Source organism: Mustela nigripes, chromosome 12, assembly GCF_022355385.1.
Source record: "Mustela nigripes isolate SB6536 chromosome 12, MUSNIG.SB6536, whole genome shotgun sequence".
NCBI lineage: Eukaryota > Metazoa > Chordata > Mammalia > Carnivora > Mustelidae > Mustela > Mustela nigripes.
The window spans coordinates 78486482-78556188 of NC_081568.1; the positions used below are offsets into that span (position 1 = coordinate 78486482).

The following is a 69707-nucleotide window of genomic DNA, read 5'->3' on the forward strand; positions in this document are numbered from 1 at the left end:
CATTGGAGTCTAGATTCATAGAACTCCCTGATGCCAAAAGCTATGCACTTACCCCCCAAGATCTGCACGACCCCCCTGGAGGGACAGGACCTCTCCTGACACTCAGAACGAGGTGCACTGACGACAGTATAAAGAGCCAAGGGGTCACCTCAGATCTACCTGTCCACCCATGAGCATGTCCGGGGAGCCTCCCAGGAAAGCTGGCGCAGAGCCCAGGGCTGCCTAGACAGCTCAAGGAAGCTGCCAAGTCTCTGCTGAGTCAGCAGGCACCCATCCACAGGCCCCCACCACGAGCTCACCATGAGAATTCCCCCAGTCCCTCTCCCCAGCTTCTGCCCCCTCCAATCAAAATGACCCCCTAACACCTCTCTTCCCTGTACCCTCTCCTACCTCTAGAATGTTCCCTATGGTACCCGCCTCCTGGTCTCCCTTCCTCCTGAAGCTCCAGACCTGTAGGGTTTGACTGGTCCGGGCTGCAGATCTCCCAGTTGGGCTTTTCGTTCTGGTCACAGCTTCAGGTGCCTGTCTGCATCTTGCCTGTACCTCTCTAAATCAGAGGAAGACATGAGTCTCCTCGCTGCTCCTTGGGACCCCCCCCCTCCCTGCTCACCAGCTGTACAATGCAGTCAGGGGGAGGGTGGACTGGCAGAAACCAGCTTCTTCCTGAGGATGGAAAACAGAACTGTAGGAAATTAACAGGCTGAGAAATGTCTGTTTGGCTCCGTGTTTGTTTAGCGCCCTGTCTTTCTCTGTGCAGCTCCCTCCTCCTGCCCCTACCACCTTCATCCTGCTCCCCCCACCCCGCCCCCACCACTTCATGTGGGCGACTGGGGCTGAAGGTTGTGCAGCTGGGGCTTTACAGGAAGGTGCATTTTGGGGTGGGTGTGTGTGTGTGTGTGTGTCCATGTGTGTGTTTAGGGATGGCAGACCTGCCCCTCCTTTCGAGGCAGCTTAGCCAGAAACGCCAGCGGCAGAGACAATTGTGCGGGTGGGGATGCTGAGCCCAGAGCCTGCGGAGCCCGTGGGCAGGCAGAGAAGCACCACACAAGAAATTGATTCCATTAAAAAGTAATCTTAAATTTAATAAAAGTTATGATTTGATTATAGCCACAGAACCTACAGGCAAGAGGGAAGGGGGGGGGTGGATTCTAGTGATGGATAAACAGAAAGGAAAAAAAAAACAACAAGGGAGGGGGAAGGGAGGAGAGAGAGATGCTTAGGTTTGGATGGATGAGAGGATGGAAAGACCTGGGGGTGGGGAATGAGACCATTTTCTATCCCTCAGATGGAAGAAAAAAGCCTGTGGCTGGTTTCCAAAGAGGAAGCAGAGTGAGGAGTGAGTGAAGAGATTCAGGGAGCTCTGGGGAATAGAGCGGTTGGTTGGAGGCGGCTGGGGCATGGAGACAAGGCTGGGAGAGGGGGATATGCAGGAGGCATGGCCCTGAGACCTGGAAATGTAGGTGACAGCAGGCAGACAGGCAGTCCTGGGGTTAGATTCCAAGCCAGCCTCTTCCCAGCAGCACAACTTAACATGTCAGACCCTCAGTTTCTTCACCTGCTAAATGGACCTGTGGAGATAGCATCCACCTCACAAAGCAGTCGTGAGGATGACTGAAACCACACAGGCGCAGTATCTGGCATCTCCTCAGAGCCCAATAAGGGTCAGTCTGCTTGCTTTCCCTCCCCTGCCAGGACCATCACCTCCACACTGCCCCCACCCATTTATCTGCAAGCACTGGTCAATCCTACTCCCTTTTTTTTTAGTTTTTTTTTTTAGTCATCTCCACACCCACCATGGGGCTCAAACTCATGACCCGGAAATTGAGCATCACATCCTCCAACTGAGTGAGCCAGCCTCTCCCCCGCCAAGCTATTCTTTTTTTAAAATTCTTTTTGCAGTGGTGGGGACTGAGTGGGCTTCATCTCCTATGTCAGTGTGGGGAGATTGTCCTCCTGGACAGAATCTCATGCTTTGTCCTTTGCCCATCTCTCTAGAACATGCACAGTACATGGACAAAGCAGGGAAGCCACATGCTCTACAACCTATTTCCATTATGGACTAAGGGACCGCCTGAAGGACACATCCCCCTGACTAATCCCTGATCCCTCACCCACTCAGCCAGGATCATGCTTAGGCAGAGAGCTGCAACTCTCTGGCCCCCTTGGGTGAGTCTGCTCCGGCCCGGCCCTCAGCCACTATAATCAGCTCCTATAATGCACAACATTTAGCTTTTCATGCAAGCCTCCCATTAGTTCCTTCCAAAGAGCCCGGGCCCTGTCTCCCAGCCTGACAGAGAGAGCAGGGGGCCTGCAGGGTCGGCACCAGCATCTGTGAGTGGGGCCCGGGCTGGAAGCCAGGACATCACTGCGAAATGCTAAGTGAGGAGAGAGCCAGAGATCCCAGCTCCCCCGGAGTCCAGGAACTGGGAACCAGGAAATAGTCAGGGTAACAGGAGCCTCCAGGGGACACAAGAAATCATTCTGGGAATAATGGGACAAGTTCTGCTCAGTCATCTTCTCCCCTCCCAAGCTGTTTTTCACAAAGTAGCTCCATCTGAATTCTCTCTCACCCTTTGGCATGTTAAAGACACCTGCTGGTTGGAGAGATTGAGGAAGGTAGGACTGGTAATATCAGCATCTCCATTTTACTGATGAAGACATTTCAGAAAGGGTAAGCCATTTCCCCTAGACCACACAGCTTGTGATAGATGGATCTGGAACTGAAAGCCATGTGTTCAGACTCCAGTTACAGAGCTCATTCTTTTTTTTTTTTTTTTAAAGATTTTATTTATTTATTTGACAGAGAGAGAGATCACAAGTAGGCAGAGAGGCAGACAGAGAAGGGGAGGAAGCAGGCTCCCCGCTGAGCAGAGAGCCCTATGCGGGACTCGATCCCAGGACCCTGGGATCATGACCTGAGCCGAAGGCAGAGGCCCAACCCACTGAGCCACCCAGGCACCCCTACAGAGCTTGTTCTTACCAGGCCCCCAGAGCCAAAACCAAGACACATCACTCTTCGTGACTACATCCCCCGGAGCCCTCTTCATGGTTGCTGTCACCAGGCTGCTCACCTCCACTGCTTTTGCCAAAGTCACTACTACAGTCCCTGTGGCAGTGGTCTCTGGGCTCACACACTCATCCTCTTCCAGGAAGGGTGGCCCAGTCCTGGATTCTACAGCCCATGTAGTCTCCTGAAAACTCATGGCCCTGAAAACTCAGGGGAGGGTGCCTCGAGAGAGCAGAGCACAATGACCTGTAGCCGGGGCGCTGAGATTGCTGGCATCTGACTGGGACTCTGGACACAATCTGGCCATGACCTCCAAAGGATGGCTACCCCTGCCAGCTTTGCAGACCCCTTCATGGAACCACCTTTTTCCTGAACCAAGACAGAAGGATCACCTTCTGGGCCAGGGTCTCCAGCAGGACAGCACTGCAGCTTCCCACAAGCATGCACAGGGACTCTCAGAGACAGAGATCATGCACTCTAGGCATCCTTGTTCTGTTCTCTGTGCACATGGCAAGCCAGCCACTCCCTACAATAAAATCCAGCCAGCTCACTCTTGTTTTTGAGGAGGATTTTCTTCCTGTTCCTTGGCAGAGACAGAACCTGGAAGGCAGTGGTTGGGGTGAAGGGATCATTTAGTGAAAGATCCTCCAGCAGATGGCCCCCAGGCTGTGTGCTCAAAAGCCAATCTTTATGCTCTACTTGAACCGGTTCCTAGCGCCAAGTGTTGCCTGGGTGACCTTTAGGAGAAACCACCATGGAGTCTTGACTTCTGTGTGACATTCACTAATAAATCACCTTCTTAGCCTCTGCCCAGAGCCGGTCACCCATGATGAATGATGTAGGGGGGTCTGTGCAGGGAAAGGGCACTAATGTTGCCCAAGATCTTACTGTACACCCCACCCATGCTAGAGGCTTGACCTAGAGGAAGCCATTTGATCCTTGCAACAGGCTCGAGACGCAGCTCTTATAGTACCCCACTTTGCAGTTAAGGAAACAGCAGCTCGGATAGGTTAAGTGACTTATCCAAGGTCACACAGGAAGATGGCAGAGCCAAGGTTTGAACCTGAATATGTCTGATTTGAAAGCCCATGCTCTTTCCACCCCAGTCACCTCCGATCTCTGCTTCAGCCCCAGGGAGGGCTCCTTCACAGGAAAAAGTTCTCCACTCCAGCTTGGCAGTATCTTTCAGAGTGAAAAACTCATATATACACTTTGAGCTAATAATTTCTCTCCTAGGATGAATCCTCAAGAAACACTCATATAGGGGTGCCTGGGTGGCTCAGTCATTAAGCGTCTGCCTTTGGATCATGTCATGGTCCCAGGATCCTGGGATGGAGCCCGCATCAGGCTCCCTGCTCAGCGGGGAGCCTGCTTCTTCCTCTCCCAGTCCCCCTGCTTATGTTCCCTCTAACTCTCCTCTCTGTCAAATAAATAAATAAAATCTTAAAAGAAAGAAAGAAAGAAAGAAACATTCATATATGTGCACAAGGTATATTAGGGGTTCACTGCAAAAAATTCATTGGATATTTAGATTAGATATGCAAAAATGCAAAACAGGGGCACCTGGCTGGCTCTGTTGGAGGAGGAGACAGTTCTTGATCTTGGGGTTTTGAATTTGAGCCCCACATTGGGTGTAGAGATTACTTAAATAAACTTAAAAAATAATTTTAAAAATAAACTATATTTTTTAAGATTGTATTTTATTTATTTGCGAGAGAGAGAGAGAGAGCGTGCGTGCACACACAAGAAGGGGGAGCAGCAGGCAGAGGGAGAATCAGGCTCCGCAGGGAGCCTAATGTGAGACTTGTCCCAGGACCCTGAGATCATGGCCTGAGCCAAAGGCAGATGCTTAACAGACTGAGCCACCCAAGTGTCCCTAAGAAATTAAATCTTAAAAAGATCCAAAACAACCTAAATGTCCATCAGTAAGGGAGTAAATAAATAAACAGAATGACCATGAAGCTGTAAGAAAGGACAAGGCTGTCCTTAACTGAACAGATGGGGAAATCTCTCTTAAAAAAAAAAAAACAGAGGTAAGAGAGGGGAAACACAGTATTTGAATTCTGTATGTAGTTATGCACATTGTATTGTATATACACACATATATTACATATATGTACCTTGTTTGTGTAGTTTTTTCTTCTTAAGGCATTGACTGCTTCCCAGCAAGGGGATGTGGGAAAAGGTGAGGAAATGTGAAGAGCTAAGTAACTCCCAAGCACCAGGAATCAGACCCTCTACCCTCTCCATCTTTTTTTAAACCCCTGTCCCCTCTCTCACCCCAGAGAGTTCCCAGCCCAGGCATCAGTGTGCCTTTGACAAGAGAAGAGAGTTTCGGATCTGTGCAGGGCATGGCTTCCTCCTCCTCCCATCGCCTCCCCACCTGGCACTGTCTGCAAGCAGGTGCAGACTAGGCCCGAGATCATTCCTTAGGTTGCAACCAGTAGGGTTTCCACACATCTTGCCACTCAAGGGTGAGGAGGAAGGCCGGAGTCATCTGGGGTTGTGCTGGGCTTGTGCACCCTGGACCATGTACGGGTCAAGCTTGTGCCTTTGTTCCTCTTTTCTCTCTTGTTTATCACAAAGTTTAGTCTTCTGTAAATTAGATGAAATCTGGGGACATCTGATAAGGAAGACTGTATGTTCTTGAGAAGATGCTGAGCGCATGTGATAAGCAGGGATTGGTTGAATGTTTTCATTTGTCTTTAAATATCTCTCTTGGAATGAGGTTTACATCATAAGAGCGTAAGGGACATCCGTGGCAACTGGGCACTGACTGTCAAGATAAACTCCACCTGACCATGCCTTCCTCCCCACACCATGTGAACCCACACCCCATGTAGGCTGGGGGTAGATGGACTTCTGTCATGACACAGCTAATGTATATAATGGGACAAAAGTTTTCACCCCACCTCAGATTGGCCCACATGGAGAATCCATTTCGGCTGTGTTTTCCCTGCAGCAAATTTTGGTATCTTGCTTCACCATTGCACATAGGTTCCATGACCCTGATGCACCAGCCCCCACCCCCCACACATATAACCTTGCTCTCCCATCATACTTGGTCCTCATTCCTGCAGTTGTCTTTCCAACTCTCTTTGTTTCTCTAAGCTGACTTAGAGTCTCTTGGATAAAAATCCAACTCAAACTGGCTTGAACTTTTTTTTTTTAAAGGATTTTATTTATTATTTATTTGACAGACAGAGACCACACGTAGGCAGAGAAGCAGGCAGAGAGAGAGGAAGGGAAGCAGGCTCACTGTCGAGAAGAGAGCCCGATGTGGGGCTCAATCCCAGGACCCTGGGATCATGACCTGAGCCAAAGGCAGAGGCTTTAACCTACTGGGCCACCCAGGCTCCCCAGGCTTGAGCTTTTTCACACACATAACTGAAAAGCCCAGAGGTAGATTTCAGACATAGTTGGATCCAAGAACTTGGTCATTGTCTCTCTCAAACTCTCTCCAACTACCAGATCTATTCTCCTTTGTGTTAGATTTACACTCTGGTAGCTTTTCTTCAAGTATTTTTGTTTTGTTTTGAGATTTATTTATTTATTTTGAGAGAGAGAGAGAGAAAGAGAGCACATGCATGAGCAAGGAGAGGGGCAGAGGGAGAGGGAGAGAATCTCAAGCAGACTTCCCACTGAGCAAGGAGCCCAAGGTGGGGCTTGATCTCACCACCCTGAGGTCATGAGCTGGGCCAAAACTAAGAGTCAGATGCTGAACTGACTGAGCCACCCAGGTGCCCCATTTATTCCCCAAGTGTTTTAAGCAGCTCCAAGCTTAAACCTACCAATATGGCAAGCCCCACAGAAAGTACACCTTTTCCAGTAGATCAGTGTCGATCATCCTGGATCAATTTTACTGATTCATGTGGCCCAAAGATTAAAGGCACAGATGGGCCAGCTCCCATCCTGCAGCCCACCCTGAGATCTTGGCTGGTCAGGTAAAGTCAGCCCTTCCTAAACCACATGGACAGGGATAGGAAAGGGGTGGTTCTCGAGGGAAAATATGGGCAACTTTAGCAGCAGAAGGAAGATGGCAGAGCGGGATGGCATATCAACATGACACTGACTTAGAGGAAGGCTTCACTTCTCTCATTCTTAGTTGTCTCTCTGGAAAAACTGGGTATGGTGTCCAGATCGATTCTTTGCTCTTGGACATCTCACAGACTGGTTTCTTCTCATGGCCTTGGACAAGTGATCTGGGTTAAAGAAGCCCCTAGATCTTTTATGTCATCACCATTCTCACCCCTCCCTTCCCCATTTCTGCTCCCAGTAGAGATTCTGTGCACAGACAAGGCAGGGACAGAGGGAAGAGAAAGGAAGAGAAGGGAAGAGCAATAGGGAGAGAGGCAAGAGCTCGAGAGCTAACTTCCAAGGCTTTGCTGGTGCTGGGCACCTCAGCACCCCTCCTCCTCTCTGCCCACATCCCCCAGCCTGTGAGTGGTGTGTCATGGCTAGCTGGGCCAGCACCCTGGCCAGGCTGGGCTCCAAGCCCCCACTGCTTTGTCAGGGTATCATTATCCCCATTCTGCAGCCCTCGTCACCTGGAGGTTCTTTCTTCTCCTTTGGCCCACACACCAAACCCGCACACAGGTGCCTCTGTGTTTGTCTCCTGCCTGGCTCCTCTGAATTGCCACTTCACAGCCCTCTCCACTGCTGCATGGTTGGTGCCTTTGTCCCAATGGGTGCCATCCCTGTTCCAAGCCCATTTTCCCTCCTCTTGTCTCTTTCTGCTTCGATACTCTTTGACTAGAGAGAGAGACAGACTTAAGACCTCCACTCCAGGGAGCCTCCTTGTCCTCCCTGGGAGAGCAATGGTGGAGAGACCAGAGGCCAGAGGAGGCACAACGTGGCTTCTGGGCACATCCAGTCAACTGGTCACCCAGTGAGAAGTGAGCCTTCACCAGCATCAAGACCATGATATCCACTGCCTTCATAGCTTCAGATAGCTGCTCTCTTACTGGTTATCCTCTACAGAGGACCCACTTTCCCTGGGTCCCTCATACTCATCTAACTGTATGACTTTTACCTGGGGTTTAAGAGACAGTGAGGGCCCTGAGTAAGCTTTGCCTCCAGTTCACTGTGGAAACCTTGGACAATTCTCTTGTCCTCAGGCCTCCTTAGCTGCTCCACAGTGAAGAGGTTGAAACTCGATCAGGGAAGTAAATTCTGGCACACTTGCAACCATTTCTAATGCAGTGCCTATGGCAGACATTGCTAATCAATAGTAGCACTCTCTTCTCAGGACACACTGTAGGCAGCTGCTGCTCATCATTCAGCATTAACTCGTGACTTGAAACTCCATTGCCATTCTGGACTGGTTGATCTCTAAGGGCCCGTCCAACACTGACAGTCAAGGATGCTTTTGGCCTGGTTAAATCGATATCACTCCTCATTTCCCATTTCTGCCTCCAGCTCATTCTTTTGATCATCCCCATTCCTCTCTCTCCCTTCTTGCCTCATTTCTAAGTTCCTGCTGCTGAGTCCATGTAAACCCTAGATGATGTCCGGGTCTCCAAGGTTCTGTTTACTGTCACTCAATTTCAGGCTCCTTGAAAGTTACATTTTCCAAGCAGTCACACTTACACATGTTGGGCGGCTCCGTGGCCTTGGCTCCAGGGAGGGAGGCAGTGATAGAGACACCGAGACAGTCAAAGGAGGAGCGGGAGTGACGTGACTAGAGAAATATTAAGAAAGAGATTAAGGGTGGGCAGACAGAGGCGCTAGAGTTAAAGTTTTGTATCAAGACCATACTGGTAGGAATGGGGAGGAGCAGTTTGAATGGAATTAATCCCGGACCCCTAGGGTCACAGTGGGAGGGAGGATCAGGTAGCCTCTAAAGGAAAAGGTCAAATGAGGCATATAAATTAGTAGCTCAGCTGACAAACATTAAGTTGGGCCCAGGGATTCTCTGCGGGGGAGGAGCTTTCAAGAATTGTGATAGTGACATGGACTTTTGGTGGGTGCTTCCTGCACATAAAAGTATCCACTAGTTATTGATCAAAAGAGTTTGGTATGAGACTGAGTGCTGGCCAGCAGCCAATTAGTGGCTTAAAGCAAAGCCTCACCTAAGTGACAGGACATGTCTAGTCCATCAGAACTGCTTGGAGCAGTTTTAGAATTTCAGGAAGTGCTGCCAATGTAATCTGAAGAGCATATGAACACACACAAGGCCATTCACCCAGGAGCAGAGTGACCACAAGAAAACCACGTATCTGCAGACCTGGGTTCAACTCGTTTGGCCAGTAATCATGAGGCTTTGGCCTCAGTCTTCTCATCCATAAAATGAGGATGAGCAGCATCTAAGCCAAATGTTAGATACGAATATGTGTTAGGATGCCTGTCTGGGCTCAGTTAGAGGCACATGCAGCTTTTGATCTCAGGGTTGTGAGTTCAAGCCCCATGTTGGTTGTATATATTACATAAATAAGTAAACTTAAAAAAAAATGAATGTGTGTGAAGTGCTTAGCACAGTGTCAGGCCTGTGACTGATCATGAACGGTAGCTGGTAAGTCGGTAATGCTATAGTGTCATTATTATCATGGTTAATGACACATCTAAGGGGTCCCATGAGTGACCCCCTAGTTCACTCACTCTATATATGCCGGGTTTTGGCCTGTTGACCTGTGTTACCCACTTTACTGGTGTGATTCTCCCAGGAACGCCATCTAATTCACCTGTGACAGTTAAATCTTGTCTGAACCAAAAAGGCTGCAATTCAAAATGCCTGCTCTTGGGTGGGGATTACAAATGGTGTTCAGAGAGCTGGACAGCTCCCCTCTGCCTGAGAGGAAGGGCCGACTGTTCCCAACATGTAAAAGCCAGGTGTGGGGAATCACACTGGGGCTGGGTAGCAGGCCGCCAGGAAGGGCCCCAAGATGCTGACAAGGGGGACAGCTTTTCATGTCACTCTTTGTCTCCTTCACAGTTGTACTGTGGGCGTCCCAGTCCAGGCTGCCAACCTGCTCAGCACCCAGTCCTTCACAAAAGGAAATGGAGGCAGACAATTTCTGCTGTTGCCCAAGCGGCTGCCCCAGGAGCCAACCTGGCTGGGGTGAGTAAGGGCCCGCCAGCGGCCAGCCTGCAGTGGGAATGCTGGGCACCGAGACCCCAGGATGAAGCTGATGGGGCCACAAAGCTCCAGATCCCCGAAGCGGGCCTCTGCCGCTTTGCTGAGGCTTGAACTGAAGGTGGCAGGAATGGAATGAGCCAGGGATCATCTAACCCTCTGTGTCTGGCTCTGTCTCTGACCCATGCAGAAAGGATGTCCAGACTAGATGGGAAGAAAGCCTGGCCTCCCAACAGGCCTCTATCTGCAGGATGAGAGTGGTGCCCACTGTGCCTTGAGACCACAGTCACCTTGAAAATGCCCCTTTAGCAGGCACCATACCCACAGGCAAAAAGGAAAAGCTAGGGAGTCACCCATTCATGAGTTCACGTCTCAGCTTTGCCAAGAACTAGTGTGACCTAAGGCTAGGGCCAGCTTTGTAAGCAACCTGTGCCTCAGTTTCCTCACCTACAAGTTAAGGATGATAAAAATGGGCTCCTGACAGGATTAAGTGAGAATGATGTATGTGTACTATTTGGCCCATGTCTGGCACATAGCAAGGGCTTGAAAAATGTTAGCTATTATTCTTCTAATTATTACCATTGTTCATGAGGTCCCAAGATGTACTGTTGTCAAGCAGTTACACAAATTCCTGCTGGGAAGTTCAGGGTGGAAGTGGATCTTAGCCAATCTGGCATGATTTGGTTCTGGTCCTTCTGCCACCCTGAGGAAGTGGCTGGGGCCAGCCACAGAGGGGCTGGAATATCCCTGTAGGACCCTGGCCTATGACCCAGGGATATCTTCGGGCCACCTGATCATCCAGCTGGAAAGGAGAAAAGGATCTCTCTCGCATGATGCTGCTCCTGACCCCCTTGGCTTCTGTCCTGGCCAGGAAGCAGAGGGATGAAGAATAGATGTCTCTGAATGGTGTTGCCCAGAGTGGCTGTCTGCCTACTCCTGGGAAGCAGAGCAGGGAAGAGGGCCCAAACCTGCTGGGATTTCCCTGGACTTCAGTCCTGACAGGACATCAGGGCTGGCCTTGATGGGAGACCGCCCACCGCTTCTCCAAGCAATGGCTGAGAAAGGAGGAGGGGTGCACTCGCTTACAATTTCAGACAGGGGAGGTCAAGAGGAGCCTCCTCCGCTTTCTTTCTCTTCAGGAACAGACTGGGTTCCTGTGTTTACCTGAGGGGGTAGGGGGTGGCTGTGTCTGGGTATTTCTCTGTACACAGGTCCTTCCTTCTCCCACAGGGGCGGAGGCCAAGGCTGGACTATATATTTCCGGAGTTGCCTACTTGAATCCCAAGCTTTTATTTTTAGAATCTTCTGACACACATTCGGGGGGGTGCTGGGGGCCCAGAGCCAGGATGGGGGAAGAAGTTCAGGGGTCTGAATATAGTGACTGTGGGAGCAAAGCCAAGTTAGGCACTGAGGGGAATATGTGAGATGGTGGGGGAAATGAGGTGAGTCAGTAGGGGGATCCCATTCTCCCAATGCCCCTGAGCAAGGAGCAGAGTCTTTACTGGCTGGGCAAGGGAGGGCCTGCTTGTGGAGGGGATGGGTCAAGGGTCACCTCAACGGCATGTAGCTGGATCCCCAGGGAGGCTGAGGAGCCTGGGAAAGAGCTGAGAAAGTGGCTCCCCTCCCCCTCCTCAGACCATTGGGACTGGGAGAGCAGCTTCCTGCTCCGACTACTCCTCAGGCCCCCAGGCTAGGGCTAGGGCTGAGGAAGGGCTGGGGACAGCTTAACCCTTCTGGTGCTGGTATTCTGGAAGGCCGAGAGCAACAGATGTGCATACATCTTCTTACACACAAGGCCCAAACGCTGTGTCCCTGCTGTCCTGCTCAGTACGGCTCATCCCAGAGTCCTGACCCCAAAGCTCCAGATTGCCTGATGCGGCCAGAATCCAGCAGATTCTCTTCTCCCTGAGCACAGACAGAGAGAAATGGGGGCGCCTCCCCTACCCAGGGATGGTTGGCAAAGCATCTGCTCCCTCACTAGTGGGTGGTGGGTGGATGCCAGACAACTCAGAGCGTATAGGGTTAGTAAGTCCCCATCCTGCAATGAATGGGAGGCCCCGGGACCGGGACCGGAGAGGAAGCTTCAAGTCAGGAGATCTGCTGTGTCCGCCTGTTTCTGTGTGACCTTGGATAGTCACTTAACCCTCTTGGGCTTCAGAAGCAAACTCTAAAAACCATGAGGAAATCAGACCAGATTGGTCTTTCATTCATGGAGTCCCCTGACCCAGGCAGTCCCCAGAGTCCCCAGACACCCGGAACTTTAGGGCCTTCCTCTCCACCTGCTCCTTGAAGGCAGGAAGCCTTTTGCTTTCTCAAGCCCTGAATAGGCCTGCCCAGCATGGTGCCCTGCACAGACTCTTACAACTGGCTGTGACAAACAAGTAAATAGAAGAGGGACCCACCCTTGACTTAGGGATTTTCTTCCATTGTCTCCTCAAGAACATTAGACTAGGAGTCAGGGTTCAAATGACCTGGGTTCAAATTCTAACTTAACTCACCAGCTGTGGGGGCAGGAGCCCCTCCAAGCCTCAAGCTCATTTATTTGTAAAATAGGGGCCGGAAGTAAAACATTGACCTTGTGGACTTGTCAGGGTAAACCCAAAGAGCCTTTGTAAATTTCTTTTTTTTTTTTTTTTTAAGATTTTATTTATTTTTTTGACAGAGAGAGAGAGAGAGAGGGAGAGAGAGTACAAGCAGAGGGAGGGGCAGAGGGAGAGGGAGAAGCAGGCTCCTCGCTGAGCAGGGAGCCCAATGTGGGACTCACTCCCAGGACTCTGGGACCATGACTGAGCCAAAAGCAGTCACCCAACCAACTGAGCCATCCAGGCATCCTGTAAATTCTAAAGTGATACACAAAAGCAAGAAGTATTGTTATCAGTCATACTGTTGTTAACCCTAGACCTGCTTCCAAGGTACTATAAGGGATGGTGGTTTTAAGCCTGAAAGATTCTGATAGGTAGGTTTCTTAACCTCTCTAAGCCTCAGTTTTCCCATCTGCAAAATGGGGATTAGAATAGCACTTAGAGCAATGGGTTGTGTTGTGATTTGAGAGAGTACATGTAAATGGTTTGCAGAGTCTCTGGCACATGGCAAACTCCATAAACAGTGGCTACTTTTGGGGCACCTGGCTGGCTCAGTGGAGTGTGTGACTCTTGATCTCGGGGCCATGAGTTTAAGCCCCACACCGGGTTTAGAGATTACTTAAACATAAAATCTTTAAAATAAAACTGGTGGCTACTATTATTTTCACCTGCCCTCCTCATTAATTCTCCCAGCTGCCTCACCCCTGGCCTCCCATCTGGAGGAAGTGGTTGTTTCACCCTTACCTTCAGTGCATGACTACGGATAGTGGATGAGCTGCCTTCCTCGTGTGCTTCTTAGAGGAGGCTGAGCAGGGGTGAGCGTTGGTGAGGAGAGGCCAGAGGATGAGGGTGGTGTGTGAGAGGAGGGGAGGAATGGGGGTTAGAGACTGTCCCACCACCCCACCAGCAACCCAGGATTGAGGCCACTCTGCCTGCCAGGCTGGGTGGCAGCGACGCTGGGAGCTGCTTATCAGGTTAGAGCGGAGCCGCTGTCTCTGGCTGTCTCTGCACATTACACAACCCATCCGTCCCGCTCTCCTGCACGCCCTGCCTGCCCCCAGCTCTGCCTTCGCTAACTAGTTAATTGGATCTTGGCTAACCTGGTTATGGGCCAAGTCAGCCCAGCTCCTCTGCCTCCAGAAGCACCGGTGGGGGCAGGGCAGAGCGGCTGTGCCTGTGTCTGTGTAAGCCTGGGGGCCTGTGGGTAGGAGCCTGTCCTGGAGCCCTTGTGCGAAGCCTGCCAGGATCCCCTGGGTCCCCAGAGACTGATCTGGGTGCCTGAGGGGAGCCCAGAGTGCCCCCACCTCCTGCGAGTGGCGGAGCGGTGGAGGGCGATAGCAACTGAGTCACACCACCCTGTTCCAGAGCTCAGCTCTGCCACTCACAGAATCTGTATGACTTTCAGGTGGCTGAGCCTCAGCATCCTCCTCCCTAAATTATATTATAAAATAATTAAATGTACCACCAAGGGGGCTTATGAAGATGAAGAGAAACAGAACATCCACTTCGGTGCCTGGCACCAAGTAGGCCTTGCGTGAGTGATCGCTGGGATCACTATTGTCCTCAGTGAGAGGCACAGTGGGCTCCAGCCACTTCCCCCATCCTGGCGGGAGGTGGTGGGGTGGGAGGGATCTCAGACTGGGGGCGGGAGAAGCCTTCATTCACAGTTGCTTGCAGGTGTTTCCTCTGAGGCGAGACTCCAATCTCCTCAATTGTTCCTTATGCAAATGTTATGCTAATGAAACGTCAGCGCACCCCTGGGCCCAGCTCGGGGAAGGTGAAGGGTGGGTGTGATTCTCCAGGTTTCACTTTCGCCCATTCTGTCCTCTTCCTCCCCCAAAGAGGATCAAATGCTGGTCCTCTGACAACACTAGTCCTCAGGGCAGAGAAAGAGAGGGAGAGAGGGAGACAGAAAGACCCTGATGGTAAGAGAAACAAAGAAAGGCCCCAGTCCTGGTTGGAGACGGACAGCCTCATCATCACCATAATCATCAACATCAAAAAGGCCTTTGGAAACGTCAGATTCTTCCCCGCCCTGTGCGGACTACTCTACAATTACTGAGGCCCAGCTTCAGGCCCTGGGGAGCTGGGGGTGGGTGTGAGGGGGAGCTAGAGGAGGACGGGGAGAGCTAGGGTCTGCTAAGAGACAAGTGGCCATTCTCTTACTGTCCTTGAGGGCAGGGGCCTCCCTAGAGCCTCCCACAGCGCCCCAGCTTCTGACAGAGGGAAACCATAAATAAGAAAGTGATCCCTCCAAGGGATTCTGGTCCTGCTCCCCTTTCACTTTCTTATCAGCTGTGTGGCTTCACCTTTTTGTCTGATTTCCCCTGCTCTAAAACAGCCATCCTAATTCCTGCATCTCCAGGTTCTTGAAAGAACTCAAATGAGATCCCGAGATCCCATAGGCCTCAGTGAAAGAGGACCCTCACTGAGGACCCTCAACCAGAGTCTTGGCCAAGGACAAGCCAGTACCTGTCCCTGCTCCATGGGCCACATTTGGGCCGTCAAACAAAATGGGTCCCACTTTCCACCTGGTAACAGCATGTGTGGTCAGTTTTCTGAACCAAGGTAAGGAATAACATCAAATGATGTGTGCCCTCCGCACCTGGGTGGGTTTCAGATCGGAGTTGCCCCTGAACATTTAACCTGCCCTTGGAGTTAATGTTGGACAACTATTACAGTTGAACTTTTGTCTTCTGATGCTGTCCCCTGGATGATATAAAAATAGAGACGGAAGGCCATGTGCAAAGATGACCCTGTACACACAGCTACGGCAGCAGGCAAGGGGTGCTAACGAAGCCAATGTGGAACCAGTATCTTCCTGATGGGGAAACCCCTGTAACTACTGCCCTTGTTTTGCTGACACATCTAGACCTGTAGGCAGCTCTACCATGACCCTCCAGTTCCTGTAGAGAGAGGAACTCCTCCGGCACTTGGAGTCCACTCAAGGGCAGACCCTGCCCTCAAGACATAATAGGTGCTCAATAAATACAAATTAGATGGATGGGGCGACAGCCACTAGGATGCTGCAGAAGAAATACCAAATTGTGCAAGCAGCAGGCCACTGTAATTAGACCAAAGAGGATAGTCAGTTATTAATATGAGACACGTGGCAGGGCTAACAGCCACCGAGGGTGGCTGTAATGAAGAGAGAATCACCTCTGCGCCCTCAGGGCCCTCCCTCCAAGACAGTCTCCCGAAGAGAGCTGAGAAGGGCTGATCAGCACCAAGTGCCCTCAGGGCCCCAGAATCTCCACCTGCTTTCCTGGTGGTGCGGGAAGTGTTCTCTGGCTTGGTGTCCCCCTTGCTGAGGGCCCCTGCCACTCCCATTCCTGCCTCCTTCCTGGGAACACCTCCCCCCCAGCCCTTTATCTCCAGCTCCATTAAGATGCCTATCTGTATGGAGCCCAATTAGAGCTTTTTATACCCAAGCCTTATCTCCTCCACAGGGTTCTAAACTCCCCGGGGACAGGAGTTATCCTGTCCCCATTGCTGTGTCCCCAGTGGTGGAAGCCAGCACCCTCCCACCCCTTCTGCAACAAGGAGAAGAAGAAGGAGTTAGAGAAAAGGGAGAGAAAGACATTGAGGGAGGTGGAGGGCAGGCTAGCTCAAAGAGGGAGGGAAAGGGGAGAAGCATGGAGAAGCCAGCCATGTCTGTTCTCTGGATTGAGGTACATGAGCCTAGCCCTGCTTTTGGTGTGGATGGTCTTCTTGGAAAGATAAGGAGGCCACACAAAGAGCCCTGCCCCTTGTCCTCTGGCCCTGTTGCTGCTGGCACCACTGGCTCCCATGTACCTGGCCTGGACCTGCCCTCTCTGTCCTCTCAGTCCAGGTCCCCTTGCTCCCCAGCTCCCCCGGCAACCTGCCTCTGAGGAGGTGCTCCTGGGTGCCATCCAGCGGGAGGGGACCTGGCAGGAACACTGCCAAGCCAGGGAGCATGGCCAGGAAGGAGTCCACGAGGCAGATGCTGCCCCTCTCCTGCTGCCTTGATTAGAGAAATTGAGATGTTAATAATATTCTGAGATGCAAGGTGCTAATTAAAGTTAATTACTGTTTCCTTGTGAAGTAACCTCTCCTCCTGTTTACCAGGAACAAGGCTGCCAGCCGCTCCCCTGGCTTGTGCCAATCACTATGCCCGCTGCTCGGTGTCCCCACACCCTCCCAGGTGCCCTCAGCTGCCCCAGCTCAGGCCAGGCAGGAACCATATCTGAGGTCCCCAGGTCCTGCCTCTTGGCACCGTACCAGAGCTACCCTGCTGTGGAGCATGGGATCATGTGACAGGAATGTCCCGTGGAGCCTGGGGACAGGACCAGTGGCCTCAGTCACTGGCACCCCTGTCCCCAACTCTTCCCTTCCTGCAGAATCTTGCCCTGTCCCTTTCCAGCTCCTGGACCTGGAGCAGTTTACTTCATCTCTTAGAATCTCAGTTTTCTTATCCATAAATGGGGCTGGCAATCCCTCATAGAGTTGCTGTGAGGATCACATAAGACTCCATCTATAGGGGCGCCTGGGTGGCTCAGTGGGTTAAGCCGCTGCCTTCGGCTCAGGTCATGATCTCAGGGTCCTGGGATTGAGTCCCGCATCGGGCTCTCTGCTCAGCAGGGAGCCTGCTTCCCTCTCTCTCTCTCTCTCTGCCTGCCTCTCCATCTACTTGTGATTTCTCTCTGTCAAATAAATAAATAAAGTTTTAAAAAAAAAAAAAAAAGACTCCATCTATAAAAATGCTCGCCATAGCCACAGAGCTAGAATTTAATAAGCTCTCAATTAAGGTTAACTGTGATTATTGTTGTCTTTGCTAATAATCATCTCCCTCCCAAATCCCTCTTCTGTGCCGTCTGGCTTCCGGACTGGGATGGGTCAGTTGAGTGTACACATGTCCTCTGCTGTCCCTCTGCACTGGGACTGCGCCCCAGGCACACCACAGAGAGCCCTCCAGGCACACACTTGGGAGCACACCCACTCCCACTGTGAAGGGTCTCCCTCTCTCCAGCCCTAGCACATCCTTTTCTCTTGGCTCCATCCCTGGTCTCACTCAGCCTCACCCAGGTAAGTAGAGAAGAGAGGAAGCTGAGAGGCCTCTCTCAGAAATAGAGTTCTGCAAAGCCCAGAAGTGTGTGTGTGTGTCTCCACTCTTGAGTTCCAGGCTGCACAGGGCTTTGGGAGAGAGGCCACCCTCTTGGGATCCAAGTCAGGTTGCCATGACAACCACTGCAGGTGTGCACCTCCAATCTCCCTCCACTCGCCCTGGAACACACAGCCACTCTGGCCAGTTCTGGGAGAGACACTATCATTCTGATGGAAGTTTCCTGCTACCACCACTATCCCTTGCTTGCCTTCTCACAAAGCCCCTGGGCTGGGGAGAGGGCCACGGAACCAGGCAGAGCCCTGGGAAAGAATTCCTCCTTCATTGCCAGTTTCTTGTGGGGTCTTAAAGCTCATGAATGAATTTTGCTGCCACCTTTGGTTTGGGAAGACAGAGGATTCTGAAGGGGGCTCCCTGGGTATAACACGGTTATCAAAGGGTTAAGGCCTCTCTGCTGGCCCTATGTACCCTGCCCCCACTCAGGAGTATCCCAGGCTCAGGTCTCTGAGGGAAGCACAGGCCAGCCCACCCTGGGGCATTTCCTGTTTATGGTCCTAGAAGGGTATGGCAGGGGGAACTGAGGCTAGGCTTCCAGGCCAGAGTTGGGGGTGGGGTGGGTCAGAAGGATAGTGGTGGCACCAGCAGGCCCTGGGAAACTGCCAGGCTCAGCTGTTCTAGTTTTTCTACACTCCACCCATTCTAGCCCCAGACCCAAATTCTAAGCATCACCTTGCTGAGAGCACACCCTGTCATTGGCTCCCTAATCCAAGCCTTATCTCCTCCTGCCCCACAGTCCCTGCCTCTAGCCCCTCTGGGAGCCTGGATGCCTTCCCCCAAATCCCAAGTTAGAGCCTTGGCTCTAACTCATCTACCTCCATCCCAAGCTTCCCTCCTCACACCCACCTCTTCTCCCTCCACCCCACCCCATCGCCCCATCTCTCTCTCATCCCCCTTCCCACCTACTCCCCACACCTCCTCCCCCCTCCCTGCTACTCAGTGCTTGCAGTCTCTATCCCTACTCACCTGTGGCTTACCCGCCCACCCTCTGGGCCCCTTTTCTTGCTGTTGCTACAGAATCCCCAAGTAGATTTCCTCTCATTCATTCATTCATTCACTCAGCAAACATTTTGAGCCGTGATAACTAAGTTAAACAAGATTCTTGCCCCTGCAAGCTTTTATTCTAATGGAAGAGACAGAAATTGAACACATAAACAAATAAATGATGATAGACTGGGATAAGGTCAAGGAAAGGAACGAAGGGGGAGCTGGGGAGCCATGACAGAGACTCCAAGGGCACCTTCTAATCTCCTACTTAGATATGGAGTCAGGAGAAGTGTCAGAGAGAGTGGGGAACAGGGGCCACCTGGAGGCAGGGATTTGGCAGAGGCAGTCTCCCAGCCCATCTGTAAGCAGTGGACACAGAAGCCAGGAGACCCTGCTGCTATCTGCCCATTCCCACTGGCTCTCATAGATATCTCCTTCCTCTGCCAACCTCCTCAGACCTCCTCCCAGCCACCACCGCCACCCCCCTCTGCCCCTGCTGGCATGCCACGAGCTCTTTCCAACTCCTGGGTCTTCCTGATCACACTGAGGAGGTGAGGGGCAAGGACTCCCATCCCTGGGGGATATAAAGGGGAAACTGCATGGACAAGAAAAGCATGACCATGTCACAATACAGCCTAACTTGCAAAAACTGCTACAGCTGTAAGAAGTGAAATTTGCACGTGCTGAGGGGGTTTGGTGAGGTTACAGCCAGGAAAGGGTTCATCGGGGGCGATTTTCTGTGGGTGCAGCACTTTGAGGGTTGGAGCATGTGCAGAGGGCGCTGGGCATGTGGAAGAGCTCCAAGCCACGTGGAGGGGCAAGCACATTCACAAACACAGCTCAGGGACTTTGCCCTTCCCAGTGCAGCAGCCCCATGAAATATTTAGGTTTCTGGACATGGCTCATCCCTTATTGTCCCCCTCAGCAAGTACACTTCCCCTACATCATTTATGGCTGTCCGCTTTCCACCTCCTGGAGTACTGAGAGGAAGGGAGGCCAGACTCCAGACTGGAGGAGGGTCTGTCCTAACCCTGTGGCCAGGTGGCAGGATCTAAGCCTGCCTTCTCACCCCCCATCCCCCACCCTGTGTAGCCTTGGGAGCAGGGCAGGAGGGTGAGTCTAGGAACTGAGAGGTCATTTTGAGCCTGAAAGCCTGGGGAAGCAGAATAAGGAGGGAGTGAGGAAGATGCAGATGTCCTGGCTCCAGAAGGGAGAGGAAAGGAGTCTGGGAGTGATGAGAAAAGCAGCGCTTGGTATTTATTGTGCTAAGCCGGTTACATGCCCCATCGCCTTAAATCCACACTACAAATTTAGGATTTATTATCCCCATTTCATAGGTGGAGAAACTGATGCTCAGGTTAAGTAACTTGTCTAAGGCAGCCCAAACAGTCCAGCTCCAGAAGCCAAGTTCCACATACTTCAAGAAGGTCTCACCTTAGCTAGGGGTGGGAAGAGAGGGTATGTGGGGTGTGTGTGTGTGTGTGTGTGTGAGAGAGAGAGAGAGAGAGAGAGAGAATGAGGAGAGGCATGTCAGGCAGTGTCTGTTCCATTCCCTCTTACTCCCAGAAGATGAGGCTGCTCTCAGTATAATCCCCTCTCCCTGCTCCCCTCCCCCTGATTCAGCCCCAGCCAGAATTCCTAAATACTTTACCTGTTTATTAGACAAATATTGTTGGCCAGAGATTGGGACACCTTGATGAAAGGGGAGAAGGAAGGTGAGGAAATAAAGACGGGGAGCCAGAGAGAGAAAAGAGGTAGAGCAAGAGACAGGGCTGAGCAGAAAGCAGGGGCATTTGAGAGAGGACTGGGGACAGAGGGCCAGGATGGACACTGACCCACAGCCTGGATAGTTAGACCACAGCCCATTCACTGGATGGTGAGGGTATGGGTGGAAGGTCACAGAAAGAACTCCTACTTCCCACCCCTCACTCCCAGCTCCCACCCTTCTCCACCTACCCTTCCCCCTTCACACCCCAGCTTCTCCTTCCCCTCCCCCACTGTCTTCTCCGGAACAATTCTAATTAGACTAAGTGACTAAGAGGCGGTTTCAGCCTGAACAGCCAATTAGGCCGGGAAGAAGGGAAAGGAGCTCCCCCAAGTCTCCCACCTCCATCCACCCCCCCATCTGTCTTTTACCCAGACCAAATACTCTTAGCCCAAGACTCCAGACTGTCACTCAAATTTCCCTGATTCTGCTCCTCCCTCATTGCCCACTGTGTCCACATTACCTGTGTCCAGATAGCCCCTGGCCCATTCTCTAGTCCCCACCTTGAGCCCCTCCATCCTCAGGCTTGAGTCTGTTCAAGTCTCTCTCGCAGGGTTTGCAAGGAAAGAGTGGGGTCCTCCTTGGGAGGCTGTCTTTCTGAGTCTCTTTATTTCTGATGTTTCTCCTCTGTCTCTCCCTCTCTCTTCTCTTCCTCTGGCACTTATTTCTAACATCCATGGACCAGGCCTACTGGTTGCCATGGAGATGCAGTATGCAGCTGGATGGTGAGTGTGTGAGGAGCTGTGTACGCTCTGCAGCACTGGGAGGGGAGGTGGCGGGGGGTGCTGTGTGTGAAACGCATCCATGTGCAAGAAATCTTTCTTCCAGTTCTTCCTAAAGGGAAACCCAGGCCAAAGGGGAAACTCCAAAAGTCCCCAAGCATCCTGAAACACTGGGCCATATTCATCAGGGACACATCTTTTCCCTCAGCCCCTGCAGGGTCAGATACTAAACTCTGTTCAGTCCAGGCTCTGGACTGGCAGATTCTGGAGGGACCCCAACCTGCCCCTCCCATCCAAGGAAAGGATTGGGAACCCTGGGAAAGGAGCAGGGGTGGGCAGACAGGCCTTTCATATACAGAACAGCTGGAGTGCAGATTAAGCTGTGCAGATGGACATTCTTTTTTTTTTTTTAAGATTTTATTTATGTATTTGACAGAGAGAGATCACAAGTAGGCAGAGAGGCAGGCAGAGAGAGAGAGGAGGAAGCAGGCTCCCTGCTGAGCAGAGAGCCCGATGCGGGACTCGATCCCAGGACCCTGAGATCATGACCTGAGCCGAAGGCAGTGGCCTAACCCACTGAGCCACCCAGGCACCCAGATGGACATTCTGATGAGGCCAACAACCCCCCAACACCACAGCAGGCCCTGGGTTGATGGGGAAGGTTGGCCCAACAAACTGGATAATCCCCTCCTTTTCTATTTACCTTACCCTATATTTGTCCAGAAGGGTGGGAGAGGTAAGTTCCTGCCCTCAGTAAGTTTACCATCTCGGAGGAATGAAGCTAACTCCTTTCTTGTCTTCCATCCCGGGGCCTCAGCAGCCCCACTTTCCCGAACCTGGAATGCTCTGTTCTGAGCTCTACATCTTCACATGTTGTCAGAGAAGCTGCCCAGGCCGCAGTGAGTAAGGCAGCCCCTTCCTTTCTCCCACCTCCAGTCATCCTCCTTCATGTCCCACTGTTTGTTTCCTTCACGGCACTTTAACACAATCTGTAATTATCTCATTTGTTTGTTTGTTTATTGTCTGTCTTCTCTACTGGAATGGAAGTTCCAAGAGACAGTAGGGATCATGCCTGTCTAATTCGGGGCTGCAAGGCCAGCACCTGGCATAGGGCCTACTACATCGTAGGTGTGAAACGTGGGTTCAGTCAAAGAAAGGACACGTTGTTTCACTGAGGCCCCACAAGAACCTTCTGTGATGGCGAGCATTATTATCCCCATTTTACAGATGATGAAACAAAGATGCAGTCACCTGCCCAAGGTACTGCCACTATGAAGCAGTTCAGCCAGATTTCTAATGTAGGTCTCAGATGCCAGGCATGAGGGAATGAGGTGGGGACCATCTTTCCTAACCTACAGTGCACCTGGCTCGCCTTCCTCTTTGTGGGTGTGTCTCCACTCCCAACCTAGGCATCCCCAGAGAAACCTGTGCAGAGAAGCAGGGAGGACAGTTAAAACCTGTGATTGAAGAACGTGATTGTGACCTTTTCTTTCAGAGGCTTATATCTCTTCAGTGGCTCAGCTTTCCCTCCTTAGGTTGCCTAGCAAGCCCTTCTAGTTCTGCTTCTGCCCCCCTGCCTTCAAGCTCTACAATTTTACCTGACCCCCTGAGGAACAGCATTTTCTCCTCCTACCTTAGTCCCGTGCACATAGAACTGCCTCAGGCCAGATTCGTCCTTGGCAAGTCAGCTCTGGTACCACCCCTTCCAGGAAGGCTTCCGGACTCTACTGGAGGAGGCACCTCCTTTAGCTCTCCAGCCCAAATTTACAGCGCAGGGCAGGGCTGAACACCTGATACAGTTATTATTTACCTGTCTGACTTTCCCAGAGAGACTGTGTGTCATTCTTGGGGTGTCCCAGTACACTCTGCTGGGTAGGCACAAGGGAGAGGCTCAGGAAATGTTTAAAGAACAAATGAACCAACCAGGCGCAGGATAACCTACGTCTCTTGACCCCTGACATCTTTTTCAGGGCTAGGCCTTAACAGGAGCCCCTTATCCCCAGCTATCCGGCCCAGTCTGGAGTGGGATTGATGTGAGGTCCTCTTGATTGCCTGCCTCCTCTGATCAAAGGAGGCCTCAAGGTTAGGGACTGATCACCTCGGTCAGGTAGGAGGGTTTGTGATTCTGTAACTGGAGGACTGGTGGGGGGCCCTTGGGTTGCTCACTGAACTGGAGGGCTGACCTGATTCAGAGGCTGCCAAAGAGTCCTCAGCCCTTCCTTGGCCTCCCAGAGCCCCCAGGCTCTGGAGCATCATATTTGAGACTGGTTTTGGTGGCTTCTTCCTTCTTACAACAGCAACGCCCCCCCGCCCCGCCGCCGCCCCCGCTCTCCCACCAGCATATCCCTCAGGGCCGACCCAACCACTAGTCTCTGAATGTAGTAAGGGGATCTGGGGTCGGGGTGGGAGATGCTTCAGGCCCTGCGAAGCCGCGCGTATAGGAATGGATGAAGGGGCGCCTGCGACCTCCCCTATACCCACGGTCGATCCGGGTTTACACGGAGGCTCATCCAGGATTAGTCCCTGCGCTCGACTAATCCCAGCCGCAGAACCGACCCCAGGGTCGAGGAGCCAGGCTGGTGGGGGAGGGGGAACGCTGGCTGAGCGGAAGCACGCGAAGGGGGGAGGGGCACCCCGGGAGGTGGGGCCGGGAAACCGGCTGATCCGGTCTCTGTTCTTCGACCTCTCCGGAGCCGATGTTTACCCGGGAGCCGGACGGAGGAGACCCAGGCCGCTCGGGCCCGGAAGCAGGGGGAGGGGAGAGCACTCGGAGACGAGATGAGACCTTTCCAGGTCCCCTGAATCGACCTCCAACCCTGGTTCCTGACCGTGGGAGATAGCCACCAACAGCTGTCTCCCGCCGTTCTCTTTTGAGTTCCGCAGTCCATACTTGTTGCCAAATGAAGGGGGAATAGGAAAGGATACCAGCCCCTTGGAAAAAGAAAGCAGCACAGCGTACCCTTCCCCAGCGCTCCTCATCGCGCCCCTACCCCACCCCCTCCCTAGCCCGCATCTCCGCTCAGGGTGGGGCCCTGCCGGTCCCGCACAGCGCATAGGTTGGGGGAGGGAGGCACTTTGACAGGCATGGAGTAGATATCTGTCCTCGGTCAGCTTCCTTTTGCTTCCCATTCCAGAGTGGCACCGATTAATCCCAATGGGTCTCCGTCCCTCTTCTTCGGCTGCGTCCCCTGGCTCCCTCCAAGGCCTCTATCCCAGAATGAGTCCCCAGCTCCCCGGGACGCAGGCCTGAGGGCCCGGAAGAAGTGAGGTGGGGTCCGGTTTTCACACTTTTATTGTAAAGCTCGGGAATAATTACACGGGTCTTCCATTGACAGCTCAGCAAACAAACCGGAAACGAACCGAACCGGAGGGGGTAGGGGCGGTGCCTGCGCATGCTCGCGGCGGGGGAGGGGGGAGGTCAGAGAAAGAGAAAGACAGAAAGAGACAGAAATCATTACAAATCAACGGGATTGTGCTCGCAGCGCCAGGGATGGGGCGGGGTGGGGGGAGTGGGGGGCGGGGCGGGGGCCCTTCCCGGGAGGAGCGAGGCGGTGGGAAGTGGCACGAACCAAGAGAAACACGACCCCAGTGTGGGCACCCGACAGCCCAAAACCCCCCCCCCCGAACCCCCCCCCCCAATACACGAGAGAGACACGGCCCCCCTCCCCACTCAGATAACCCGAGGAGACACAGTCTCCCTCTCCCCAAGGGCAGACACCCCCGCCCGGGAACCCCATGGGCGAGACACAGTCCCCCCCTCCCAGAGAAGTCCCGCATGGAGACGCCCCCTAAGAGACTTTCTCTTGGCCAACATAAGCCTTCCCAACACCAGGAGATAGCCCACATCCAGGGAGGAAATGGCTCCAGCGGCCGGATCCTCGGGAGAGAGGTATCCCAGAGCCTCCAGGAGAAAAGACAACTCAGAGCTGTCCCGTCTCATCCCAAAAGTGCTGCAGGTCAGAGACGTCCCTAGAGGAGAGATGCAGGGAGGGCCAGAAACATCCCTTCCCAGACATGCTTCAGAGATAGCCCCCTTCCCTGGGAAGAGAGATGGCCCAAGACTGACATGCCTTAAGTACTCCCAGGAACCCTGGGAGGAAAACAGGCTCCCCAGAGAGCCTGGGTAGGGGGAGACATGCTCCCATGGTCCCCAGAGGGAATACAAGTCCCTCCAGAGACTCCCAAAGGGAGAGATAGGGCCGAGGGAGCCCCCGGAGGTGAGAGATGCCCCAGAGACCCTCCCCCAGGGATGTGAGACAGGCTTCAGGGACCCCAGGAGAGAAATATGTCCCCATATACCCTCTCCCTACCAAGAGACATGCTCTGAAGTAGGGGGTTGGGGACCAATTAGGTCCCCTCTAGGAAGACACTGACTGGGTCAGGCTGGGTTTGAGGGGGGTCTCCTCTGGCCAAATGTCGCCTGTTTGTACATAAAACTGTACGCGACACAAGGCATTGGGGAAGGGCTTCACAGACCTAGGACCAATAGGGGTGGTCCCTGGTGCTTTCACCCATCCCCTGCCCACCTTTGGTTTCACCTCTCGAGTAGCCAGGGGGTGACAGACTCAGCGCCCTGACCCCAACCAGGGGGCTGGAACTCTGCCTTTGCCTGTAGGAAGGGCTCCTCCTCTGTGCTTCTCAGCCCTCCCAGCCACCTGGGCTACCCCCTTCCTTCTGGCTTCTCCATTGTGCAAAATGCTCCTCCACCCTTCCACTCGGTGCTCAGGGGTCCCCAAGACCAGGGCAGGGTGCCCAGGCCACCAGGGGCTTCCAGGGGAGTCCACTGACTCCAGGAATGCTTCCTGTCTGAACTGCCCACTCCACCAAGCAAATGGGTCTCATACAATCTTCTTGCCAGAACCCTGACCTCCAGGACACAGGACAGCCCTTGAGGCCACTGCCCCACCAGCTGGGCACACCATGTTACCAACTCTACCGCTATTGCACCTGCCCTGTTTGTGCAGAGGGAAGGAGGCTCTTTATCAAGCCCGCAGCCCACTTCTGGGCTTCCCCCAGGGAAAGGAGCCTTTGGCCATCCCCCAGACCTGGTTGCTGCCACCCCAGCCCACTCTACCCTCTGCCCTCAATAGAAGGGCTGTGTATGCTGAGGCTACCAGCCTAACAATGCTCTCCTTCCCAGCACTGTTACCCCAGGCCAAGTTAGGAGAATAGGGTGATTCTTCAGGCCCCTGGCTTTCCCGAGGTGGAGTAGGGTGTCTGGGGTTACAGGAGTCAAGACCCCAGCAGCACAGCTCCCAAAGGCACCAGACAACCCAGCAGCCTGTACCCAACCCTCCCACCCTTGGGCCACCCCCCAAGCTTAGACTAAGTCAAGCAAGGGCCATACCCTGAGTCTCCAGCCTCCCAGCCTGGGCCCCTGGGGAGCTGGAGAGGTATGGGCCAAGGCAGTGGGGGGTTTCTGAAAGGAAGAGGGACTGAGGCTTTGAGATGGCCACAGTGGGAGATGAGGGCTCTATAGGATGCCCATCACACCCTGGCCCCCTGAGGTGCAGGAAGGAATCCCACCTCATCATGGCTGACTGGGCTTCTCTGCCCCCCAATCTCCCCACCCCCTCCCCCAGGGGACCCCTGACCCTGGCAAAGGGAAGCCCAACTGGAAGAAGGGGGCCTGGAGTCCAGGGTGCCCTGAGGCAGCCCTTCCCACCCCCTGAGATCAAGGCAATGGTGGTTTTACAGGCTGACGGGTCAGTCATGGCAGGGGCTGGGGGTTGGGGGGCAGGGAGGGGGCAGGGTGCAGGTTCCCCCTATTAGAGGCAGCAACCAGCCACCCCTTGAGCAAACCTTCCTGCTCCCAACTCACCCAACCAGGCCAGAGGCACAGTCATCCCACCCCTGTCCAGCTGCCCCCCACAGCCTCAGGGCCCCTCTGTGATGCTCATCTGGATGTGGGGGGGCCAGCCTGAGCGGGGATTCCCCCCCCCCCAGGGCACAGCGCAACAGTTCCAAAAAAATAGAGATTTGTATTTTTAAAAAAAATTAAATAAAAGCCCAGCTCTGCTGATAGGCGAATGTTACCCCCATCCCCACCCCCACCCACCCACTGTTTCCCTGGCCTGCACCCCCATCCCACTACGGCCCCAGGGGTATTTACAACATGGAACAGTAGAGGCCTGGGGTGGGGGGCACTGCGGCAGGGAGGAGGGGGCACAGGGCAGCCTCCCCCCACCCAGAGGGGTCCCCCAAGACAACACAACATCAACAAGAAAAGTTGCAAATCAGGCAGAAATGGGGACATCATTCCAAGGTCCTTATATACAGACACTGCATGACCAGCAGGGAAGGGGGGTGCCCAGATGGGATCAGGCAGGGGCACGTGGCAGGCAGGTGGGCGAGCCCAGGAGCAGTATAGGAAGACAAGGCCTCCGGCCCACTCCCACCCCATCCCCACCCCACCTTTGGTAACAAAAGCCCTTCAGGGAGCCCCTGGCGGTTGAGTTTCCTCTGGGAGTTCCCAAGGAGAGGGGCTCCCCAGTTCAGCCCTGCAGCAGGGCTGTAATGGGGACATCCTGTCTCCACCCTGGTCAGCCATGTGGGAAACAATGAGTTAAAAGTGTGTTGCCCACCCTTGACTCCACCATCTGCCCAAAGTAAGGGGGTGCTCCCTGGAAGTCGAGGGAAGGGAGCCTAGTCATTATAGAGGAGCCCTCTTGGGCACCAGCTGGGGGGAGCCCCATAAAGGGGAAGAAGGGCTCCCAGGGGCTGGGGGATGAAGTGAGGAGAGAGGACCTGGACCCTGCATGGGGGAAGGGCCTGCGTGGTCATGAGGCCAGTACTCACCCCACCTGGGGTCCTGGCTGGGAAGTCCTCGCTGAAGGGGGTCAGGAGCAGGACCCTGGAATGGGCCCAACTGGGGCCTGGCCGGTGGCTGGGATGGGGTATGGCCACCGGCCAGAAGGGGGCTCACAGGTAGATCTCACGCTTGGCTGTCTGGGCAGATGCCGGTGTGGCTGCAGGTGGGAAGTCCGAGGTCTGGGTCAGGGGAATTTCCTCCAAGGTGGCCGAGTCCTTGCAGGAATCATGGCTACTGTGGGAGAAGGCACTGTAGGAGGGCAGGAGGCGCACGGGGGCCGTTTTGGTGTTCCGGTCTTCCGGGGGGCTGGGGCTGCCGGCACCCACAGGCTCCTGCCCTCCTCGGTCCTGGTAAGGCACGAAGGTGGAGAGTTTGAGGGCGCTGCTCTTGGTCCGGCGGCTGGGAGATGACTGGCCCGGCATCCAGCACGTGTCAGAGTGGCCAAACTCGCTGCACTCCTGGGTACATGTGCCCGTCATGGCAACATCAGGCAAAGGGCGCAGGTCTGTGCAAGAGAAAGGGGAGGACAGTCTTCAGGCAGAGTAACATTGCAGAGCTCCCTTCCAGGGCTTCCCATGGGCACCTCCACCCTGCCTCGGGACAGGGGTGCACGCCCCTTTTGCCCACTGAGTTGGCAAGCGTACACACCCGCAAATAGACACACAGCCTCCTGCCGCCCACCGCAGGCTCTTCTCTCTCATACAGTCTACCCTGAAATAGATGCGTTCTTCCATCCTCAGCCACCCTCCAGCTCTCCTATCAACACACCCACCAAATCTGCCCTCCGACAGGTGCACAAACACACAACCCATCTACACCCTCCCTCATCTATCTCCAGACAGGCTTAAAGAAGCAAATCTATCTTTAGGGGTGAGGAAACCCCCATCCTCATTTAAGGGTCCAATATCTCTGTCAGTCTGTCTGTCTGTCTGTCTGTCTCTCTCTCTCTCTCTCTCTCTCTCTCACACACACACACACACACACACACACACACACGCCTAACCTCAATAGACACGACACACAAATCTATACTGGGCTTCTCCAGCCTCAGATGAAGGTGGGTAAATACCTTCCTTCTGAACCCCTCCCAAGCCTCACCGTGCTCCCATCTATCCTAGAACCCCACCCTACCCCAGCAGTGAGGCCCTCCTTTAAAGCCAGGGAGAAGATAGTGGGGAGTTCACATAGAAGCACACACTCGCATCCTCACAAGCACACTCATGCAACCCCTCCCCACCGCACTCCAGCCCCCTATGCCAACCACCGCCCCTGGCCTAGCCCCGGCTCCCTGCCCAGAACACCCACGGGAACAGGAGTTGGCCGCCTGACATCAGTAGCCAGTGTGGTTGCTGGGCAGCAGGGGTCTCCATGGGAACGGCTGGGCCAGGAGCACTTCCTGTCATAGTTGTCCCTGTCCCGCCCTTGCTCAGGGACAGTACCAGGCGGTGACCCTCCCTCAGGGACATGACTGAGCAGAATTGCCTGGGGCCGGGGCTCCCCTGGTATCACCCACCCTGGCTTGGCCTCCTGCCAGTGCAAGGTGAGGAGGGGACAGCTCTGTCATTAACCCTCAAAGCACCAAGGCTCTTCAGCTCATGGTTGGGGGACCCAACATGGCATAGAGCAGAACAAGGTCACTGGGCAGACGGGGTTGGGTGCTGGGCCAAGTCCCACAGACCCCAGACCCCAGAGCAGCTCCCACATACCTGGCACTCTGCCTCAGGGCCTGCTCCGGCCAGCCGGCTCTGCGCGGGCACAAAAAGGACGAGACGGGCATGAGATAGAGCATGGAGGGGCAGGGTGGGGTGGAGGGCACTCTGAGACCTAGGGCCTGGAATGTTAGACAAGGGCCCTGTGCCTGAGGGGTGGGGAGTAGAACTTTTCATCTTTTGGGGGGAAGTTTGGACTGAGGGAGAGGGCAAGACCCAATGACAGCTCCAAGCTGGAGAGTCTTTCAGTCCCAAGGGGAAGCTTCTTTGTTCTCCCCCTCCAGAGGCTACCATGGATCCCTTCACACACACACGCACGCATATGCATCACACACACACATTTTGAAAGTGTACCCACTATCCATTCCCACACTGACCTCTGCTCTGGCCCAGACCTTCCTTCTGCCACCACCCTTCAAACCCCTCCCAGGCAGGCCTCTCCCCTCCCCAGCCTTCCCCACTTCCTTCCCTCAGCCAGATCCTCTCTGGTTCCTCCCCTCAGGGGATCATCATACCCTCTTCTGAGCTCCAAGGAGCATCCAAGGGCCCCTTCCTTTTCTCAAGGCTGTCTGACCCCATTAAGGGACTGTCATGACCTCAAGGTTCCCTCCAGTTTCCCTCAGTGCTGTCTGAATCCCTGTTCTCAGGAAGGCCGCATACTGCGGTGCCCAGGGCAAGATCTTCGGAATCGGAGTAGCCTTTGCATCCCTGCCGGCTCTGTTACTTCCTCTGTCTTACTTTGGGTAAGTGACTCAACCTCTCCGAGCCTCACGTTCCCTGCACTTGTGAAGAGAACAGTCTAGTTCTCAGATCAGAGAGCAGTTGTGAGGATTAAATGAATATATAGCTGAAAGCACTCGGCTCAGTGAGTGCCGCTAAACACACAAGAGCTCAATAAATGGAGGCTATTGTCCAAGTCTCATCCCTGTTCTCCACTCCTACCCACCCATTCCCGGGGTGCCCTGTCCATGCTGAAGCTCCTCACCATTCTCGGGGTGCTCCATCTCTCCTATGCTGCCATCGGGGGTGGTGCGCTCATAGTGGTCCTCGGGCAGAGCCAGGGGACCGAGTCGGGGTCCCGAGGATGACTTGCTGGATGGCGTCTCAGATTCCTCCAGGCCACTGTCATAGTAACTGTGCTGGGACGGGTCCTGCAGTTCTTGGGCCTGACTGGTGGCGGAGAAGGTGACGCGTCGGTGAGGTAACTGTGGGGAGAAGGAGGGTCACTGCTGGCAGGCCAGCTGGCCCTGGGGGGCCCACCACCAGAGCGACCCCCAGCCCCAGCCAGGCCCTCCCCAGAGCTCCCGGCCCCCCAGGCCTCAGCAGCAATCCAGAAGAGGCCCAGCCCCCCAGCACAGCAGAGCCCCCAAGAAAGCGCAGACCGCAATGGAGGAGCCCCTTAATTCTGGGGCAGTTCCCAGGAGAGCCAAGTCCACACACTGCAAGTCCCACCACAGCACAGGCCCCAGTGTTATTGTAGCCCCCAGGCCACCACAATAAGCCTAATCCAGTACAACCACTCATCACAGCACAGCTTCCCAGTATGGGCACAGCCTTTAATTCCAGAACAGCCCACGCCAGAAGAGCACAATACCAGCCAACTCCCCTAATTCCAGCATAGCCTCAATCAGGAGCAAGCTTCCGGATTTCCAGAACAGCTTCCTTAAAGCAGTATGGAGTCCTCATTCCGAAAGAGCTCACCAATACCAGTGCAGTTCCCTAATTTCCAAACAGCACCCCTGAACTTTAGCTCCTCACCTGTCTCATTGCTCTTTAACTTTCCATTGCCTCCATCCAAAAGAGATCCCAGTGTCATTCTGATCCTTGGTTCCCACCCCTGCTTCGAGATGCTGTAAGCAGCCTCAGGACTCCCTGCTGCGTCCCCTCCCACTTGAGCCCCTTTGTCCCCACTTTATTCCCCTCTAGAGAGGCCTGGGAGTAGAAAAGGTGGGAGGGGAAGAAGGAAAGGGAGCTTGATAACAAACCGGGGCCCCTTGGGGGTGGGGAAGCAGAACAATGGAAACTCCCCTATCCTCCAGATCAGGAAACAGAGTATTAACTGTAGAGGGCAGGGCCCAGGAGGACCTGGGCATAGGGGGAGGGGCTGGCATCCATCAGCAATTAGGAAGGCTGGCCTCAAAGAGAGACTCCTTCTAGGAAATTGGAAGGAGCTTCTGGGAGGGGCCGTGGCTCAGTGGAACCAGGACTTAGAAGCTTGTATGGGGGATTGGGGTGGGGGTAGTGGAACTGGGACAGGCTGCTCCTAGCCAGCAGCCCTGGGTGCCGGCCTCGGGTTAAGGATTCTCCCAAGAAACTGGCAGCCTCAGCTTGGCACTTGGTACAACCAACCAGCCATGGAAACACCCACCTGGGACTGCCACTGATTTTGCTGCCATCCAGACATGAGGAGTTGTGGAGGGCGGAAACCCAGGGCCCACAGAAGCCGGGGGATGGGAGCAGCTCAGGCCCAGGCCCTGCTGCTGCTAAGTCTCCAGTCTCCCTCTAATTCTCTAGGACTTCACTGGTGCTTTGTCTTTACTCTAAAACCCTCAGTAGGAGCTCATCAAGAAGGCCGGAAAAGGGGACCCCGGGTTTGCAGACCCATTCTCCCGGTACCTCCTGATCCATCACAATCTTCATTCCATTCAAGGCATCTGAGGTAAGCTGCTGGGAAGGCTGCTCAGAACTGCCTTCCTAACTTGGCTCCCACCTCATCTTCAGGAATAGACAACCCTTCTCGGGATCCATGTTGTGATCCAAAACACCAAGGAGTCAGGGTGATGACAGATGAGGTCCCCACAATTGACCTGGGGCTGGGATGTGGTAAAGGAGTCTCCAGGAGGGGTCTGCGGGCAGACTGGTCGTCCAGTGCTTCTCTTCCCAGTTTTCCCCAAGATGGTAGCCAGCGGCCTTCTGTTCCCCCAAAACTTACACCTGGTCATCCAAAACTTGTCACTTGGGCCTTTTTTCCTATGATTTTTTTTTTTTTTTTTTCTGTAAAACGGAAGGTTGGGCATCCTCAACTCTAAACATTCCCTATAATTCTATCACTATCATATCTTAAAAAGCCTAGATCCAAAATCTCTCTGATGCTGGTCCTGAAGTTCTAGACATTTGCTGGGTATATTTCCTATTGGCTGTCTCTACTGACCCTTCAGATTCAACAAGTCTGAAACTCAATTCTTCTTTATCTTCAATCACCTTGTGCATGGGCAACAATTTCGTCACTATGCCATCACCCAGACACAGAAGAATGATGTACACCTGGGAATCCTGGGAGCTGTCATACCCATTTCCCCAATATCCAATCATCCTTTGAGTCCTAGAGGTCGTTTCTCCCCAAGTTTAGCCAATTCCACCCATCATCCATTGTCCCCACGGCCACCGTCCTTGTCTGGACCTTGAAGTTTCAATTCTATACATTCACCTCTACCCCATTTATAGCCACTACATGCTCTGGTGAACTTTCTAAAACTCAGTTCACCCAAAACTTGTGAGCTTTCAGGGGCTCCTGTTTCCTGTTAAGGAACTTTTGGCCAGGCATCTGTGCACTCTATAACCTCCAGTTCTTCCCATCTCATCTCTCAGCTCTCTCCTATACCCTCCACTCCCGCCCTGACCCTCCCCTTTCTGCCCTCTCCCTGTCCCCAACTTGGCCATGCTCACTCCTGCCTCAGGAGCCGGCTCACTCGGCTGAATCTCCTGCCCAGCTCCTGCTTGTCACTGAAGAGCTGGCTCAAGTCTGACATTTTCCTTCCAGGAACCCACTCCCATGTCCTGTGTGGGTTTTCCCACACTGTGTTCCTCAAAGGGAGGGGCACCACCGTCAAATAAATTTGGAAAACCCCGAGTTACACAAAGTTTAACGGGTCCCCCATCTTTGTTGCAGGCGTTGCAGAGCCTTTAATAGGCTAATGTGATAGCACATCTCTTACTCCCCAAACGGACTTAATTAGGGGACTCCTCTGGTAAAGCATTATGGGTAACAGCAGACTCTGGAAATCAGATTTCCTGACGCTTTGTGTTTGAATTCTGAGTCCAGCACTAACCAGTTTTCCCTCCTGGAAAATGAGCATTGTAATGACTTATGTCACCAAGAGTTATGAGCTTTGAATGAGCTAATTCACAAAAAGTGCTGAGTATGGTACACTGCACCTTGTGTAAGGACGAAAAAATAGTAGCAGCTAGTAGCAGAAGGAACAGTGGAACAAGCTGGGAAACTTCACTAAGACATTTCCCACTCCACGTTTAAGAGGCTCAATTGCCTCATCTTTTCAAGTGTGTTATCTCTCTGAATATGACCATGTCCCCTCAGGGTCTAGTACCATGCTGATCACACAGTGGGAGTTCTGATGATGACAATGGTGTTGTGGTTTGGTTGTGTCTTAATGTCGAAGGGAGGTGTTCATTGTGGCTCGGTGGATGTGTTGGGTTGCAGCTGAGTAAGGGATAATCCCTGGGAAAGACAAAGCAATGAAGAGGCTAAAGGAATAGAAGAGCAACCTGGTGGCAGCAAGGATGGGAACAGAAAAGAATCATTGGTCAGGAGCTGCTGGCGGTCCCCCAGAGATGCTTATTTGTCCAGGAGAAATGGGATGCAACTAGTTTTCACTTGCCCCTGCCCCACTCCTCCAAAGCCCCCAGGACTGTTTACTTTGGGGGTACCCCCAGGGCATTGGGGAGTTTGTGGATGGAATCCGAGAGCTGGCGCCTTGGACCTCCTGGGAGTGTCTCAAGCCTCTTCAGTCGCCATGGAGACATGTTGCCTCTGGCCTCAGAGACTCCCCCAGGACCTGAGGCCTCTCACCCAGGCTTTAGCCCCAGTGCCCTGCAGGCACAGCCAGAGACAAGGCAGATCTGCCATGGAGACATGTTGCCTCTGGCCTCAGAGACTCCCCCAGGACCTGAGGCCTCTCACCCAGGCTTTAGCCCCAGTGCCCTGCAGGCACAGCCAGAGACAAGGCAGATCTAGGAGAGCAAGAAGTGAGAGACGGAGAGAGAGAGAGTGAGAGCCAGCAGCCCAGGGTAGCTAGAACAAGGAGCTGAAGGAAGGGAAGGGAGGATGGGCAGGACTAGGGTCCCTCAGCTTAAAGTCAGAAGGGAGCACCCTACGAGTTGGGATCCAGAGCAGGCCAATCCAAAGAACTTGAGGATTCCGCCCCCATCCTCCCTCCCAGTAACCCAGGCTAGTGATCATAGTGGGGACATGCAGGGCAGGACCCAGTAATTGCTGGGCATTGAGCGATGCTGGGATGAAAAAGCTGGGAAAGGGACTTGGAAAGATCTTGCCCCGAGGGAAGGTGGCTGGTGTAATCAAGGGCTTCTCTGTCTTCACCTGAGGTGGGCGGCTGCGATTCACCCTTACCAGGTGTTCTGGCCCAAGCTCCATCAGGGGCTCCTCAATGTGAACAGATTGGAAGGGTGAAATCCCAGCCAGTGGACAAAAAGCGGGACCTGGGTGCCTCTCACTTGAGTGTACCTGCCCTTTCTTGGGGAAGGATGTTGTTCCTAGGAAGATGGCCTCCCAAACACAGAATAAGAGGACATGTTGTCAGATGGGATGATGGTAAATGAAGATAGGGCTGGGGTAGAGGGCAAGTCTGGGAAGCAGGAAGGGGCAAAGAGAAGGGATAGGGAAATTGGGTAGGACAAAGGGCCATTTCCAGTCTCTCTCACTCCTTCTCTCAGTTCCAGGAAAATAAGAAACCAAAACTCCAAAAATAGAGAACTTTATTGTCAGGGATAAGTGTTTGGGACTGGGGAAGGGGAGCCAGGGCCCAGTCCCAGGAGCTTGGGGTGGGGAAGAGGCTAACACAGCACACACAGAAGGCACAAATAGGGAGGACCCCCCTCCCTGACAGAGTCCCTACCCAGTTACCCAATAGGACCCCAGGTTTCCCTGTTTCCCTTCTAGAGAAGCACCAATAGGTGGTCTCAGCTAGAGACCCAGCTTTGGAGTAGACTTCATCTTCCCTTCCCTTCCCCCTTCTGCCTCCACCCCTTCTGCTCATCTGCCCATCAGCCCCCACTGGCAAGACCCAGCAGCTGCATCCAGTGTCTTGGGAATTGACAGTCACAGGCCTCTCAGTGGGGAGGGGGCAAGGAGGAGAATGCCACAGAGCACACACCCTCCCTCAATTTTCGCTCAGTCTATCCCTCTGCCTGGGCAAGGCAGCAGGGTCATCACCAAGGCCCCGGCATCCCCAGATCTTTGGTCCCACCTCCCACCACTGGCTTGCGTTGGCCCCAATGGGCTGAGGAGCACACAGGTCTGATCCACCTGCCCCATCACTCCCATACCTCGGTCCAGATGGCCCCGTGGTAGGGGTGGGGTAGGGGCCGGGGTGTGCTGAGCCGCAAGGGCTGGCCTACCTGCTTGCTGGGGTATTTGGGGGGGTTGGTGCGGTAGCTGTAGTCGGAGTACTGCTCTGAGCCCGTGGATGTAGTGTCACCAGTGCCCACAAATGTGTTTGCAGGTGGCAGGTCCTGCACCACTTGGTGCTTCTTCGAGGCTGAGGGTGACTGGGGCTGCAGCTGGATGGAAGGCAGTGGGGAGTTCGAGCGGTAGTGGCGGCCCAGGTCAGGGCTGCCCGGCGGGTAGTTGAGGGGCAGGTGGATGCGGGGGCTGTCTCCAGGGGCATCACTCATCAGGTTGAACTTGAGGGATTTCTGCAGCCCAGCCTCATCCTCGTCCTCCACTGGCTTCACAGGCTTTGGGGACTTGCTCTTCTTGCCCTTGCCTTTGTTTCCCTTGGAGGCTTTGCTGCTGGGCTTGGGGGCATACAGATCCTTGGTTTCCTTCTTGCCAGCCTGGTAGCCACTCTTGGCCTCCCGCTGCCGGCAATAGCGCACAAGCACTGCCAGGGCAATGAGCAAGGCCACGGCCACCACACCGGCCACCACTCCAAAGAGGATGTTGCCACGTTGCTTGGAGCGCTCATATTCTGGATCCCCAGCAATATCGATGTCCAGTGGCGTGTCCAGGCTGTGGCCCAGCAGGGTCTCCAGAAGGGTGCGGTTGGCCAGGGTCTCATTGACGTAAAGGTGGACCAAGGCCGTGCCATAGCGCGGGGGCTTGCCTCGGTCACTGACTTTCACCACCAGGCGGTGGAGCCCATGATGGCGCCGCTCAATCTCCTTCTCAAGGGTGATGGCCCCTGAATGGGATCCAATCTGGAAGAGTCCGTAAGGATTGCCACCAGCGATGCTGTAGGTCAACTCCGCATTGACCCCGGAGTCAATGTCCTCAGCTGTCACCTGGCTGACCGTCTCACCAAGACGTGTCTGTGGGGTCAACAGCTGGTGGGAGGTGTTGGAAGGGGCTGTGATGAAGGGTGCGTTGTCATTCTCATCCAGCACGTTGATGGTGACACCCACATACGCTGAGCGAGGTGGGACACCCCCGTCCACTGCCTTCAGCTGGAAGGTATAGGTGCTCTGATGCTCCCGATCAAAGCTCAGGCTGGAGAGGATGGTGCCTGTGCCATTTTGGATAACGAAATCACCATTGTCCTGCTCCACCGTGAGCTGTACCCGGGCGTTCTCCCCTTTGTCCCCATCAATGACGGTCACCATGCCCACTGGACTCAGTGCCGGCATGTTCTCCATCACTGAGAAGTTGTAGCCACTCAGCATAAACTTGGGGTCATTGTCATTGCAGTCCAGCACATTGACAAGGACGGTGGCTGTGCCCTGCAGGCTGGGACTGCCCCGGTCAGCGGCCACCACCTTTAACTCATAACTATCCCGCTGTTCCCGATCAAGGGATGTCTTCACCCGGATCTCTCCAGTGTCAGGAGAGATAGTGAAGAGGCCCTTGGCAGCTGGCTCTGGCTCCAGAGAGTAAACCAGCTCCGCGTTAGAGCCTGAGTCGGCATCACTGGCAGTGACTTCGGCGACCACTTCACCCGGCTTGTTGTTTTCTGGGAAGGCAACCTCAGTGACACTCTGGGTGAACACAGGGGCATTGTCATTGACGTCTACCACCTGCACCTTGAGGGAGTTGGTGCTAGAGAGCGGGGGGTTGCCAGAGTCCACGGCCACAATCTCTATGGTGTAGTCTTTGACCTTCTCGTAATCGAGTGGAGTGGTGGTCTGTAAGAAGTACTTCTTTTTGCTGTCACTTCCCGTCTCACTGGCCTGGCGCAGCTGGAAGGGCACGTCATTTGCCACCACACAGGTGACAGCTGCGTTCTCTCCCTCATCTCGGTCAGATACCTGCACCAGGGCCACAGCTGTCTCCTCTGCCACATCCTCCGAGATATTAGCCATCCCATCTTGATGGGTCACCAACCCTATGCCCCGGATCTCAATGGTGGGGGCGTTGTCGTTCATGTCCTTCACAGTCACCACCACTTGGGCACGGGCACTCTTGGGGTTGGTGCCTCGGTCCTTGGCGAGCACAGAGAAGCGCAGGGTACTCAGGTCCTCGCGATCCACGGGGCCCTGCACAGTGATAAGTCCAGTGTTCCTGTCCAGTCGCAGAAGACGCCTCACCACCTCAGGTGCCTGGTGGAATGTATAGTCGATCTCTGCGTTGGCGCCTTGGTCCGAGTCATTGGCCTTCACCTACAGGGCAGCAGAGTAAAACAAGGGAAGCCGGGATGGGTTAGTTTTGGGATAGCACACTAAGGGACATGTGTGCTGCCTTTGCAGTGAGCATGGCAGATACGATTCGTCTAATGCGGCACCCTTTCCAAAAGCAACACATAGACCAACTGCCCTTTTCCCAACCCCGACACAGGGCAGACAGTACTGATCTCATTCCCTAAGAAGCACAGATGTAGCCTGCAAATCTGCTGTGTTACAAGAACTAGCAGAGATGGGACAGCTCTGCTTACTGTTCCTGTACTGGTGTGCCCCAATCTGGGGATGCGAAGCCAGCTAGCAACTGGGGTAGCCCTTCCACCCAATTAAACGGGCCTTCAACCTTTCCAAAGAGCTGGAAAGGTGTGGAACGTCTGCCTGACGTGAGCACAGTACCCACGTGTGCGCGTACATGTATTCTGAGACGGGGGGTATGTATGAATGTGTGAGAAAGTATGTGTTTGTGCATGTGTGTGTTTGCACACAAGTGGAGACCCACATGCCCAGCTGGAGGCCCTAGGGGAGGGGGCTTCGTTCGAAAGCAGTCACATAGGGATATGGGTCAGAAGGAGCTGGCAAGGCCATGGCTCCCTCAAACCAGGGAAACCGGTTTCAGCATCTTCTCCCCTGGCTGGTGCTGGCTAGGCACCAACTTGAGGAATCTGGGTGGCTGAGCCTGCGGCCGGGAGGGAGGGGCTGGTGCGGGCTACAGAGCCTGCTGGCAGCGGGCTGGGCTCCCAGCATCAAACAATGAACTGTCTGTCCCTTTGCAGTGGGCACGCCCTCCCACGCCAATGCCGACGCACACTCGGCCCAAGTCTATACAAACATGGGTGGTGATGGGGCAGCGGGAACCTGGTGGGAATGGCCATGAGGTACCACTGGTAAGGGAGAAGTGGGTGTGTGGGGGGGAAATAGGGAGGACAGGACAGGTATAACCTGGCAGAATCTTTGAGAAACACAGCAGAAGAGTTCTGGGTTCAAATCCCAGCTCTACCACTTCCTAACTACGTAAGCTTGGGCCAATTACTCCATCACCCCAAGCCTCAGTCTATAAATGTATAAAATGGATTAATAATAGAACCTATTTCATAGGGCTGTGGAGAGAATTAAATAATACTTGTAAAAATGCCTAACACTGCCTGGTATGTGGCAAGTGCTCCCTAAATAGCATTTATCCCTCCTTTCATCCACCCATCCACCTGTCCATCTCTGAAAATCAGTGCTAACACAGTGCTAGGCACCGTGTCTAGTGGGGCCTCATACCACTGCTAGTCTCCTCTCCTTCCTGTTGGGAACCAGAACTTGTTCAACAGTGGAGACATCTGGGCAGGGCATCCTAGCTATTCTGGGCCTTTTTCACCTCTGTGAGAGCCAAACTGTTTCTTCTTCTTACCCCCCCGTCCCCAGTCCACCTCTCTGTCACCTACCTTTCCCTTGGGATTCCCACTTCTCCCTGTCTCTAGACTGCTCACCTGGCTTCTTACACACTTACACACTTCTTACACACCTCTCTTACCCTCTTACCTCCCTTTGTCTCTGTGACTCTTCACTTCTGTCCCTGTTTCCCTCCCAGCCTTGCTCAGCTCTTTCTGCCTCTCTCCCATCCTCTCTTTTCTGCCCCTTCTCAAACCCCATCTCTGCCCACTCTTCTGCTTCGGCCCACTGGAAGGGGGTGTAGCTGTTACACGCATAGGATTCAGAGTTTGAAGCCGGGCTGTTGGACATAGCCAGAGGGGGGTGTGAACACAACAGCTGGGAGACCAGGCATCAAATTTCCAAATCTCTGTGGGCTCAGTTTCCCATCGGTGAAATGGGGATAATGCTTACCTTGTACTGTGAGGATTCCATGACATAATATACATAATGTGTTCTGAACAGTGCCTGGCACCCAGGCTATTATTATTCACCATCTCCGACTGTCTGTCTCCCTTTTCTTCCTCAGACTCTCTTCTACATGTTCAAGTCCACCAGCCTCTAAAAAAAAGCCTAAAACTCCTCCCCACGCCCCACTTCAGTTTGAGGACACAAAATGAAGGGTTTCCCAGGACCATAACGGTGTACAGGACAGGCTGAGCCCTCCTCAGCTCCCTCACTTCAAAGACAGACAGCTTCAGCCCAGGGGGAAGGAGAAAGGAGCTGGGGCTGGCAGGAGGCCAGGGTTGAGATGACAGCGGGAGATACGCCCACCTGTCTGCAGGGACGCTTTCTTTGCTCCCTCCCAGGCCCTGGCCCCACCAAGCTGCCCAGCCCCTGGGGCAGTTCCCATGGAGAGGGGTGCTGAGAACTTCAGCAGAGGCAACGGACCCCCCACTGTGCCAAGCACCCCATACTCATGAGCACCCTTGTCTAGGGAAGGAAGCTGGTGTACAGAGAGGCATCTGAATGCAGTTTTCTAGAACTCTGAGGACTCACTTGGCTCAAATAATCTCATCTGACTGTCAGGGAGAAGCAAAGAAAGGCTCTGTTCTCTAGCTTCAGGAAAAGTCTGGTCTGGCTTAGGGGCTGCTGGTGGGGAAGATATTCTCATCTCTGGAGAGAGTGTTCTTGTTCTAACCTGGCTGGCCTGGCTGGAGAGGAGGATATCATTTGACTTGAGAGGGGGTTTCCCTTCTCTGAAGTTTCTCCAGTTTGAGTCTGATTTGGGGATGAGGGGACTACTATTCCTACACTGTCACTCTCACTAGGTAGCCTTTTTTTTTTTTTTTTTAAAGATTTTATTTATTTATTGGAGAGAGAGCAAGAGAGCATGAATCTGAGTGGGGATTGTGGGCAGAGGGAGAGGGAGAAGCAGATTCCACACTGAGCAAGGAGCCCAACAGGGGGCTCGATCCCAGGACCCTGGGATCATGACTTGAGCCCAAAGCAGCTACTTAACCAACTGAGCCACCCAGGCGTCCCTCACTAAGTAGCTTGATAGAGGGAAATAGTATCATCTGCTGGCATAGGAAGGTCTCACCAGATCACAGTACCCTCTCAGTTTACCCCCGAGTGAAGGGAACTCTCACCAGCCGTGGCCAGGCTCCCATTTCCTGAGGTGGGAATCTTGACAGTTAGATGGAGGGACCTCTCACCTGGATGACTGAGTGGCCTATGGGGCTGTTCTCGGACAGTTCAGCCTCGTAGGAGGGCCGCTCGAACTTGGGGGCGTTGTCGTTGGTATCAAGCACAGTGACGCGCAGCAGGGCACTGCTGGCGCGTGGGGGGCTGCCGCCATCCTGCACCTTGATGGTGAGGTCATAGGAATCCCAGCGCTCCCGGTCTAGGTTGCCCATCACGATGAGCTGTGGCTGCTTCCCCTCCTGGTCCTCTGCCACCTGAAGCCCAAACAGCTCCTGGGCCTCAGGCCCGGCCTGCAGTTCATAAGATGCCACACCGTTGGGGCCGGCGTCGCGGTCAGAAGCCACTGGGATGGGGAAGAGTGAGCCAATGTTGGTGTTCTCAGGGATGGGGAGCGTGATGACTGGCGAGGCGAAGTTGGGTGTGTTGTCATTGATGTCCTGTACCTCTATCTGGCCCTCTAACAGCCGGGGACTGCCGTTCTGCACGAGGTCTGTAATAGACACCTCAAACTCCAGGATGCAAGGCTCACCAGGAAGCTGGTTCTGGCATTCACGGAGCCCCTCGCGGTCAATAGACGTCTCCGTGGTGAAGATGTCTCCCGTCTTGCCGTCCACTCGCAGGTATGGGGCGCCTACCTCTAGTTTGTACAGGTGGCCCACGTCTGGAAAACCATAGTCCGCAGCAAGGCTCCCAATAAGGGTGTTGGGTGGCTGTTCCTCCGGCACCTTGTACACCACCCGAGTGGCATGGCCTGGGGATGCCGCCAGCAGAAGCAGCAGTGCCAGTGGCAAGGGGGGCAGCAGCAACCGTTGCCCCCCGGGGCCTGGGTTGGGCCTCGGGGGCCCCATCCTGGCAGGATCTAGAATCAGGAGGGCTGCAAGGAGAAGAGGCAAAATAGGAGGTCAGCTGGGAAGAGGAAGCTGGCCCTGAGGGTTGCCCAAGCCAGGCCCTGATTCCCCTTCTGCCATCTATACACTATCCTACGAAGAGAGCTCAGCCCCAATTCCAGAACCCAGAACCCTGAGTTTCACTCACAGCTGGGTGTAGCAGTAGCGTCTGCCCCAGCTGGAGGAGCCGGTAAGGGCCCAAAACAGGTCTAGAGGAGCTCCCGCCCATGGAACGCCCTGACCCTGCTGACACTCCCTCCTCCCTGCTCTCTATCCTGTGCTTTGCCCAACACCTCCTTCTCACCAGCATCCTGCCTTAGTCACCCATGGTAATTACCCTGATACTGAGATACGGAGAGACAGCAAGTGGAAGGGTAAGCCCTTAAGCACCCCTACATACATGACAGGAAAGAGATACAGGCACTCTTTATGTTCTCTGGACCCCACGCTGAGGGCCACTCAGGATGGCTGGAGGGAGTGGGAAGGCGTCTCATTTCTTTTCCTTCTGAGATGCTGGTCAGTATATGTGTATGAGATATGACACGTCAAATCCTTCTTTTCTGAAAGTAATCACCAGATTCCCCAATGCCCCCACCCCCATGAAGGGTCAGCTTAAACTAGGCACCCATCAAGGCTTGGAAACAGAGCTGAAGTGTAGGAGTCAGCCACCCACCTCCCCGCCCCCCCCCCAAGCACACTGCCCCCAGCTCTACCCCCAGCTGGGTTCCCCGGGCTCCTCCTCCTCCCTTCCTGCCCTCTTTCCACCAGTGGTGGTGGGGGGGGGAGTAGGGGGAGGGAGACACTGACGGGTGTGTGGAAGAAGAGTGTAGAGGTCAAGATTGGGGTCAGGACTGTGGTCAGGGCTGACTCGCCCTGGAATTGGCATTGGGAGCTGCCCTAGCCTGTCCTTAGCAACTGTGAGCCCAGCAGGTCTAACTGGGATGGTGCTGCCAATGCCACCACCAGCCTGTTCCTGACCACTCCCCTCCAAGCAGGCTCCCAGGCTCTCAGTAAACATCTGGCCCCTGTCTCATACCTTGCCCCTCCCCCTTTGACGTGTCCAGTCCCATCTCTGACCGGCTTCTCTGTGCCCACCCCCACATCCTTCCAACTGGAGCCCTCTATGCCATAGCCAGCCACAAGCTGTGCCCTCATCACCCCAATAACCCACTTCCCCTTCATCTCCCCCACCCCAGCTTTGAGGCAATGCACCTGCAGACCCCAACCAGCCCTGCTGCTGTCCCAGTCTTGATCCCTTCCTTCTCTCCAACAAAACATGGCCAGCCCCTCTATTTAAATCCAAAGTCAGGCCCTGCTTTTTCAGCAGAGGGCTCAGGCTCACTCTCCTTTCCCCACCTCCCCACTTGCACCTGAAATACCTGACACGCCCCCTCCCACCAGGAAATCCTACCTATCCTTGTCAGAGACCACACCTACCCCACTGAAGGCAGCCCCTAATCCCCCAGGAAGCCTTCCCAGGCCTCTCCAGCCTGCGGTGACCTCTCCTTTCTCCAACTCACAGGCACTATTGTCTGCCCCAGTCCTAAGGCAATGAATCACTGAGCTGCCTGGACCCCGCCCACCTGCCAGTGTTGTTCAACCCCAGTACTGTGCACCTATTCCTGTGTTCTCTGGCTCTCCAGACAAATGCCAGACTTCCTGAAGGTAGGGCCAGATTCTCTACTCATTCCCCTGCCCCAACCCACGCACGTTCACAGAGCTGGGCACCATGCATTCAACAAATGTTTACTGTGCACTTACAATGTGTGAGGCAATCTCCTGGGCACTGGGACACAGCAGCATACAAGATAGACTCAATCTGCTATCATGGACCTCACAACCGTTTGAATTCAATGACTATTTGTCATTTTTGTTTGGTTGTAATCATTTGGCACATGGAAGGAATCAGGGTGGAGAAGACATCAGACTATCCATTTCCTGGATGCTGAGCAGGAGAACAATGATTTAGGGCCAGTTTCGTTATCTGTAAAATGGGAACAACACCACCTATTTCCTAGGGAGTTTGAGATCACGTGGGCTAAAAACGCCTAGCGCATACTCTAAGTACTCAACAGATGCTCCCTCACAGCACTTATAATTGAAGTTATGTAGCTGTTAGATGGGAAATAATTTCTACTGTTTTTTTTTTTACTTTTTTTTTAAGATTTTATTTATTTATTTGACAGAGATCACAAGTAGGCAGAGAGGCAGGCAGAGAGAGAGGGGGACGCAGGCTCCCTGCGGAGCAGAAAGCCCGATGCGGGGCTCCATCCCAGGACCCTGGGATCATGACCTGAGCTGAAGGCAGAGGCTTTAACCCACTGAGCCACCCAGGTGCCCCTAGATGGGAAATAATTTGTCAGTTGTCTCTCCTACAAGATTGGGCAGAGATGAGAACCTCTGCTTTGTTCCTACAGCCTCAGGACCCTGCTCTGGACGTGGCATACAGTAAGCACTCAGTAAAAGTTCCTAAAAGACCACGGTAGCTCTCAGGTTTAGCCTATCCTGGCACTTTCTGGGTGGTCACTGCTTATTTCCTTGCCCAAGGAAATTCCATCAAGAACCTACTGGCGTCAAATTTCATCCTTCTCTCTTTAGGACCATAGTTGACTCTCAGCAAATGCTCAGTGAATGCAGATTCCTTCACTTCTTCACATAGCACTCCCAAACCACACCTCCTCCCTGGTCTCTCCTTGCCAGTAAAGTGCCCTATGCAGAAGAGGCTGTTATCAGATTAGTGTTGTGCTTGTTCCTAGTTGCAATCTTAATCTCTTTAAAGGAAGGAAGAATTTATCGAATGCTCCAAGTGGATCCACCCTCCAGCCACTATCCATCATCTACCCGCACAGATCTAGGCTCCTCTTACTTCTTTTTTTTTTTTTTTTTTTTTTTGCTCCTCTTACTTCTAAAGCTCCAACCTAAACACACCCTGGGAAGAGGGTCTCCAGGGAACCTGATTCCCTTCTGGGCACCTTAGTCTGCCTTCCCTCCGTGGCAGACACAGAGTTCATCACTCCACACACCAATTCCACACCTAAGTCTTGGCAGGGTGGGGGCTCTATGGGAATTACCCTAAACCTGACACAGAGGAGAAATAAGGCAGTGACTGCTTGCCTCTCTCACTCTCCAGAATCCAGATTCTTAATCCTTTTAGATCAAGCCCCCTTTATGAATTTTATGAAACGATGGGGCAGATTTTTCCAAGAAAAATGAATGCTCACAAATTTTGGCTGTAAATTCAGAGGTCTTGGTCTGACAGAGTCAGGGTGACTGATTTGTAGCAGCTCCAAGAGCTACAGATTAAGCCCATTCTTCCACCTCTCAGGGTCACAACCCAGGGCTCCAACCCCCCAGGCCTCCCAGGCAGCACACACACTAGAAGCCTCTCCACCCCATACACACTCTTTTCCTGTCTCACTCATTCACCCTGTCACCCTCAGGACATCCCTTACCTCCAGCCAGCAGAGGAATCAGGAAAGGATTATGGTGTACAACTTGGAGTCAGAAAGAGGACCACAGAGAAATATCCAAGGCCAGGAATGTATGGGGAAGAGGGTGTTTCCAGAAGGTAGGAATATGGGGGAACATGGGTTTGGAGGGGTGGCTGCCCAGAGTGAGGGCAAGAGTTGAAGAAGGTTTAAGGCCCATGAAGCACCTAGAACGTTCCTTTAAAATGAGCATTATCTGCCCCCACCAATTCTGATTGTGGGGGAGGGACCTGGAGAAACCCCCAGGCAGTAGAGTGGAGGCAACAGGACACACTATCAGGAAAAGACTAATAACTCTGAGATGTGCTATGTCCCTGGAGTTGAGAAAGAAGTGCAAATTCTACTGTCACCTTTGCCATCATCATCACCGTCACCATTGTCATCATCATCCCAGCTAACACTCCCTGAGATTTTACTCCATTTATATACACTATCCTTTCTAATCCTCCCCACCCTCCAAAGTGGGTACTTTATTATTATTACACTGCTCTCCATTGTACAGATGATAAAATTGAGGCTCAGAAAGAAACACGAACTGTCTCAGGTCACAGAAGGAGTAAGCAGAGTCAAGATTTGAGAAATAAGAATGCCTCTTCTCATCCAGAGTCTGGGGGAAAGTTTGGATGGGGGGAAAGAAAATCCACAGAATTCTCAAAGGCTAGAATATGTTGGCTAAGTAGCCCCCCCACCCCATCCCTGGGCTGCCAAACTTGCCTGGCAAGGAAAGAGAGAGGGCTTAGGGTTCAAGGGCTGTACAACCCCAGCCTGAAGCTGTCCCCTCCCCCACCCAGAGGCCGTGGGGATGAAGGGACACAGTCAGAGGAGCCAGGAGCAGCAGTGAGGCAGCCCTCCCTTACCCCTGCCCCCACCATCCCTGAACTTTGCCCAGTGATGGTTGCTTATGGAGAGTCATTAGTCTTCAGGCACATTCTGAAGCCATTAGCTTTATCTGCTCTTGCCCAGGCCCTGGCTGCCTTCCTGACAAGTGTGTCCCCACCTCTGCCCAGTGACATAGGCACCCAGGGCCCTGAGAAGCAGAGCTGCAGCTCGCACAGTGACTCATTCTTCTCAGGCCTGAGGAGAGCAGTGAGGTGTGAGGGGACAGAGTCCAGGGAGGGCCAAGGAAACCGCCATCTGTGTCAACATGTTGGAGACGGGGAGAGGATAGCAGTGAGTGTTCACCCGGAACCTTCTTTTCCAGCCCACCTCAGGGACTAGGGTCCACTTTCTGCTGAATGCTAAAATACCCAGAGGCAGCCATCCGCATCCCAGTGACCAAGTCAGCTGTGACCCCCCCCACCCCTACCCCTGCGCCCCACACTGTTACACAACAGCCACTGCCACCGTGGCCACAAAAACCAAAGGACAAAGCCAACCTCTGGGAGAGTAGGGTAAGCCTTAGTGGGGCTGTGCAGAGTGGGGCTGTGCGGAGTGGAGCTGTTCAGAGGCTTCCCACAGTGAACATGTACATGGCCCTCAGCTCCTCTCCCTGCTCTTGCACAGCCCTCTATTAGCATCTGCAGGGCTTCTAGGCACCTGCATGCTCAAGTCAGAATGCTGGGGTTCAAACCCTTGCTCCACCACTTCCTAGCCATGTGACCTTGGCCAGGTGGCTTCACCTTTCTGAATCTGCTTCCAGATAGTGAAATGGAAATAATCAATTCTGCCTCTTGTTAGTTATTTGGGAGATGAGATCCGTGGCATTCAGATCTATTATATTGTAAAGGACCAGTACATATATAAAATAACTGAACAGGGCTTTTTCTTTATAAATATTTTTAAAATTTTTTTTAAAAAGATTTAATTTATTTATTTGACAGGCAGAGATCACAAGTAGGCACAGAGGCAGGCAGAGAGAGAGGGGGAAGCAGACTCCCTGCCAAGCAAAGAGCTTGATGTCTGGCTCGATCCCAGGATCCCGGGATCATGACCCAAGCTGAAGGCAGAAGCTTTAACCCACTGAGCCACCCAGGCACCCCATGAACAGGGAATTTTATTCCCAGCACCAGGCACACAGTAGGTGTTCGCTGGTTCAGTAAGTAAATGAACCCATCCCCTGCTAGTTGGGAAGACCTTGGAAGACAAGGGTGGTGTGTGTCTTACCACTGTGCGGCATCCTCACCCCCAACTATGTATCCTGGCAGATAGAACCAGCAGGTGCTCAAGACATTGTTGAAAGAATCTCACCCGGCAGCACCAGCCATCCTTGTTCAGGGTAGGGGGAGCCATACCATCTCACAAGGGCCTCCCCCATGTCCTACCCTCACCACCAGGCCCTCTCCTGGTGCTTCCAGCCCACTTCTCCCAGCAGTTAGCTCACCGTCTCTCTCTAGCCCAGATCCCCTGACCAAGTAGCCACACTAGCAGTCCCTCTGCCAGGAAGAGGCCAGGCCAGCAAGACACCCTCTTCCAGCTGAAGTCCCTCTGGGAATCAGCTTGGGGGAGAGAGGAAACTAAAGGCTGCCAGAACTGAAACCAGATCTGATCAGCTCCCCTACTGCACTACCCCTGCCTATCTTCAGAGGCCCTTCTCACCCTTCCTCGCTGATTCCATTCCATGCCCTGGTCTAGTTGTAATTACAGATTTCAACCCTCCTAGACCTCCACATCAAGAAAATAACCCCTACCTCTAGGCTGTCACAAGCATCTTCTGGGCACTCTCTTTTCTGGCAGCTAAGGAAGGTTGGCTCAGAGCAGGTAATGGTAGGCTCCCTCTGTCTTTCAGCACGGTGTCCTGGACTCCGTGGTCGCTGGGGCAGGCCCCTGTCTACACCGCTGTGATCAGCGGGTGCTCCCCGCACACACCCAGAGCGTGGGCGTCTCCTCCCAGAGGACGCAGTAGTGTGTGTGTGTGGGGGGCACTGTTCCTCCACCATCCTCGGACTCAGGCGGCCCCACCCCCACCCCCACCCCCACTCCAGCGACACAGGCCTCCCAGAGCTCAAGGCGAGGTAGGGGAGCGGTAAGAAACGAGCCTCGGCCAGTAGGCCCCCTGCGCCTCCGGCCCCCAAGGGCCGCCACGGGGAATCCCTCCTCCACCCCATCTCCGCCTACTGCCTAGGGTCCCCAGCAAGCGAGCGTCGGCGGGAGCCAGGCGGGAGCCAAGCGGCGGGCGCCGGGAGGGGGCGGGGAGGGAGCCGGCACCGGAATCACAAAGCCTGGCGAGCCAGGCCGGGTGGGGACATTCTCAAGAAACGGACCCTCACACGGCTAGCGGAAAGGGGTCTTTGCCCCGCACTCAATCCTCAAAGACCTCAACGCTACACCGAGTATTTCCGGCTAGAAGAAACAGTCGCCAATCACTGCTGGGTAAACTGAGGCCAGAAGTCTGGGCTCCCAAGGGTAGCCGAGTCCACCTAGCCTGCCAATTCTGCTCCAGCGCGAGCCGAGATCTTCCTTCGGGCCCTAGGGCTTTGCCAGTGCACGCGACTCTGGCCTACAGCCTGCACCCGGCGGAAGGGGCGTCCAGGTGTGTGAGGGATACAGGTGTGCGGGACCCAGGTGTGCTGGGGCCCCAGGTGGCTCGCAGAACGCAGCTAAATGGCCCGAAGAGGGTCGCAAACACCGCCTCAGGCTCCACTCCCTGCAAAGGGACCCACGGCCTTGAAGCCCAGCGGAGCCGGGATGGCGCGGCCTGCCAGTCCAGCCAGTTCCGGGAATACCCGGCCGGCCCGGCCCCGGAGTGGGGGTGGGGGAGACGCAGGCTGGGAAGCCGGTCCGGCCGGCCCCCAGGGTTCCCGCGGCGCTGATAGTCACAATAACAGTGTCGTGATTAAGATGAAGGGACGCTAGGGGCTCGCCCGACGGCCCCTCATCTTCCCTGAACGCAATCTGGCCTCCGAGGGAGAGAGAGCAAGCGTGTGTGTTTGTGTGTACAGGCTGCAAGGTGTAATGTGACACTGTTGGTGTAAGGTGTGTGACACCCAGTGTTAAGATGTGTGAAGCAGTGGATTCTGTGTTCTCGCCCGTGAGGCGCCGCTGTGGGTTCGTGTTTATGTGGGGGGGGGGGGGGGGGGGAGGGGGCAAGTGAGACCTGTGTTGTGCATCTGTGTTCTGGCCAAGGAGTGGGTAACATAATTCATGTTAGGGTGTGTTCCTTAAAGGAATATGTACGTGCGAGGTTAGGTTTTGAGTGTTCATTTGCGAACTGTGGCCGCGACTCTCATACATGAGGGCACGGAATTGTGTTTGTGTGTCTTTGTCGCCAAATGTCACACTCGGTTGTGTTCTGTTGCTCTGTTAGGGCCACGGGTTGTGTGTCCATGCTGCTGAGTGTGCAGACGCTGAAGCGGATTCTGAGCTAGTGACGGTGCCCCAGTGGGCGCTGGTGTGCGGGAGGTATGTCTGTATGCACATATGTACGGATGTATGTATGCGTGTACGTATGTCCGTGGTCTGGCCCTCTGGGTGCCCGCGGGGAGCTGGAAGCGCCTGAGTGATCCGATCTGGTCGCCCAACAAGTGTGTGTGTGCGTTGTGTACGAGGGTCCTTGCCGGCTTCGTCCCCTCCTCAAACTGGGGGTTGCGAGCTTCCCCCAACCACCTCCATTCGGCGCGCTCCTAGAGTCCCCTTATTCCCCGTGGCTTCCAACGCGCAGGGGTGCGGGACGCCACGGCAGAGGTCCGGTTCAGCACCCCCTCTCCTCGCTCGGTTTCTCGCCGCGGACTTTGGAGGCCAGGGTGCCCCGACCTCCACCCCCGGTCCGAGCTCCCAGCCACCCCCACCTCAGCCCAGCGCGCTGAGCACCGCCCGGGCCCTCGTGGCCTCGCTCCGCTGAGCGCCCCTCCCTCAGCTCCCGCCGGCTATGGCCGCTCCCGAGCGGGAGCCGCCGCCGCTGCCTCCACAGCCACCGGATCCTTACCCGCCTCGGGGCAGCGCCGGCCGCCGGCCCTGCTGACCATGAGCCGCCACCGGCCCCGGCCCGGGCTGCGGCTCGGCACGGCTCGGGCTGGCGCTGCGGTTCAGGCTCCGGCTCCGGCTGGCTCGGGGCACAGCAGCCCCGGCGGCTTCGCGTCCGCGCCGCGCTCCCGCTCCCCGAGTGTGTGAGGCGGCGGCGGCGGCGGCGGCGGCGGCGGTGGCGGCGGAGCCAGCAGCGAGCAGAGCGCACAGCCCGGCCCGCCCCCTCCCTCCCCCCTCCCTCCTGGCCCGCCTGCCCGCCTCCCTCCCGCCTCCCAGCCCTCCCTACCCCCCCGCCCCGGCCGGGAGGTGGAGCTCGGGACCGCTCTGGTCCCTCAGGGAGGGGACCCCCAGCACCGCTCCCCAAAGCCACGACCCCCTTCGCTTTCTCCTCACTACCCGGGACCCGGATACACAGGCTGTCCCCCTCCCTGGCTCTTCACCTTGCACTTATCGCACGCGAGCCCCATCTGGGACCCCTCTTGAATTCCGTTCCTAACCTCACTCAAACACCTGTCCCCTACCCTGCCTGCCTCTTTGGAAGTCGGGCGGGGGAAATGTCTTCCCCAGTGGCTTCTTCCCTGAAGGGCATCTGCTTCTCCACATCCACCTTCTTCCCGCGCAGACCCCCAGATCACCCCGTGTAGCCCTCCCTTCCCACTGCGCTCCGGGGAAGTCCACCCCTCCCCCTCTGGCCGAAGCCGCAGAGCGGTCAGCCTCGGTGGCCGCAGCAAGCCGTGGGGGTGGGGCTATGGAGGGGGCCTTGGGAGGAGAAGGGTAATGGGACGCGGGGGCTCCCCTAGAATGAGGATGGGGGGAATATACAAGAGTGAGAATGAGGTGACTGACACGCCAGAGCTCGGGCTTTTCGAGGGTCTCCCTGTCACCTGCCCTCAGGGCGGGACGGAGCTGTGGCCCCACATATTTACCGGTGACATACACACATTCACAGACTCACACGGGCCCCTGCCCCACGAGGCCGCGCAGTGTCACGGCCTGTGTCACACGCCCTCACAGTGCCACACGCTCCCTGTCACACTCACACTCACCGAGTCACACACGGTGTCACACGCCGTGTCTCACACTCGGATTCTCAGTTTCTCCAGCTCAGCTCTGGCTCTCTGGTGCCATCTAGAGGCCTCTGAGCAGCTTGGGAACTCCCTTTCCTGCGCTCAGGGTTTGGTAGGTAACCCAGGCTACAAAACGCTCCACTTCAATATGACCTCCTGCCTTTTGCCACATATAATCCTAGCCAGGGTGTTCTCGGTCGTAAGAATGAGGAAGACTATCCCTGGCAAGGCCTGGCACTGGGTCTGGAAAGGCCTATTGCGGGATGACTGGTTGCTGGACCTGTATTTGTCATAGCCTCTGTCTCTTTCCTGACCTCCCCCACTATCCCATCCCTACAGCTCTTTTATTCCCTCTTTCCTTTTTCTCCCCTCCTCCCCATCTCTCTGTGGAACACTCTTCAGAGTAAGATGGGATCTCTGGCCAGCTAAAGGGGTAAGCAAGAACTGCCCAAGATCTCTTACAGAGCAGCTCCCCTCCATCAGCCTCCCTTTCTGGCCTGGGCCCTGTTCTAGTCCCTACTCCCAGCCCTCAACCCCAGGAGCCCATGTGGGAGGTTCTGGGTGGGAGATGGGGTGAATTAGTGAAAGGAGGATCTGTCATGTAAGTGGCTTCTCTATCACTGTCACTTGCAAAACTCACACTCTTCTCATCATTGAGCACAGCTCCAGGGAAGAAATCAGTGGCCCAGAGAGAAGAAATCTTCCACAGAGTAACTGCCCCATCCTCCCTGCCCCCAGCATGTGCCCACTGCCCATTGCAGCAAACCCTCCCCAGTTGGCTTGCTTGGAGCCATTCAAAGGCTCCTCTGTTCTCATTCCTTGCTCAGGACTGAACAAGATAGGCAGCCGCAGAGCTGGGCAGGAAATGCTAATTTCCCAGATGTTCTCCTCAGTCCTCCCTGCTCCACCACCATCAAACCCAAATCCTGCACCAAGTGGTAGGAGCAGAACTGGGCCAGAGCAACACAGGGTGTGTCTACTCTTCTCCCTGCTCCCCATCTCCTCTTACCCCTGCTGCCAGGCTAGGCTCTGAGTGGGGGATGGACCTAAGCCTGGGGCAATGTAGATATAGGAATGGTACTGTGTTCCCCAGAAAGGAGGGCAGGCAAAGGGCAGAGACTAGGAGAAGGCATCTGAAGAGGAGAGAAGCCAGGCTCCTGGCCTCATACCAAACTGGGACCTGGTTGGCAAGTAGAACACTGTGCACTGGGGGCTCCTGGAAGTGATGCTGCCTGAGATTTCAGCTGAGACTGTTGCCAGGGATTGGAGCCTGGGGGATGCTACGTGTGGAAGCGGTTGGTATTCTCATGTCTGTAGGCTCTTGCTGTGATACATGTGTACCTGGGATGAGCTCTGGCTAAGAGGACTAGGGTCTTGGAGGGCCTGGCACTGTAACAGAAGGGGTATTGTTTCTGATGGCAGCTCAAATACTGTTGCAATGCTACAATGCTGGTGTGCATGGGCTGTAGTCTGAACAACAACCAGATTACCAAAGAGTCTGTTGTAAGCTGTGTATGCACATGTGTGTGTTCATGTGTGCATTTTGAGGGGAGTGCTGAAATTGAAATGCCATTGGGCCTGGAGCTCTAAGTGTAAGCTTTGCACCCCTGAGAATGGCTACAGCAAAGAAGCAGTTCTCCGATAATATGACGTAGGTGAGCTGTAGCTGGAGCCATTGCCTAGGTCCTAGGAGATGAGAGGCTGTTGCTAGGAGCCTATACCTGGGAGGAAGTCTGTTACCTGGGATAAGAGCAAAGCTACTGTTGTGTATACGACTGTAGCTGGGATGCTATTGGTCCTGAAGCAACAGCTGTGATGACAGCGTACCAGGGATTGGCTATAGCTAAGATGCTGTTGCCCAGGCTGGTGGCTGTGCTGTTACTGTGTGCAGGATTCTAGCTGGAATGCTGTTATGCCTGCAGCCATAGCTCTGAAGCTCAAGTGTAGCGGGGAGGCCATTTCCTAGTAATATGACTGGACCACTGTTGTGTGGGGGCCATAGCCCAGACTCTGTTGCCTAGGAGACGAGAAGCTGTTCCCCGGGATGCTGTTCTGGGAGGCAGTATGCAACCTGAGATGGGACTGATCTGTTGGAGCTGATTGACTGTTGTGCTTGGGATGGTTCTGAGTGTCTGTTGCTGCACTTGGGGCTGGCTGGGTGGGGGAAGGCAAGCAAGGTCTGCCTCGAGGTCTGGGAGATGCCAGGAGCCGGAGGCTGGGCAGGGGCTGCTGCTCTGGGGAGGCTTCAGCAGCTGCTCTGCCGTGGAGCTGGGAAGCCTGTTTTCATTACTGTTTTAACTCTTTTTTTAACCTTGTTTTTCTCTCGGCTGCACTTTCGCTCACTCATTAATTTTGGTATTTTTCTCACGGTGCCTCAGCCCCTGTCACGGCTGCCATGGCAACAGGAGGCAGTGTGCACAGCGCCAAAATATCTGATCAAAAAATAACCAAAATAAGCAAACACCAAACTGGCTGCACTAGGGGCTATGGCCAAGAGAGAGCCCATGGCTTGGGTCCAGGAAAGCCAGGGCTCCTAAGGGACCCCTTTCACTTACCCCCCCTTCCCCAGGGAAGATTTGCTGAAACTCCTGATAACCTGGGAAGCTCCTTTCCAAGAGACACCCCCGCCCCGCCACATTCTCCCAGGACTCTGAGACTTCAGGTGGTCGCTCCCCACTAGGCAGCTTTGCCTGAGGTGGAAACATGGGGAGGGTGTGAGGGCTAGTGCTCTCTTCCCAGGACCTGACAGTCAGGCCCCTAAGAAGTTCCCTACTTGCCCTAGGCATACACATCTACACCCACTGACTCACCCTTCTCCTCACCCCTCCTTCCTCAGGCTTCTTTCACCTTCTCTGCTCCCAACCCCTACTTGGCTATCTCTACTTTCTTCTCATACCCCAGCATCCTGACGGGATGGATGGGGGGCAGGGAGCTGCAGCCTTCAGGCCTGCTGCCCCACAACTCAGTAGAGGTGCTAGGAAGGGATGCCATGTAAGTACCCAACACTCCTAGTACTCTGACCACCTCTAAGTCCAGCTGCCTATGGGTGATTCCTGAACAGCCCTGAACACCCATACTGCTCCAATTTCCACTCCTCTTTCTTGTGAGTCTCTGGTTTCCTGGGGCCACATTCTCTCAAGTGAACATGTCCACAGAAGAGGTGATATGATAGGGCCTCCATGTGAAATAGGAAGGGGCAGAGATCTTGGTATTACTCATCTCCTTTCCTTTTTCACCCATTCGTTTTCCTTCTGAGGGGGCCTTCTAGATATCTGCAGCACTGAGAATTGGAGGAACAAGGAGCTCCCTGACTCTCCCTCAATCGCATCATGCAGTTATATCTCTGGCTATTCTTCTTGATGTTCTCTCCTCCAACAGTGAGTTTGGTTTTCAGCAGGTCTCTGTCCCTACCTGGGAATGGCTGGAACTCACCTCCTGCTCCTTACTTTCAATTCCTGTCCCCTGCCACCCCCTCCTCCACTTCCAGCAGTACTGGCCTTGCCCTCCCAGCAGAGCCATCCTGGGCCTGTTTCCATAGAAACTGGGTAGTCTCTGGAGTGTGGGAAGGGGAGGGGAGACAGGAGCAGGGAGGAAGGACCAGACCCCAGGGCCAGCCCTGTCCGAAGGGAGGATGGGATCCTGATTTGGGAAAAAGAAAAAGGAGGTAGCAAAAGCTTGGTAGGTTCTGTCCCCACGCAGCTTGCTCTGCTGCCTCCTGAGGAGGGGACACCAGTTGTGTTCTCCCTGGCAAGGGAAGGGAGATTCCTCTCTCCCCAATCCCCTAAAATCCTTCTTTAATGGGAACTGCCTGATCCAGGAGAAACTCTTTCCCATAGCCACCACTCTCTAAGACAGAGACCATAGGATACATCACTCCTCTAAGAGCTCCACACTAGTTCAAGCTTAGTGGCTCCAATCTCTGGAGGCTGGGCGGCCCTGGGACCAGTGGCCGCTGCTGACCCCGTGGCGTGCAGCTCTCAAAGGCCCCATTCATTTCTGGGGGCTGAAGGCGCCATTGTCTGGGGCTGGGGGGTGGTGGGGGCAGTGGGGGGTCTCGACTCAGAAGGAAAGAATGTGTCTGGAGAAGTTGCCCCCAGGGCTCCAGTCTCCAGATCGCCACCAGATCTCCATCAGGACCCTTTCACGACCCCAGCCCTTTCCCCCATTAGCTCCCAGCAGCCTTCACGCTTTCCTCAGAGAGGGAACTGCCCCACCCCTCCCTGTCTCTTCCAGCAAACCTTTTCTGGGGCTGGGAGCTGTCCAGCACCTCGGGTCCTGACAGACTTTAGCCTCGCCTTGATCGGACAGGAGGGTGCTCAGGACTTTCGGGGCTTGAGAGCTCTCCTCCACCCAGGCCAAGACCACAAACCACACCTGGACTGGTTGGGCTTGGGTGCAGTTCTGAACATGGGGATTCATCAGTGCTGAGAACTGACCTGAGGAGCAATTTGACTCCCACCCTATCTTACTAGAATTGAAGGGTTAAGATCCATCCGGCCACTTCCCCTGGAATTTTGTCTCCAGTAGGGGCAGAAGAAATAACCATGAGGTGTCAGGCCCTGCCTCTCCCTGCCCCCAGTCTCTCCCTCATGCCTCTGTTTCAGTTTTCCTCCCCCTCTCTCCCTCCTCTTCTCTTTCCCTCCCTGCTGGGTTGGGGGCTGCTGAATTATCATTTCTCGGCTCTGCTAATGTGCTTCCTGCTGCGGGGAGGGATCATAATTCTGGGAGATGATTAAGTTTCAAATTGTTTTTCTTTGTGTTGTGTAGATGAGGCTTTAATGTGGTCCCTCCCCAGACAGGGGGCCTGGCCTGGTCCCAACTGCCTGCCCCCATCCCTCCTTTGCTAGCCCTCTCCTCTCTTATTGCCTGGAGGTCTGGGACCATGTCCTTTGGGGTTCCCACTGAACTTGTGACTAGGAGATGGGGTTGTGAGGTATGGACCTACCCCTGATTCAAAGGAGAATACATATGATGTAGTGGTGAGGAACACTGGTTTTGAAGTTAGACAAGTTAGAATTCAAATCCTAACTCTGCCACTTACCATCTGTGTGACCTTGGATGAGTTACTTAAATGATCTGAGCCTCAGTTTCTTCATCTACTAATCGGGGATAATTTAATAATTGACTCATTCAGCGTTTCTGTGGATTTAAGATGATGCATGTAAGTGCTTACCAGAGTGCCTGGCTCATAGTAAAACTTAGTAAATGTTAGTGGTTATTAATATACGCATAACCCAACACACAACCACCCAACACAAAACAATCCTGTGTGATCCTGCCTCCCCCATCCTCCCTAATTTTGTTCTCCAGTTCAGTAAATGTATATCTAATGCCTAGTATTTTCCAATACTGTGCAATCGAGATGAAGTTATCCAGGAATGAGGAGGTTGGTTTGTTTGCTTATCTTCCTTAAAACACCCTTTCATTCACCTCCATCCCTCCTTTCAATTTAAGTTCACTCTCATTATACCCTCCCACCTACTTCTAGTTCTTCCTTCATTATTCCCACTCCATTCTTCCTTCATTCACTGTAGTCTAATCACCTCACTTTGATTCTTATCCTCCTAACTCACATGCATCTTTCACCTTCTACATCATTCTTAATCCCATTTGGGGCCATCAAAGGGAATAAAGGGGTTGGATTTTCAAATGAGGAGAGAGAATCCTGAGTTGTACTCTGTGTGTGTGTCTAAGGGTTCACATTCAGCAGTCGGTCTATATGAACACTCGTATTTGAAGATTTTATATATTTATTTGTCAGAGAGAGAGAGAGCACAAAAAGGGGGAGCAGCAGGCAGAGGGAGAAGCAGGTTCCTCACTGGGTAAGAAGCCTAATGTGGGACTCAATCCGAGGACCCCAGGATCATGACCTGAACCGAAGGCAGATGCTTAACTGACTGAGCCACCCAGGCATCCCTGAACTGTCATATTTGAACTGTGTGCTTATTTGCTTGTTTTCCCCCTATGTATAAGCCTTACTACACTTAATATAGAAGTCTGTTTCTTTGCCTACCTATCTTCCTTCTCTGCCCCTGCCTCTATCTTCTTTTTCTCTGAATGGGAAACCCTGCTGTTAGTCAGTAAGAGAAGCTGATTTATGATAATGTATTTGTGTCTCTGCTCAACTGGCTTCCTACCCTTCACCATACTGGTTTTTTTTTTTTAAGATTTTATTTATTTATTTGACAGAGAGAGAGATCACAAGTAGGCAGAGAGGCAGGCAGAGAGAGAGGGGGAAGCAGGCTCCCTGCTGCGCAGAGAGCCCGATGTGGAGCTCAATCCTAGGACCCTGGGATCACGACCTGAGCTGAAGGCAGAGGCTTAACCCACTGAGCCACCCAGGTACCCCACTATACTGGCTTTTTTTTGCCCAATGTTTCCAAGATGTCATTTCACAACTCTTTGAGGGTTTGGTTCAGTGCAAAAACAGTAACTACTCTATGTATTAAAAAAATGTTTTTTAATCTATTTATTTGAGAGAGAGAGAGGTAGAAAGCACAGAGGGAGAGGGAGAGGGAGTACCAAAGTCCCAGCTGAGCAGAGAGCCTGACATGGGACTCAAGCCCAGTACCCTGAGATCATGACCTGAGCAAAGGTGGCTTAACTGACTGAACCACTAAGGTGCCCCTACTCTATGTATTTTAATTAGCAATAATCGCGCCTCGGATAAACCTCATTGGCTACGATACTGCCACTGCGCAAAGCTTGTATTTTAAACTGAAAGGAAATTAACATAGGGAATTCAGTGCTTACAAAAACAATATAAACACTTGTGGAATAGACTCCTGGTAACTGTACCAATAAAGCTAATACCAGGAGAACTATGTATGTGCCATGATTAGGAAGATAAAGCTTAGAATGCCACCACTGAAACAACGGAACTAAAGAACACATTGCCTGAGATTTGCAATCTAGGAATTAGAAGAGACAGAAAGTTGGAATGGCTGTTGCAGGAGAACCCCATGTCTGCAGGATCCTGCTTACCAGCAGGAAGCCCAAAATAGCAGGAAAAAAAGCCTCTTCCTCCTTTTTGTCTTCCAGTCACACAAGTGACTATAAGAGAGTGAGGGAAATGTATACCAGCTTTCTAGTCTTTGTAACACAGCAGAAGAAAGTAGGAATGCAGGATGCATGCCAGCTGACCATATTCAAGCTAAACTGGACTCTGGTCTTTAGGTGTTCACAAACACCTGAATCAATGTAGATGGAAAGGATGAGCCAGAAAGTGTCTGTAACAGACCAAACTTCAGCCACATGAGGTATGGGACCTTAGTAGTCTTAAACTGATTCCAGATCTCATTTGGACTATGGAGCTCAAGCTTTGCTAATCGCTGGCAGAACAAAGCTGAAGACAGTGTAGTAAGGAAAGGGGAAAAGAGGAGACCATGACCCATTGTCCAAGACAGTTCTCACTTTCAGCAAGGGGCTGTATGTGGTAATCTAAGGGTGACCCTGGGTGCAGTCCCAAGAAAGAAGGGCCTATATTCAGTGGCAGCTCCTCCCACACCCTGGCTGGTTTTGGTTTATGTGGCCTTATGAGGCTCACTCATCACCTGCTTCAAGATCATCATTCTAAAGTGAGCCCCAGGGTCACCACTGGAAGAAGAAAAGCATGGAGGGAAAAAAGACTAAACTGGGCCTATTTCTTGAGCAGGTGTGCCAGCACCTAGGAGTGTTTTGCTAGGCAACTCTGAGGAACTGGCACCTTCCAGCTGTCTATATTTGCTTCCTCCTGTAATTCCAGATGTTTTGGCATCTCTCCTCTTCTATGACTCCAGGAATCAGGAATCAGGTCCAGTTTCTGGTACAATAATGGCAGCTTCCAAGATCCCCAATCAATCTCAAGTCCATAAATGACTTTAGTTTATATCTACTGAGTTAGTATGAAGGTCTAAGGATAAGGACTAGACTGGCATCTTCTGATGGGCTTAAAGTGGAAGGTAGCATATGCTGGTGAATATAAGTGTGGCCTCAAGAGTCCTGTCCTGGATTAGCTGCTTCCTAGTTGTATGACCTTGGGCTAATGATCTAATCTCTCTGAGCTTGTTCCCCTTCTGTAAAATAAGAATAATATGTACTTATCTCAGAAGATGGTTGGATCATTAATTGAAATAATACTACATAAATATATATGAAGTGCTTAGTCCAGTGCCTGGCATATAGTAAACTTCAAATAAATGGTAACTGGTAGTATTTTTGTTATTACTGTCAATATGGTATGTTCTCAGCAACAAACATCTTCCCTCTTAATTACCAGGAAACATATAGAAAAGGAGGTTCTTGGCATGCCTGGCTGGCTTAATCAGAGGAGGATGTCACTCTTGGTCTCAGGGTCTTGAAATTGAGTCCCATGCTTGGTGTAGAGATTACTTAAATAAGTAAAATCTTGAAGAAGGAGGAGGAGGAGGAGGGGGAGAGGGAGGCAGAGGGGATGCAGAAGGAGGAGGGGAGAGGGGGAAGAGGGGAAGAAGGAGAGGTTCCTTATACAAAGCTTGCTCCAGAAATATGAGCTCTTAGTCACATTCTGGAAAAGTGGTGAATCAGATAGGTCAGGATGCCCCCTCAATCCTGTTCCCTCCAGCTGAGGAGTCTGTCCCCTTCAATCCTAGTGCTGTCTCTGTGTGCTTCCATTGGGCATCTTAACACAGCCCAGGAGGAGAGAAGCATGCTGTCACTTGGACAGGTGAGAGACTGGTGATATTCAGAGGTCCAAGATCAAAGTAGTTTGGAACATCTGCTCTGAACTTGTGTGCCCCTTTCCCCACTCTGCTCTCCTTTCTCCAAACCCTCCAGCTTAATTTCAGTTTCATTGAGCATCTACTATGCACCAGGCACAGTGCTAGGCACTGCTGGTACAGTAAAGAATAGAGAGAAAGGCAATCCCTAACCAACTGGAACTCTCAGTTGAATGGGTCACAAACAATACAAATGTAATCACACAAATAATCACTTAATTATAGTTATAATAGGTGCATCCAAGGAAAATGTCAGAGAGTAATGAGAGTGGATAATGGGGGAAATTAGCCTCCCTTGTTAGTCTGGGGGAAGAGGGTGCAGGAAAAGAAGGCCAGATCAGACCTGAGGATTAAGAGTCAGCCAGCCAAGGAAGAGGAAGTGCCCTGGGGAAGAGTGACTTCCTGCCAAAATGTTAGATGATAACTTTATGGTGTGTTGTCTTGACCAGAGGTATTTGATTCTTAACTGGGGACTCCCAAAGGGATAAATAATTAATGGTGGGATTTTTGAGAAGCATGTGACCAGCTGATAGGGTCAGAAGGCCTTCTCAATAGCATTCACACCAAACCATTTGGCCAGGAGTCCTCTCTCTGGGTAATTTGTGTGAGTAAGTGTGAGTGTGTGTGTGTATGTAGGAGTGTAAATGCATGTTTGTGATTATAAATATCAGTGCAGGTGTCTGTGGATAAATGTAGAGCTGTAACTAATAATTTTGAGATCTGGGCCAAGCAGGAGAAACATACCTTTAAATCCAGGGGTGTTCCAGCTCATAGTGGAATTGAGGGAGAACAGAGAAGGAAGACCATTTCTCTACGTGCACACAGGAGCCCCAACAGTTGGGTTTCCTGCCCATGACTTTGGACATCTCAGGTCATCCATCTCTGCCAAGTGTCAGGGGCAAAGTAGTAGCCAGCCCTGCTAGGAAAACATCGGTGCTAAAGGTTGGGGAGGAGGAGAGATTTTACATTTCCACAGGCTGTTAGAAAGTCAGTATTTAGAATGTTGGCACCCTCTATATTTTTATTCTTGGGCTCCTGGTGAGCATACCTTTATTGAGACTTTGAATGTATATATGCATATATATGTGTGTGAACCTTAGTTGTATGTGCTTCTGTGTGTATCTGTATATTAGGTGTGTGTTTATTTTTTTAAAAAGATTCTATTTATTTATTTATTTGACACAGAGAGAGAAAGCACAAGCAGGGGGAGCAGCAAGAAGAGGGAGAGGGAGAAGAAGGCTCCCAACTGAGCAAAGAGCCCAGCACAGCAGGGCTCGATCCCAGGACCCCAATATCATGACCCAACCTGAAGGTAGACGCCCAACCAACTGAGCCACCCAGGTGCCCCAGATGTGTGTTTCTGAATAGGTGTTTGGGGACTACAATGTAAATTCTAATAATGAAGAGCCCCTGTGTGCTTGGGGCCAGCAGACATGTTCCTGCCCTCCTTCTATCCCACTATGCCTGTCTCCACTGAGCTCATGAGGAACAGAGGCAGGGATTATCTGCTGGTCAGAGCTGAGTACCTTCATATTAACAACAGTCTGCAAATGTACTGACCACAACAAGGCAAACAGAAATAATACGCTCACATTCACCTCCATTCCATAAAGTAAGTGGAATCTGGGCCCATTGCAGTGAATGAGCTTCAATAATTCATCCCAGCTGCCAATGTGATATTGATATAAAGCTAATTTAATGCTGGGGAAGCCGAGGAGGTGAGGAGCAATTATGCTTTCACCTGCAGCACAGTCTGCTTGCTGGCTCTCGGGTGCCACGGTGGAAAGCAGAACCCCAGAGTGGGAAAAGGGTCGAGAGTTCACTTACCCCCTTTTCTTTTTACAGACAGTTGACTTTCTGAAACTGTTAGAATGGTGTTCTATTGTCTTCTTGATGATATTTTTTTAAAGGTTTATTTGTCAGAGAAAGAGAGCACAAGCAGGGTGGGGAGCTCAATCCCAGGACCCTGGGATCATGACCTGAGCCAAAGGAAGATGCTTAACCAACTGAGCCACCCAGGTGCCCCTGCCCCTGATATTCTTTTGTTTTGTTTTGTTTTTTAAGACTTTATTTATCCATTTGACAGACAGACATCACAAACAGGCAGGGAGGCAGGCAGAGAGAGAGGAAACAGGCTCCCTGCTGAGCAGAGAGCCCAATGAGGGGCTCTATCCCAGAACCCTGAGATCATGACCTGAGCCTAAGGCAGAGGCTTTAACCCACTGAGCCATCCAGGCACCCCCCCCACCGATGTTCTTGAATAGAGACTTTCTCATCCCCATCTCAGGATTCAAACCTGCCAACAGGGAAGGAGATGTTTCTTAGATCAGACCAATGTTTCTTCTATATCTCCTTCCAAGGAATCAAAACCACTGGCACTTTCAATGGGGTATAACAGTTAGGAAAGTGAGATTGAGGTTTGCCAGAGAGAGAGGGAATCTGTGGTTTTTAAATTATTTTTTATTTTTTTTTAAAGATTTTATTTATTTATTTGACAGAGAGAGAGAGAGAGAGATCACAAGTAGGCAGAGAGGCAGGCAGAGAGAGAAGGGGAAGAGGGTCCCTGCCAAGCAGAGAGTCCGATGCAGGGCTCGATCCCAGGACCCTGAGATCATGACCTGAGCCAAAGGCAGCGGCTTAACCCACCGAGCCACCCAGGTGCCCCTAATTTTTTATTTTTAGTAGGCTCCATGCCCAGTCTGGAGCCCAACACCGAGCTTCAACTCACTACTCTGAGAGCAAGTATAGTTACTATCCTAAATGATAGCTCACAACCCACTTGGTTTTCTTTCTCAAAAATGAAACTCACTCATTTAATGTCCCCAAAACATTTGAGTTCCTATCTTTCTTCCTTTATTCAATAAATGCTTAGTAAGCACCTATTGGCCCTAGGTGAACCAAACAGTCTGGAATCTTGCCTTCATGGGTTGACAGTCTAATGGCAAAGAGAGGCATTAAACAAATACACAAATAAATATATAATTCCAAATTGTTCTTGTTGCTACTTATTTTTATTAATGCATTAATTCAACCATCAATTGGATGAGGGAGAATAACTGAAAGGAACAGCTTTGGAGGGGCGCCTGGGTGGCTCAGTGGGTTAAGACTGCCTTGAGCTCAGGTCATGGTCTCAGGGTCCTAGGATTGAGCCCTGTGTCGGGCTATCCGCTCAGTGAGGAGCCTGCTTCCCCCTCTCTCTCTGCCTGCCTTTCTGCCTGCTTGTGATCTCACTCTCTCTCTCTCTCTCTCTCTCTCTGTGTCAAATAAATAAAGAATCTTTAAAAAAAAAAAAAAGGAAAAGGAAAGAAACATAAAGAGAACAGCTTTGGAATGGGATGACTTCTCTGGGCCCTAAAGAATGAATAGCCTGGAGAAGAATGTGAAAAGAATAGATTGGGGGAGGAAAAGGCACAGGTTTAATGTTTTGCTTCTTGCCGTAAGCACACGATTAAACCTTACTGGGGTTGGTGGGAGAAAAGATATTGGAAAAGAAAGATCTGAGTTCAAATTTTGCCTTTGCCACTTTATAGTTGGATTGCCTTGGATAAATTAATGCTCTCCTTCAAGTCTCAGTTATCTCATCTATAAAATGGAGATGATAACGTCCCCCATTTTATGGAACTATTGTGAAAAATTAAGTTAAATAATGTTCTAAAGTGCTTACCAGTGCTTGGCATATGGTGTCAATAAATTACTATTATTGCTATTTTGATTAGCCTCAGATGCTCCAAGTTCATTATTATCCCCAGGCTTTGGCACAGTTTGTTCCCTCTGCCTGGATAACGCCCCATTCCCTTTTCTCACTTATATGCATCTTTCAAATAACAGCTGAAATGCATTCCCTGAAAGGACTTTTCTGACCCCTATATCACTAGCTTTCAAACTTCAGTGCATATAAGAATCACTGTGTGTGTGCACGCATGCACATGCACACTTATTACAAAGCAGATTCCCAGGGTTTTTTTTTGTTTGTTTGTTTGTTTTTTTAAGATTTTATTTATTTATTTGATAGAGAGACATTGAGAGAGGGAATACAAACAGGAGAAGTGGGAGAGGGAGAAGCAGCCTTCCCATTGGAGCAGGGAGCCTGATGTGGAGCTCTATCCCAAGACCCTGGGATCATGACCCAAGCCGAAGGCATCCGTTTAATGACTGAGCCACTCAGGTGCCCCTGATTCCCAGTTTTGACAAACTACCATAGTAATATAAGATGATAACATCAGGGGAAAACAAAACTAAATGAAAGATTTATAGGAATTCTCTCTACCATCTTTGCAACTTTTCTGCCAATCCAAGATTATTCCAAAGTAAAAAGCTTATTTAAAAAAAGCAGATTCCTATTCAATCAAAATAACGATGAGATACCACTGCACACTATAAAACCAACCAACAAACAGAAAGTAACAAGTGTTGACAAGGATGTGGTGAAATTGGAACCCTGGTCTACTATTGGTGGGAATGTAAAATGACCACTTTGGCAAATAGCAAAAAGCAGAGGCTTTAACCCACTGAGCCACCCAGCCGCCCCCAGTCTTGTCAGTCTTGTTGAAACCAGTTGGCCATAGATACATGAGTTTATTTCTGGATCCCTAATTCTATTTAATTGATCTATATGTCTGTGTTTATGGCAGTGTCACACTATTTTGATTACTATTGCTTTGTAGTAAGTTTTGAAATCAGGAAATGTGAGTGGTCCAACTCTGTTCTTTTTTTCAAGATTGTTTTGGCTATTTAGGGCCCCCTACATTTCCATATGAATTTTAGGATCAGCTTTTCCATTTCTTCACTGAGTCTAAAGCTCTGAAGTTGAAGTCCAGAAATCTGTTGTTTAAATTTTTTTACGATTTCATTTTATACATTTTTTTTTAAATTTATTTGACAGAGATCACAAGTAGGCAGAGAGGCAGGTGGGTGGGGGAGCAGGCTACCTGCTGAGCAGAGAGCCTGATGCCGGGCTTGATCCCAGGACCCTGGATCATGACCTGAGCCGAAGGCAGAAGCTTAACCCACTGAGCCACCCAGGTGCCCCTAAGATTTCATTTTTGTTAAGTAATCTCTATATCCCATGTGGGGCTTGAACTCACAACTGTGAGATCAACAGCCAGATGCTCCACTGACTGAGCCAGTCAGGCACCCCTTTAAATTTTTTTTATTATGGTAAACACATATAAAATTTATCATCTTAATCATTTCTAAGTTTACAGTTCAATAGTGTAAGTAAATTTTTTGTCTTGCAAAACAGAAACTCTATATCCAATAAGCAAAAACTCCCTATTTTTCCCTCCCCACAACCCCTGACATCTACCCTTCTATTTTCAGTCTATATAAATTTGTCTATTCTAGATCCCTTATATAGATAATATCGTACAGTATTCTTCATTCTGTGACTGGCTTATTTCACTTAGGTTCATCCATGTTGTAGCAAATGTCAGAACTTCCTTCCTTTTTAAGGTTGAGTAATATTCCATTAGATGTATAGACCATGTTTTGTTTTGTTATTCATCCATCAATGAACATTTGTGTCTACTTTTTTGGCTGTTGTGAATAGTGCTGCTATGAACATGGGTGTACAATGATCTCTGAGATCCTGTTTTCAATTCTTCTGGGTATATAACCAGAAATGAAATTGCTGGATCATATGGTAATTCCATTTTTAATTTTTGGGGAAACCACCATACTATTTGCCAATAGTATGGCAAATGCAGGGAGCCTGCTTCCTTCTCTCTCTGCCTGCCTCTCTGCCTACTTGTGATCTCTGTCTGTCAAATAAATAAATAAAATCTTAAAAAAAAAAAAAAACAAAACCTGACAAGACCACCCAATGGGACAAATAGTGCAACAAATAGTGCTAGAACGACTGGATAGCCACATAACGAAATGAACAAACAAAACAAAATGGAAAAATAAAAAGCAAAAAAAGAAGCTGGATCCCTACCTCACATTATATACAAAAATTAATTCCATTTGAACAGAGTTAAAACTATAAAACTCTTAGAAGAAAACTTAAGGGCATTGGAGTCCTCATACACTTTTAGTCAGCTTGTAAAATTGTGTAGCTGCTGCCAAATACAGTTTTGTGTTTTCTTAAAGAGTTAAACATGGAATTACCATATGACCCAGCAGTTTGACTCCCAGGTATATATCCAAGAGAATTGAGAACAGGTACTCAAACAAATGCTCATACAAGAATACTCACAGTAACAATACTCACAATAGCCAAAAGGCAGAAACAACACAAATCTCTACTGATGGATAAATGGATAAACAAAATGTGGTATATCCATATAATGGAATATTATTCATCAATAAGAAGAAATGAAGTACTGACACAGGCTACAACATGAATGAGCCTCAAAAACATATGCTTACTGAAAAAAGGAAGACACGAAAGGGTCAGGTAGTATGACTTCATTCTTTATTTGTTTTTTAAGATTTAATTTATTTATTTGAGAGAGAAGAGGGTCAGAGGGAGAAGCACACTCCCCACCAAGCAGGGAGCCCAATGATGGACTCAATCCCAGGACTCCAGGATCATGATCTGAGTCGAAGGCAGTTGCTTAACCAACTGAGTCACCCAGACTCCCATGTGATTTCATTCTTATGAAATGTGCAGGATAGGTAAATCCATAGGGACAGAAAACAAATTAGGGTTACCAAGAGATGTCAGGAAGAGGAATGGGGTGTGACTGCTTGATGGGCATGGGGTTTCTTTTGGGGATTATGGCAACATTTTGGAACTAGACAGAGGTAATGACAGCACAACATTGGGAATGTACTAAATGCCAGTGAAGCATATACTTTTAGATGGCTAATTGCATGTTAGCTAATTTTGCTTCAATTTTTTTTCTGGCCCCAGCTTCAGAACTTTTGACTCATTGCATTTGGCACGAGGCCTAGGAATCTGAATTTTGTACAAGTACCTCGGGTGCCTTTGATGCAGGTGGGCCCACCTACCATATTTTGAGAAACTTCACTAAATTACGTTAAACCTTATTTGAGCCTCTTACGTAGATCCCCGAGCCTCTCCTTTTGTAACACACCTCGTAATTGCAATTATCTTGAGCTTCTTTTCCCCTAGATTGTAAACTCCTTGAGGCAGGGCCCATGTCTCCCTCATTCACCACAAGATCCCCAGCATTTGAAAAGCACCTGGACATTGAATGTTCTCAGCCAAGAGAGAGTGAATTGAATTACTAAACTGAATTAACGAGAAGGGGTGAAGGTAAAGGGGGAAAATCCTAAGGTGTCTCTAGCCCAGGAACCCAGAGTCTGTGTGGTAAGTCCAATCTTTGAACTCCTTTCTCTCTGGGATATCTACCGCATGACAAACCCTATCAGCCCTTGGTGTGGAAATCAGCACACTCTGGTCTGGAAAGGCCTTCCATAGCACCCCATGCTGGGCTCTTCACGGGAGGTACCTCTAGGGAGTGTCTGTACAGCCTGGGTACCAGTCTCTGTTCTGAGTGCTGGAGTTCTGGCTGGAAGACCCCGGTCAGGTTTTCTTGGCTTCCTGGCTAATCCCAGTGCCTTTTGGCTGGGTGACAATTCTTATGCTTGGCCGTTTCCACGGTGTCTTAGAGCCCACAGTCAGCAGAATGGCTCCTCTCAGTCACTAAGCTGGGCCTGGGCCACCCTACTGTGTCCTGTGCTGACTTCTGAGGCCACATCCACACTGCAGGAAGAGTGACGTAGCCATGAGGATGTAGGTGAGACATCTCAGGGACTAGCTGGAGCCTGATGCCTAGGCCTCCCACGTCAGGCCTGCACAGATGCAATCGTCTCCTCACTGCTCTTAGCCCTCTCATCCGTGTCTCCAGTGTCCTCCTCCCCTCTGTGTCTTATCGGAGTGGAAATCAAATTTTCTGACTCTGTGCTAAATTTATGACTGTGAATCATATCATCACACCTTCTTAGCGCTCATGGGAGTTCCAGAAAACAGCATGTATGGATGAAGGGTGAAGGGCATGTACATTTCTAGGGCAAGTTTAGAACCAAACCATGGAGCCCAAGATTTGCAGCTCCACCCCACCCTGCAAGGAGAGTCCCATATCACATCTGCAGAGAAGCTTGGACTGGGTGGGATAGACATCAGGAAGGAATGTGTGTTCAGTATGTGCTTCACAAAGGATGGTGCTGTGCAATCAGTCTCACACTTGGAGTAATCCCTCCATTCTACTCTGGACTGGAGATACAGCCTTGGGCCTTCACAACAGTAGGTCTTATGGGGCTTGGTTTCTTACATTCAGATGATCCCATTCAGGGGTCTGTGGGTCTCCTAATATCTAGAGACATCCTCAAATAGAACAGGTAGCTCTGTAAGTGGGTGAGTTTTCTGTAATTCTCAGGGAAGTCTGCAGGGATTAGGTAGGAGACAGGATGTGATGACCTTAGGATCCTTTCCATATCTGGGCCTATGTTCTAAGTTTAAATGGATACTGTTTCAAGGTGTCAGACCTTCTGAACCACTAATTTCTAGTCTTTTCTTCTGCCTCATAGAAAAGAGGGTACACCCTTTCTGCCAGGCAGATGGCTGATCCTGGGAAGCTTGAAGGAGCAGCTGGACAAGGGGTGAGGGTGAGACGGGATGAGGATGAGAAAGGCCAAGAAGTGTGTTTTGGTTCTGTTGTATTTCAGCAAATCTCTTCACTACTCTCGGCTGCAGTTTCCTCATTTTTAAAATGTATCTGAAAAAGAAGTCATCCCCATTTTATAGATGACGGATCGGAGGCTCAGAGATGCTAAATTGCTCAAGAATTCATAGACTCAGGATTCGCACTCAGGTAGTCTGACTCTAAAGTTGAAGCTCTTCCTTACTAAGACTTACCACTGGGGTAGGGGCTGTGCAGGGTGAGTTCGGAGGAGGAGGAAATACTGTAACTATTTCATGCGGATCTCCACTGTTAAATGTTTCCTGGCTTCCAAATGGTTAAACCGAGAGTAAGTGTTTTAGCTTGAAGGGAACGCACGGTATTGTGGGTGGGCAGGAAGGAGAAGGAATGGAGACCCTATGTTATTTGACTGTCTCATGCTGTTTCTTTCTTGGGTTTACAGCCTCAGGCAGGCCCCAAGCAGGGGAAGAGTCACATTAGCACGTGCCTAGGGCGCCTGTCCCCCAGGATGAGAACGTGGAGCAGGCCTTTTCTGCAGGGTGCCGCTGACCGACCCCCCCCCCCCCCCGCGCCACCCC

General features: G+C 52.3%; 1 protein-coding gene and 1 pseudogene across 2 annotated transcripts; both read right to left on the bottom strand.

The window, feature by feature from the left end:
- Positions 1-24549: 24549 nt before the first annotated feature.
- Positions 24550-50864, bottom strand: PCDH1 (protocadherin 1). 2 transcript variants are annotated; one of them, XM_059417794.1, is made up of 6 exons: positions 50681-50864; positions 41456-42318; positions 36168-38363; positions 30781-31000; positions 29793-29831; positions 28504-28591 (listed from the first exon to the last, which is right to left on the bottom strand). In XM_059417794.1, exons 1-5 carry the CDS (start codon positions 50718-50720, stop codon positions 29806-29808), a joined length of 3345 nt encoding a protein of 1114 aa, XP_059273777.1. In that variant the 5' UTR covers positions 50721-50864; the 3' UTR covers positions 28504-28591; positions 29793-29805. The 2 variants fall into 2 exon arrangements, with proteins under 2 accessions (XP_059273776.1, XP_059273777.1); XM_059417793.1 differs by lacking the exon at positions 29793-29831 and having other exon boundaries at positions 24550-28591; positions 50681-50863.
- Positions 50865-58418: 7554 nt separating this feature from the next.
- LOC132028911 (U4 spliceosomal RNA) lies at positions 58419-58491 on the bottom strand (annotated as a pseudogene).
- Positions 58492-69707: the final 11216 nt, after the last annotated feature.

Bases quoted from the DNA above. Each gene is read 5' to 3' on its own strand.
- PCDH1 (XM_059417793.1), bottom strand. From the start codon at position 50,720: ATGGTCAGCAGGGCCGGCGGCCGGCGCTGCCCCGAGGCGG. The intron at 42,319-50,680 runs GTAAGGATCCGG...TTCTCCTTGCAG, and splicing joins CCGGCGCTGCCCCGAGGCGG to CCCTCCTGATTCTAGATCCT. The intron at 28,592-30,780 runs GTGAGGAGCTTC...TCTCTTGCACAG, and splicing joins GATGGAGCACCCCGAGAATG to ACCTGCGCCCTTTGCCTGAT.